The 60948-nt window shown below is 51.3% G+C and overlaps 3 protein-coding genes across 3 annotated transcripts; all 3 read right to left on the bottom strand.

Moving 5' to 3' along the window:
- Window positions 1-1956: 1956 nt before the first annotated feature.
- On the bottom strand, window positions 1957-13251 carry LOC116455363 (tubulin alpha-8 chain). Its single transcript, XM_032133140.1, has 5 exons — window positions 13179-13251; window positions 7747-7969; window positions 4594-4742; window positions 2593-3273; window positions 1957-2347 (listed from the first exon to the last, which is right to left on the bottom strand). The coding sequence occupies exons 1-5, from the start codon at window positions 13179-13181 to the stop codon at window positions 2054-2056; spliced, it is 1350 nt and encodes a 449-aa protein (XP_031989031.1). The 5' UTR covers window positions 13182-13251; the 3' UTR covers window positions 1957-2053.
- A 15398-nt stretch (window positions 13252-28649) lies between these two features.
- On the bottom strand, window positions 28650-31951 carry RABIF (RAB interacting factor). Its single transcript, XM_032133249.1, has 2 exons — window positions 31728-31951; window positions 28650-31649 (listed from the first exon to the last, which is right to left on the bottom strand). Exons 1-2 carry the CDS (start codon window positions 31920-31922, stop codon window positions 31407-31409), a joined length of 438 nt encoding a protein of 145 aa, XP_031989140.1. The 5' UTR covers window positions 31923-31951; the 3' UTR covers window positions 28650-31406.
- Window positions 31952-36219: 4268 nt separating this feature from the next.
- KLHL12 (kelch like family member 12) lies at window positions 36220-60664 on the bottom strand. The gene is made up of 12 exons (XM_032133130.1): window positions 60581-60664; window positions 60123-60320; window positions 53038-53191; window positions 52035-52252; window positions 48856-49005; window positions 47025-47139; window positions 44356-44462; window positions 43254-43449; window positions 42411-42569; window positions 41131-41229; window positions 38125-38311; window positions 36220-37804 (listed from the first exon to the last, which is right to left on the bottom strand). Exons 1-12 carry the CDS (start codon window positions 60662-60664, stop codon window positions 37678-37680), a joined length of 1794 nt encoding a protein of 597 aa, XP_031989021.1. The 3' UTR covers window positions 36220-37677.
- Between the last annotated feature and the right edge of the window lie 284 nt (window positions 60665-60948).

Raw genomic sequence — 60948 nt, forward strand, 5'->3', positions numbered from 1 at the left:
CACAGAAGAGCCAAATCACTGAAGATCCCACTGAAGGCCAGTTCAGAAACCCACAACCCCAACAAAATTAACTTCCAAAGGAAATAATGGTGCTGCACTTGTGGCACAGAGCACCCTCCATGATCTGCTGGCAATACAGGATCTTCAAGGTGAAAACCATACACCTGCATGGCATCAAACAGCCCTTTGCACATTCCTCTCCGGGCACTGCCATCCCATTAAAACCTGAATGCTTGCCAACATTGAGTTGTTCAACATGGAAGGAATGTGTCTGTCCCTGGGTCCTACCAAACACATTTGCTTAATCAACCAGTAAGCAGGAAAATATGTTAATCAACAGGACTTCAAACTCTTGACAGTTATGTCTACCCTGGAACATAAAACCACAAGGAAAAACAAATGAGAAACTCACTGAAACACTGGCCACACTTAGCTGTGCTGAATGGCAGGAGGTGTGATTGCCACACATCCTGCACAACAGTAGGCTGACTGTCTGAGACAGCCATCGAAGTGATAAAGCACTAAGACTGTTCTTCCCCATCTTTGTAAAATTGGTAACTTCCAGCTCCAGGAATTTCAAATCAGATTGACTCAACACGATGGCTGAAAAAACACAGAGTGACCCAGGACAAGAGGAGCCAAAGCAATTCCTGGTCAGCTCTCACAGACCAGGTTGTTCTGGGACCTTCCATCAACAGCAGCAGCCTGTTACTCTACATTACAGGTGATACCCCCACCTAGAACAAGTCCAGCCAACTGGGACCAGAAAGAGGGCTCCACTTTGTGATGGGATGTCAGATACTGCAGCATTACCTGAGCACTGAAGCTTCCACGCAGAAGGGAGTTCAGGAATCTCGCATACTCCAGCTGAGACTCCTGCCAAGCAGGTGTGCACATCTGCAGCTAACAGGTGTCAAGGCTTGACCTGAATCACACTCTGCTATTAAATCAGAAAGAATATGAATAAGTTTGAAATCGAATGGGGAGACTTCTCTAGCCCAAATCTCATATTGGAGTCAGACTTTGGTATCCTGTAATCACATTCAGTACTCAATCATCATCTTAAGATGTAACTATTCCAACTTTGGCATTATTGTGGGGGAGATTCCTCAGTCATCCAGCTCTGCAACAGTGAAGTTATTTGGTTTGTGGTTCACTGTGTGTCCAGGCCCCCACTCAGTCCATGCAGAAGGTTTCAGGCAGAGGCTCTTCACATCTGAAGATAAACCTGATTAGCCAAATCCTCTCCTGTTCCATCAGCTTACACAGAATGGCAGTGTTTATATCTGAACCCATAGAATAACCACTTCTGCAAAGACTTACTTTTAGGGAAAATGAAGGTGTTTAACTGTGGCCAGTTAACTCAGAGATTTTTCTCCAGACAGCATCTGGCAAAGTCTGACTCTAGAGAGCTGCAGACAGGGACTCCAGTTCTTTCTGTGGAAGGGCACAGCAACACAAGGGCAACCACTGCTGAGGTTCCTGCTACAGTGGCAGGTTCATCATGCTACAGCACACCCTTCCTGGGCATCCTCTCCCCATCCAGGTTACTGCATCTCAAGTTACTGGCCCCCTCACTACATCTAAGAATAGGAGAAAGAAAACTAACCCAAACAGCCTGCGGTTTTGAAGGTCTTGCATCTTCTATGGGTAACACAGTAACTAGTTCCTTTTGCCTCTTGTGACACCAGCTTTAGTGTCTTGGAAAAAAATATAGCTTCCAGAAACACCTTCCAGAAAACACTCTAACACCTTCCAGAAAAAGCTCTAGCTCAATCTAGTCTCATGTTCTGGGCACTAATAGCTCTTCAAATAGCAATGCCTTAAGGACAAGAACTGACTGAACTATAGCATGGTTATTTTATTTAGCTACCTTCTTCAGACAGGAATTCCATCTCTTGGACTGCTGACTGCATATAGTTAATGAGTGTACATAGTGTTTGGACACTACCAAAGTTCTTGATTAAAGAAGTTTATTCCAATCAGTTGACATGATTTACATTGCTACTAAAGAGGCAGTAAAATGGCAAAGACTTGCAATTCACCGCTGGATTTAATATTCTTCATCTTCATCTTCTCCATCCATTGAGTCTGTGCCCACTTCTTCATAATCTTTCTCAAGTGCAGCCAAATCTTCCCGAGCCTCCGAGAACTCCCCCTCCTCCATCCCTTCTCCAACATACCAGTGAACAAAGGCACGTTTGGCATACATCAGGTCAAACTTGTGGTCCAGGCGAGCCCAGGCCTCAGCAATGGCCGTGGTATTGCTCAGCATGCAGACTGCCCGCTGGACTTTGGCCAGGTCGCCCCCAGGAACCACTGTGGGAGGCTGGTAATTGATGCCAACCTACAGGAGAGGCGGAAGAGACCATGAGTTTCTTTGTGGTGTTTGACAATGGCAATAATCAAAGTCAGACAACAGGAGTTGATTAAAATGTGTCACTCACAAAACAGCTCTACATGAGAACCTAAATCTCCACATCTCAGAATAAAAACCAGGTACCTACAGAACAGCTCAATGAGCAAGTACACTCCATGAGCCCAGGACAGTGAATGAGAAGTCTAGGAAATCATGTTGGAACTGAGACTTGCCTTAAATCCAGTAGGACACCAGTCCACAAACTGGATGCTACGCTTGGTCTTGATGGCAGCGATGGCGGCGTTGACATCCTTGGGCACCACGTCCCCGCGGTACAGCATGCAGCACGCCATGTACTTGCCGTGCCGCGGATCGCACTTCACCATCTGGTTGGAGGGCTCGAAGCAGGCGTTGGTGATCTCAGACACGGAGAGCTGCTCATGGTAGGCCTTCTCTGCCGAAATAATCGGGGAGTATGTCACCAGCGGGAAGTGGATACGAGGGTAAGGCACCAGGTTAGTCTGGAATTCAGTAAGATCCACGTTTAAGGCACCATCGAACCTGAGGGAAGCAGTAATGGAAGATACTATCTGACCAATGAGGCGATTGAGGTTGGTGTAGGTGGGGCGTTCAATGTCCAGGTTCCTACGGCAAATGTCATAAATGGCCTCATTGTCAACCATGAAAGCACAGTCAGAGTGCTCCAGCGTGGTGTGGGTGGTCAGGATGGAGTTGTAGGGCTCCACAACAGCTGTCGAGACCTGAGGCGCAGGGTAGATGGCAAATTCCAGCTTGGATTTTTTCCCATAGTCAACTGAGAGGCGCTCCATCAGCAGAGAGGTGAAACCAGATCCAGTGCCTCCCCCAAAGCTGTGGAAAATCAGGAAGCCCTGCAAGCCAGTGCACTGATCTGACTGAAAGAGAAAATACAGGTGTTCAAGACATTGTGTACATTAAGAATCCCCAATCAAGCTCAAGAAAGACAGCTCTGAATTCTGACACATACCAACTGTTTAAGCTTCAGAAATAAGGAATTTATGCACCAAGAGTCAAGGAGGTGCCCCACGAAAAACAGTGTTCTTGGCTGGTTTAAACCCCCTACATATTGGATGGTGATGACTTCAAATTGCTAGCTTAAAACTCCCTCTATCCCCAATTCTCAGCTGAGGCCATTAACAATGAACAAGAAAAGCAGGAATATTCCAAGACCTACAACACTATCTATCCCTTACACTTACTTGGCATTCTCTGTCTGCACAAAAATGGAGCAATCCCCCATCCCAGAGCTACTGTTCTAATCCTGTACGAGTGCCAAGTGTGCATCTCTGCTCAGTGAAGTGAGCTGTCACAGGCTATTACAGTGCCAGTCCCATTCACTCTTCTCAGAAGACAAAACTAGACAGCCCTGTCCTCACAAAGAGGTGCCACATGATGCAGTTCAGTTCCCAGGATTAACAGGGACTTCCATCAGCTTGTACAAAGAAATCGCGACTGTTTTTCAGGTCAAAGTACAGCCTGCTGCAAACTTATCTTTGCTTTAATTAGAGATTGTGGCAATCAAGTGTTGAGAATAATTCCAGTTGTGATCTGCAAAAGGTGAACTTTTCACTGAGACTCACTTAGCATTCCATATCAAAGCACCAGAGGTATGCCCTGGGTTTTGTGCAATGAGAATTCCCACCTTTGTGACACAAATTGGGCAATGGACATGCTTAGCAGCCCTAAATAGCGAACCTGAACTTCTTAAGCCACCTTCATAAGTCTGCCACATGATCAAAGTACTGGGGAGGCTGAAACATTCCAACTTACTGAGATTTATTCCTTTTCTTCTGTTATTACCATAAAATTAATCCAGAAATCATAATAGCAGGAAATGCAAACAGTAGTCTAAACCATAGAAGAAAGCACTCCTAGTTAAACTTCCTTGAAAGAGCCACAGCCAGAGACCAATCCTTCTCCAGCAGGAACTATGCAAATCATAATTCTCAGTTCTGGCTTTCTGAACATGAAACTATAGATGAAGTTTTAGGCGCCTCATCAGCACTTGAAAGCCATATTTGACAGGAATAATCCAGCCATTCTCAGCTGGCTAAGAATAAAACCAGATGCAGACTAAGGCCATAGATTCTCCTACCACAAAGACATTAAAGCACAGTTTATAGGGCTATGCATTTGATAACCTAATTTCCAAATCCTGTAAAACAGATGTTTCAGAGCCTTCAGTGAAGTCTTACCAGCTTCCTGATACGCTCTAAAACCAGATCGATTATCTCTTTCCCAACTGTGTAGTGACCTCGAGCATAGTTATTTGCAGCATCTTCTTTACCAGATATCAGTTGCTCAGGATGAAAGAGCTGCCGGTATGTCCCATTCCTAACTTCATCTGGGGAGAGACAAGATACACATTATAATACATAAATATTTGTAAGTTAATTTTCTATATAGACCAGCTTTTCCAAACTTCTGAGGGTGTCCAAAGTAACGTACTTAAACCCTTAGAGATAAAAAGCAACTACCTATCAGTAGTGGTAGGTATGATGATTTGCATACTTCCTACAGCCTAAATGCTGAATAACTAAGAAAAATTAAGCTACTGCTTAGGAAACAGTTCTACTTTACACTAAAGTTTAGAATTTTGACCTGTCAGAGCAATTTAAAACTGGACTATAGCAGCAGAACCATTCTTCCAGTTTAGACAGCTTAAGGCCCATTTTGCAGCTCAGCAGCTGAAATCCTGCTTTTCCCATTTACTTCCCAATCCCTCCAGGATGCTGCTGTATTGCTTCTGCAGGCAGGCAGAGCCAACACTGATTGCATGTCCCTTCCTCTTCGCTGTATTTTTTGCCAAAGGTAGAGGAGGGTTCAAAAGGAACAGGAGATGCTCTTGGAGAGTTCTGCAATTATCTAAAGCCTGAGCTGTAAGCTGCAGCACACACAGCTGTGTTAAAGCAACTGTGCTGATGCACACACAGCATCCAGCATCCCCCAGCAGTTACACATTTGGAGATTGATTTAGAGCCACTAGTTCCCATAAATACGCACTTACACCCAGCAGGCTAAAGCTCTGTCCTACCAGAAAGGTACAAAGACACTCAGAAGAGCTTTGTCTCTGGTTTAGCTCAAGGCACTCTTGAGTTGTGTGCTACAGCAGTATTGCATCCTTTAATTTAAATGAGGTGGACAGCAGAGAGCTTTATTAGCTACAGCTGAAGTTGCCTGTTTGCATGTATTCATTAATCTGAAATAGAACAAGCAAGACAAAGATAAGTAAAATTTAAGATGCAAAAATATAGTTACTATTCAAACCAGTTTAGGCTGAGCAGCTCCCACTGCAGTCTGCAATCCAGTATTCTAAAGTACTTCTAAGACTGCATCAAAATAAAAACAATTTGGAAAAGTTTACCATCTCAAATACCTATGTGTCTAAGACTTCCTGCAATACCATGCCACATTACAAGGGACAAATATAGGTAATAAGGGAAAAACATAGAACCAAAATAAAATGGTTCTTTATCCTATGCAGACAGGGGTAGCATGAGCCAGGATGGTCCTCAGGAAGTAACAAAACTTGTCGAGTTCAGAGGATTGGTCACTGGACTATGAAAGTGTGCCTGGAACAAAGGACTTAGTTGAGGGCAGAGCTAAACCAAGCTTGCCCAGACATACTGTTCTTTCAAGTCTAGCTGGGGTAGACTGTTAAAGACACTTGTGTTGAATTCCCAGATGTCACTGCCCTATTTTGTGGTGGAAAGTTTGATGGTATTTTACCACCACATTCACAGAGGTGGTGCATATCCATCATCCTGCTGCTTTCTGCAAGACCAGCACTGATCTGGAAGGACAGAAATCCCTGGTGCACACATGTGGCAGCTGCAGAGCTGCTGCATGCACAAAGATGGGTTTTTCATAAATTCAATGCATAGGGACTTGCTGCATGAATGGAGAGACTCATGCTAGCCCTGCCCAGGAAACTGGAGCAGTAATTTCCACATTAGCCAGGCAGGAGTAACGAAGGGCAGCTATCTCCCAGAAAGGCACGTGATGTAACCTCTAACAAAAAGCCCTAACTTTGAGTATTCCCAACCTTGCCCATCTCCCCACGCTACACCTGCATCACTAATAAGCACTGGAACACTCACTACTTTTCAGCATTTGTTCCAAGACTCACCATCTCCTCTGCCCTGTTTTGCCACCTGTTCTCCCTCATCTCACTTCTCAGCCGTTCCTGGTTGCTCAGAGCCACCACCTGGCCAGCAGCAGAGGAGGCAACAGCCACAGGGCTCAAAAAAGCACAAAGCCAGACCTGCAACAGCTCCTGGGAATATTAATGTATGGCCAAGGGTGCCTGGGCTCATTTCAAAGTTATAGCCCAGCACTCCCACCCTTGAGCAGCCCCACAGCCTTCTGCCCCCCTGAGAGGTTCATTCTGCTGTGTTAGCCACAAAAAGGGGTCTGGTGCATTACACTGAACAGAAGTTACAGGAGAGCCATGGTTTGGGTACAGAGGAGTAGCCTGAGCACATTTACACATTTCTCCAACTTTGTATTGCAGAAAGATAAAACACAGCAACTGCATGAGCATAGGCAACACAGACCTCTGCTGTAAGAGCCCCAAATCACTAACTGAGGCAAGACAGCCAAAAACCAGCCCCAGAAGAATTACTTCTGGCACACACTGGTGACAGGAAAACCAGGATTCCTGACACAAGGGATGAGGGTCTTGTGAAACTGGAAGCTCACATTGAGCTGATAGTGCATCGAGTGCCCCAGGATGGAGGACTGGTCAGTGGCTGATGCATGGGATCAGAACACCAAAAGCCAGTGTCGCCAAAGCTTGGAACAGAACTCATTTTCAGGAGAGGATTGTTTCTCAAAGATAAGGCAACAGAAAGTTGAAGTACATGTTCAGAAGTCCCTGAATTTAGGCCAGCTAATGGGACTCATTTTTGCAAGCACTGTTCAGCTTACACAGATTGCTCTGAGAAACCACAGGAACCATTCCCATGTACAATAAGGAATCTTCCTAATGATACATACTGTGTCTCCTAAAGAGGTTCTACTGACTGCAGCACACATTATGCCATACTGTTCCAAGGGGCTGTAACTGCTCCTTGCATAGCAAAAGCATGAAGCATGTTCATGAGACCCATTTAACTCCACAGCCTGACAGAAGGCAATACTGAAATTCTTGAAAGCTCCACAGTGCACATTTGCCAGTCTCAATGAACATAGCCAAGTATTTTTCATCACTAGCAAGGTGTAGGCAAGCTTTATGCAGTAAAAATTCAAAGCCCCAAAGCATTTCTCAGGACTAGAGGAACGGATCCCTTAGCCAAAAACCGTGCCAATGTTGCACAGTGTGGAACAGGCACACAGGCCACGATTACCTATGACCGCAGGTTCAAGGTCCACAAACACAGCCCGCGGGACATGCTTCCCTGCGCCCGTCTCGCTGAAGAAGGTGTTGAAGGAGTCGTCCCCACCGCCGATGGTCTTGTCGCTGGGCATCTGCCCGTCGGGCTGGATGCCGTGCTCCAGGCAGTACAGCTCCCAGCAGGCATTGCCGATCTGCACGCCCGCCTGGCCCACGTGGACAGAGATGCACTCGCGCTGCGGGACAGAAACGCATCACTCAGCACAAACAGCACTGCCCTTGTTTAGCAAACGCTCAGCACACCCAGCCGGGACTGCCAGCCCGCAAAGCCATTGAAACATTGGCCTTGTTGTCCTGGTGTTAGGGCATTTGGCACAAAACACAACAGAACACAAAAGTCCCTTTGAGACATCAGCAGCTCCACCCAGAAAAACCCTTTTGGACATTATCATTTTTACAAGCTCATTCCTCTTTATTGTTCTTCAGTAAGACAGGAAGAGTCTGAACAACTCTTTCAAATTTTTCAGCCAATTCTTCTCTTCATACCAAACACTAAATATTTAGAAAAGCTGATGATCATGCCTGTCACTGGCCTAAGTGTCCAGAACAGCATCACCCAGATCCTGGCTCCAGGAACACAGCCATGAGCGGTAGCAAAATCCTCCCAAGATCCAGGAGCACTTAATTTAATGTACACAAAACCAAAAAAATGTTCTCCTGATCCCTTGAGGAAACTTTGCCATTCTGTAGGAAAGACCTTGCCTAACAAACCCCTTCATATCCCTCCACAAATACAGACCTATCAGGCTTCAAACCACACCACTGCACACAAAGTACTGAACTCAACACCAGACAAATCTACCTCATGAAAACTATGTACAAAATAGTTCATGGCAGCAAAATTATCTGTTCCTACCCATTTATGGATTCCCAAGTTCCTTTTGATGTCCAGAGCATAAACTCAGTTTCTTTCATATTCCAACATAGGACTTTGAATGGTAAAAGCCAAACCACAATAGAAACATCTCCAAACTCCTGGTCCATCTGTGGCATTTTATATTCCACATCTAGTTTTGAGTGTCAGTAAAGCACATTCTAGAAGAGCCTACACACAGTGCAGTTTAATGTGACTGTTACCCAAAACTATGTTCAGACCCTATGACTGGATGGGACATTTGGTCCCCTGGAATTTCAGGATAAGCAGGAGTACTTTCAGGCACTAGTACAGGCCAGGCAGAGAATGGACAGAGAGCAACCCTAAGGAGAAGGATGTGGGGGTGCTGGTGGATGAGAAGTTCAGCGTGCCCCGGCCACGTGCTCTGGCAGCCCAGAACCCCCCCGTGTGCTGGGCTGAGCCCCCAGCGTGGGCAGCAGGGCACGGGGGGATTCTGCCCCTGTGCCCCGCTCAGCTGAGACCCCACCTGCAGAGCTGCCTCCAGCCCTGGATTCCAGCACGGGAAGGACCTGGAGCTGCTGCAGCGAGTCCACGGGAGGCCACAGAGCTGCTCCGAGGGCTCTGGAGCCCCTCTGCTCTGGAGCCAGGCTGGGAGAGCTGGGGGTGTTCACCTGGAGAAGAAAAGGCTCTGGGGAGAACGTAGAACCCCTTCCAGGGCCTAAAGGGGCTCCAAGAGAGTTGGAGAGGGACTCTGGACAAATGGAAACAGCCTTAAGATAGAGGATAGGGTTAGATTAGCCATTAGGATGAAATTCTTCCCTGTGAGGGTGGTGAGGCCTTGGCACAGTTTGCCCAGAGAAACTGTGGCTGCCCCATCCCCAGAAGTGTCTCAGACCAGGTTGGACAGGGCTTGAAGCCACCTGCTCTAGTGGAAGAGATGAAACCAGATGGTCTTTAACATCCCTTCCAACACAAACCATTCTGTGATTCCATGACCAGGAACTGCCTAGTCCACATCCATAATCAATGCAGGAAAGCAGGAGCACAGTCTCTTCAAATTCATTTGGAACCCCCTGAAATTAAAATCTGTGTTTGTAAAAAAGAAAAATTCACCTGTTCTCAAGCGCAGCATTGTACACTCGAATGATTTTTAAGCTCCCATCCATCCAAGCTGTATATTCAGATGTCCAGTCCACATCTTCTCTGCAAGCAGCCTTACTCAGAGCTGCTGCCACACTTCTCCTCTCTAAAGCCATTACACCATTGCTGTCCAGGCTAAAGCACTGAGCCTGTACAGTACTGCCACAGCAGAGAACACACAGCCAACCTGCACAGCGTAAAAGAAATGACAGAAAAACTGGCTGCAGTGCCACAGAGGCCAGACCATAGCAATGACTCAGGGAGCATCCCTTCAAGAGAGCAGGACAGCCTGAAATTTTCCTACAGAGAGAGGAGAACAACACAGACCACCACATCAGCCTGGATCCTCACCTGACTGAGGTCCTACTAATGACCTAAGCCTTGCTAAAGAAACTTCTAAGTAGCTGGGGAAGGTTGTTGAAAGGGTGTGTAAGGACTACACTACACCAGAGAGATGGAAGGTGTAAAGAGGAAGGGTACGAGGAGCAGCTGAGGCCATTGGCTTGTTTAACCAGAAGAGGGGAGATTTGAGCATGGTCTGTAGCTTCCTCACGAGAGGAGGCAGAGAGCTCTTTGGTGGCCAGTGACAGGACCCAAGGGAAGCTGTGTCAGGGGACGTTTGCCTGGGTATGAGAAAAACATCCTTCCCCCAGAGGGTGATCAGACAATGGAACAGGCTCCCCAGGGCAGTGGTCACAACTCCAGGGCTGACAGAACTCAACATTCTCAAGCAAAGAGTGGGATTCTTGGGGGTGTCCTGTGCAGGGCCAGGAGCTGGACTCAATGGCCCTTGTGGTGATGCTTTTTCCTGGTCTTAAAATCAGGAGTCATGCACTGTTAGAAGGGGAAAAAGGAATTTTAGCTTGGTATTTATTTTAAGGATCCTTAGGTGCACACATCCAGGTCAAATGCACCTCAATGCACACTGCAATGCACCCCCAAAAGATCTGGTATAACATTCTAGGTGTTACTAATTAGCAAATCTATCAAAGATTCCCCAGTGAGAGGCTCAAGTGAGGCCCACTCCCCAAGGAACCTTCCCCTGGATGGTTCTTAGTTTGCAGAATGTGTTCTGGAGAGGACCTTGGGGTCTGGGGCACACTGATCCCCAGCTACGAAGCATCTAAAATGTTGAGTCTCTCAGCTTGACAAACAAGTCCAAGAATGTAGGGAAAAAGCACTGAGAGTACAGAAGTTGTAAAAAGGTATAACGGGTATAAAAGAAAAGGCAAAAAATCTTCATGGCATCAGTGGGTCCCTTCCAACTCTGAATGTACAACTTGGCAACACAGCCACAGACCAGATGCTACAGGTGCCACATTAAACCATGGCATGTTTACTTTGACAAAATACAAAGTTCAACACACAGGGCAGTGACTCGCTGCACCAGCACAAACAGCAGTAACTGAGAGGCAGCTCTGCTGCAAAGATCCTGGAGGTTCCCACAGAAAACAGCCTGAATACCCCACAGGGCTCTCTTATCCTCAGTAAGGCAAACCATGTGTCAGGGAACAAAAGGAGACACACGGCCAGCACAGAAGGCTTCCCTCTGCTCTGCAAGTGGGTCCAGGTTGGATTCTCAGAGGTTGCTGCAAGGCTCAGGTTTGTGTTGGGAAAAGCCTCCTCAGTGCAACAGTGTGGCCCTGGAACAGGTCACAAGACATGGGAGGGGATCTCCATCCTTGCAGGTTTTCAAAACTTGGAAAGGTCAGTCACAAAGCCTGGCCTGGTGCTACTGTTAGTCCTGCTTTGAGAATTCTTTCAACTGCTTTCCTACAACTTTATTAAGGACTTTTAAGTAGTATGTAGCTATTTAATGAAACACAAATCTTTGCCAGACACTAACAGATTCTCTGCCCATTTTGCACTGCATGGCCTTTTCACTGCACCAAGAATACTAAAGAGCAACGCTCAGATTTTGTTCTGAAAGCATCAGCTCCAAGTTGGAATGACAGGCAAGAGAACTCTCACACTCATTATAGCTCGGGGCCTTCACACATCACTGATGAGAGCTTCAGAAAAAGGATTAAATGTATACAAACAGTGCTGGTAAATGCTGTATTCAACCCACGACAGAATCCTGTTATTTACTTAACTAACACTAAATGCTTTCCCCACACTTATACACGTTATTCGCAAGCATAGAAAGTTTCAGGCAGAATTTCTCCAGCCCAGCCTCTGTCTCCTTTCCCTACAGGATATGCTCCAGCTGAAGGGCACTGGCATATCCTGTCACTGCCATTCCAGCAGCTGCAGACTCATTGCTGGGCTGAATCCCCCCAGCTCCTCCATGGCACTGCTGGATCCGGCTCTCGGTCCTCTGCACTCCCCAGCACGGTGCTCAAAGTCCAGCTGCACCTGCATGAGGCTGATGGAAAGGCAAGCTTCCTGAGAATGGCTGTGCCAGCTCAGAGCAAACTCATCAGCACACCATATGGATGAACGCTGTTTCCCTGGGGTGGCACTTCAGGGAACCTGTATCCTTCGCAGAGACCAGGGGCTGTATTCATACTCTTATTTGAAAACTGTGACAATAAACAGCCCCCCAGGGAAGGGTAAGAGCACATCAACACATCCCACCTATACTGTGACTTACAATTATTTACAGCTCAACAAGTATTTCCCACACATTCACAAGCCTACAGTAGCAGTCTTGCTACATTTGTAAATCCATGTAACCTTCTGACAATCTCTTTTCAGAGATGTAGGAAGCCAACACCTTCATGGGGAAGAGCCGCACGCACATCCCAGACTCCAGTTGCGCTGCCCAGCTCAGCACCTGAACCCTGTCCTGTGGGACATCCCAGCCCCTGTCACGCCTTTCAAGGTGACTCAATTTACCAGGTCATTCTCCCCAGCCAGTCTCACCAAGTCCTTCAGGAATTCCTTCCATCAACCCAATCCCGGCGCTCCCACCCCCTCACACCACGGCCGGCCCCGCGGCAGGACCGGGGGAGCGGCAGCGAGCAGCACCTCGGCAACACCCAGGGCGGTGGGACGGGCTCCTCCCCCCGGCCCTGCGGGTCGCGCACACCGCGCGGAGGTGCCCCGTGTTTATTCGCAGCGGGACCCAGGCCGCGCTCCCGCGCTGTGCGGGCAGGAGGCCCCGCGGCCCGCAGGGACGGGCGGCCCCGAGGGCTGACGGTGCCGGGGCGGAGCTGCAGCCCCCGAGCCGGCCGGGGCTGAGGGTCCCGTGGGCCGCCATGTTCTCGACGAGGCCGCCACCATTTTGGGATGAGACGGCGGGAGCGACAGCGCGCGGGACGAGACACGGCTCGGGGCAGCGGGACCCACCGCCCACCGCGGCCCGGCGGGGCCGTCCCCCCGCCCATCCCGTGCCCCCCTCCCCTCTGCAGCGCGCGGAGCGGCGCCGGGCTACCCCCGCCGCGCCGGGCCCTCGCCCCGCTCACCATGTTTCGGGAGCGCCGGGACAGACGCGCAACGTGTCTGGGCAGCACCGCAACAGCAGAAGCCCTGCCCGGGCTCTCCTTATATAAAGTGAGGGGCGTGGCGCTCGGCCCCCTGCGCTGTGCTCATTGGCGTGGCGTGCGCTCGGCTGTGCGCCATTGGATGGTAGAAATGTCTGTCACCGTCCTGCACCAACTATTGGTTGATTGGTAACAAGGGGCGGGGAGGGGGCGGGGTTTGATCTTCCCGCCAACGAAGGCCGGCTCCTCCCTCCTCAGGCTCCGCTTCGGACTGGGGCCGGTCTGTGTCCGGGCCGGGGCCGCTCTGTCCCGGGCCGAGGTCGCTCTGTCCCGGGCCGAGGTCGCTCTGTCCCGAGCCGGGGTCGCTCTGTCCCGGGCCGGGATCGCTCTGTCCGTGCCGGGGCCGCCTTGTCCCGGGTTGGGGTCGCTGTGTCCGGGCTGGGGTCGCTCTGTCCCGGGCCGGGATCGCTGTGTCCGGGTTGGGATCGTTCTGTCCCGGGCTGGGGTCACTGTGTCCAGGGCCGGCGGCTGAAGGGGAGAGGGGTCAGTAGTGTCCACCTCCCGGGTATTGGCTAAGGGCTCCGAGCTCAGCCTGGGGAGCCCAGAGCCAGCGGCTGCTGCCCTGGGAAGGAGCCCTGAGGGCCAGGGGGGCCGCTCGTGGCCTCCCACCCGCGGGTGTCCTGGGCGAGAGCTGTCCCTGGCCCGGCCACGCGCACTGAGCCCGGGGAAAGCCACCAGTGAAACACCCGGGCAAAGCCGGGACCAAGGCATGGGCACCCCGGGAGCTGCCAGGAGAAACCCGGAGAGCCCCGGATCTGCCTGGTGGGCACCCAGAGGCCCCGGTCCTCCAGGCAGGCTCTGGGTGCTGTCTCTGCGCTGAAAGAGTGGGATGTGGACAAACCCCTCTCCCGGGACGCTGGAGGCAGCTCCACTGCAGTCACCAGGGACAGCAGTGCCTGTGCCAAGTGCCACTGGGATGAAGAGTCACGCAATGGAAAGGACTCAGAGCTAAAGGGCCAGATCTGGAGAGCCATGTAGATTCTACTGAAATCACTAGATCTGGTGTTTAAATGCTACGGTTTAAGCTGGGTATTAGGTGGGAAGCATAAACACCCTGTGGTATGTCCTAAAGGTTATATTAACAGAAATATTCCTGAGATTGCCAAACTCACTCCCTGGGTAAAAGCAGCTGCTGTGTGCAGGCCTGATGTTTGATACCTGGAGTTCCATCCATCCTTCAGGGGCTCAGCACCAGCATCGGTTTCAGGAAATTCCTTCTTCCTGCGCTGAGCTGAGTTGTTGCAGCAGGAGAGGGACGTGAAACAATTTTAAGCAGTAACAAAGTAGGTAATTTTTCCTCTTCCTGCATAGATCTCCAGCCCCGCAAGCAGCCTGGGTAAAGGTGGTACTTGTAACAGGAATGTGGCAGAATTGTGTCAGGCTGGATCTGTAATGGAGGGAAGGGATGAACCCCCTCACTCCGACTGATCTCCAGGGCAGGGAACTGACACCTGCTGAGGATGCTGCTCCTGCTCTTATCAACCCCGTTGTGGTAATTTGAGCCCAAGGCGTGGAAAGAAACCTGTGTGGGTGTACCTGAAAGAAAAGAAGGGCAAAAGCACTCTGGAACGCAATAATCAGAGGATCACGAGAGGAAGGCAGAGATGGAAGAAGGGGAAAACCCCACAAACAATACTGATATAATTGTTTTTCCAAAGAACAGCAGCAAGTGCAATGCATGACTGAAAAACAGGTGGGCTATAAGAGAGCACTAAACTGTCTGTGTTTAGGCAATTTGGCCATCCTCACACCAGAGTGATCACACACATGAGTACCTGTGAGCTAGCTGGGTGATGGACAACAAGGGAAAACATACAGCTGTGCAATGGTTTTTTAAAAGAGAAGTCTTCTCTTTCATGTTTTAATCCTCAGCAAGCCCAAACTCTTTGCTTAGAGCTTTCAAGGTGGTATATATTTGAAGGATCCAATCAATATTAAACTTCTAATAACCCCTCGACCTGTGCTCCAAGAGACTTGAAAGAGCTTCTCTTTCTGTTCTTTTCTCTCTTTTGTTTTATTCTTATTGCTCTGCCTAACTTCACTGAGGCATGACTTTGGCTGCAAAGTGCCTTTAGCTCTGACCATCTCCTTAGTGAAGCTGTTTGGTAAAGAAGACTGGGATAGTCCTGGTTGTTTGAGACAGGAAGAACTGACACCATAGAACCATGGAATGGCTTGGGTTGGAAGGGACCTTAAAACTCATCTCATTCCACCTCCTGCCATGGGCAGGGACACCTTCCAGTAGCCCAGACTACTCCAAGCCCCATCCAATCTGGCCTTGGACACTTCCAGGGATGGGGCAGCCACAGCTTCTTGGGCATCCTGTGCCAGGGCCTCAGTAATACCATCCCTGCCCGGCTCCTTGGGGTCCCACAGAAGCACGGGTGGGTTCAGTGTTATAGTTGGTAGCAAAGAGTCAAGCAGGGCATTTGTGTGCGTTCTGTCAGGAGCATTTATTGCTGCTACACTGTTGGAAGTTGCAGAGGCAAATACGAACATGATCCCAAAGCTCACCGTTTTATCTGGGGGCAGGGAAAAGGCAGGACCAGGGAATGGGGACCAATGGGGAACCCTGGGGGAGGGATGAGGGTTTAGAGGCCAGCAGCCAACTGGGGAATTCAAACTGGGATAGATTAACAGAACAGAACGTGCATCCTGGGAGAAGCCCTTCCGGCCACCCTAACATGAAGTGGTTCTTGTGGTACTAGGGACTTGTGTTACTGAAAACTCTCTGTCCCTTGTAATGTATGTTCACTGGCCACCACACCTCAGCACCCTCACAGGGCAGAATTTCTTCCCAACATCTAGTGTAGATCTCTCCTTTTTTAGTTTAAAATCATCCCCTGCCTAGTCCTGTCAGTCTCTGCTCCTGAAAACCTCTGCAGCTGTAGATGTTCGTGATCAGATAGGAGGGATCCCACCTGCAGTGGTCATGAGCTATTGGAAGATGAAAGAGAAAAATAGTTACATAATTTTAGTTTCTTTCCTCCTTTTTTATTTAAGAAAAAAACCAGTTGAATGTTCTTTATGTTTTTCTTTTTGTCATCTGTTGTGCTTTTCTCAGTTGGAAACAAAATACCAGTACCATGTGGTAATGGGACCTTTGCAAACCCAGATTTGGGAATACTTTTCCTGTAGGTTAAAGGAGAAAATAGCTCAAATTGGATTTAATTCTTCTGTGTGTTGCTATTGTATTACAAATATTTCAGTGTTCTCTTTTTTTTCCTTTTCAAAGCCTCCCATTTTAGACACCAGGTACATCTGTGAGAATTTCATCTGTTCATTCAAAGCAATACATTTGGTTCTGCTGTTCCAAATTACTAAGGAAATCTTCAGCTTATGAGCAAAGTTTAACCTGAACTGTACAATGCATGGAAAATAAGTGCCCACGGTGGTTTAAAAAATAAAAATCATTATTTTTAAACTACTTATAAGACTTTAAAGATTTGATTTATGCTTTTCAAATGCTCTGACCTGAAATAACACTCACACTGCTCCAGCTGTCCTTCAACTCTGCCAGTGCAGTTGAGCAGTGGGGCAGAGTTGGATTGCCAGTGGTACAGAGTCACACACTCTGGGGGGTTTTATTCTCCTTTAGAAACGTTGCAGCACCACAACAACAAGGGGTCAGACCCCTTGCCAAAGCAGAAAATTCAGATGCTATCACTCTGAGTGCAGTGAGCGTTCTTTTCAGCTTAGCTGACAAACAAAATCAGAGATTAGGCTGGGCTGTGAGGTTAAAGGGTGCCCTGGTCCAGCTTCAGCTGAGGTTTTGACATGCTTAATTCCTGTATTCATCACCTGCTCTGACTTGGGCACCTGCAACCTGTGCTGGCACTGCCTCAGCCCCACTCCCCAGGCTGTATCGGGTGTCCCATGCGGCATCAAGGGCAGGTTCAGGTTGGACATCAGGAAGAATTTTCCTCTCTGAAAGGGTGGTTAAACACTGGGATGGGCTTCCCAGGGCGGTTTGGAGTCCCCATCCCTGGAGGTGTCCAAGGAAGGACTGGATGTGGCACTCAGTTCTCTGAGCAGGTTGACAAGGTGGAGATTGGTCACAGGTAGGACTTGATGATCTTTGAGGTCTTTTGCAACCTCAATGATTCTGTGATTCTGTGAAAAGGACATCAAGGCAGCGATAGCACACATTTGGCACTTGGAGCTGAGTGTGCCTCAGTTTCCCACAGTGTGCCCTCCAAGAGCTGCTGCAAGAAGTGCCCCAGTCCTACAGAAGCTGGTGCTGCTGCACACCAAAACCCATTTCTTGGGGCCTGAAATGCTTTTCATTTAGTCTGACTAAACGGTCATGTCAAGCCCAAGGGGCTGTCAGGGGTTTCTTGAGCACATTATTTTTTCCTGCTGGAGACCAGTTCTGTGAGCAGCGGAAGTTTTTTGTTTCCCCAGGATTTCCCTGTGCCTGGTAATGCTATCATGGCCCCAGGCACAGACTTGGGCTGCAACCCATGTGTTCAGTGAATATGATACCTTCCAAAAATGCTGGAGTAGCTGTGTATCTGTGGTACAGTCTCTGTGGCTGCACTGAGGGCCTGGGGCTTCTCCAGCAGCTTGGAAGAAACTTCTTTGAATGTACAACTCTGTAGCTCTTGCTTTCTGTTCTTTCTCAGAAGAACTGGACAAATAATGTGTGCACATTCACTTCTATCAGTGAATTCCCAAAAATGTGACAGCCTTAACCCCGTGCCTGCCTGCCATAACTGCCTGGGATGACCTGGGATTTCTACACACATTTCCCAGCCTTCAGACGGACAAGGGTAGCTTGCTGCCTGGATTTTGGCCAGGTACTGACTGAGATACCGGCTCCTCCTCATCCCCAGCCCACAGGACACTCATCTGGGTGTGAGGATTGCTGAGGGCATGTGTATGGTGAGAGTGAAACCATCAAACTGCACCACTCAGGGGAAAACGCTTCACCACGACTGCATTGTTTCCGTGCTCAGGTTCATCTCCTCCTCTCCAAGTGCAAATCCATTCTGTTTCACACATCCATCCTCACTCCTGTGTACTCACCCTGCTTTTACATCTGGTTCCTTCCACAAGCGTAGGGCCCCTCTGACTGTATCAGCAGGAAGAGAGACACTGCCTTGCAAATGCCTCCTTTATGGTGGCCAGAAAACCCAGCCCAGATGCCTGTCTGGACAATTCCTACACAGGAACATGGCAGATGGGGAGGGGGGCTGGCAGTGAGTTTGTGAGTTTTCCTACTCTGGTTTAAGCCATACCCCATGACCTCCAGCCTTACACCAGCCCATCCCAGGCTGGATCTGGGGGTACCTCAGCAGTGTGGGGTCCCTGCTCCTCAGCGACAGGTTTTATTCTGTGGCTCTGAAAGACTCTTTCTGTCTCTAATATATTTGATTTCATGAATTATTTTAAATTCTAGATGGCAGGACCTGCAGCTGGTCTTGGACATCAGCTGGGAGCTGGTGAAGGGACGTGTCATGCTCCAAGAGCAGGAAGGAGCACACTCCTTCAGCAGCTAGTTCCTCAGCATGGATTTCACTTTCTCATAAGGAGAACTGCATAACCCAGGTGAGCAGGGACAGATCCTCAGCCCCATGGCAGCAGGACAGGGCTGTGCCAGCTGCAACCTTTACAGCCACCTGTTCATGGCTCCCTGGGTCATTTGCCATCAAAAATCTTCCTTAGCTACAGACACAGGTACAGACAGGTACTCCGTCCTTTGCTTCCACTCCTTCCTCATCCCTTTTCCCAGAATGAGCACCCAGGTTTCCTCTTGGTCAGGTCAGATGAAACAGTACCAGAAACTCCCATGGCTGGGGTCAGGGCCAGGGCTGAGTGTCAGAGGGAGGCATGGTGTGACATGGTTGAACATTCACAAACACAGCCCCTTCCCTCCCTTCCCAGTGCAGGGGGCTGAGATTGATTTGGCAGCTCAGGGCTCTCCTGAGGGACAGGTGGGTGTTTGGTGCCTCCCAAACAGGGACTGATCCCCTGACCTGTGCACGACATGGGGCTGCAGCAAACAAGGGCCCAGGTCCGTGCTGATCCTGGGGACAGACCCCAGAGACACCTGCCACATGCTGCCATGGGAGCAGATAGTGCTGGGCTGAGTGTTGGTGCCATTGTGCTGGTTTGGGTTCCCCTTTGCATTGGTCACGTCTCCTGGCCCCTTTGGTGCTGTGGCAGAGGGTGAGAGGTTGCGTTTAGATATCTGTGTTTTAATCCTGAGGTGACTGTACACATGATGAAATCACCGAGGACAGAACACATTACACAAGAAGAGTCACCCTGGCTCAGCCTTTCACCACTGAGCTCACTCGTGGTGGCCCACAGCAAATACCTTGGGAAGTGTTGAAGAGGTTGTGTAACATCACCGCTACCCTGGGATATTCTTCCCCGCTTTCAGTGATCCCTGTGATAGAGGATTCCTGAACCACTAGCCTGTATTTTCTAAACTTTCTATCCTGACCTATGATCTGCCGATGGGTTTTTCCGTGTCTGTTTGCTCCTGCCCCATTCCTCACCGGTAGCTCAATGCCTTGCCAGGGGCCAGGAAAGCAACAGAATCTCCTTTTGGATCTGAGGTCCTGTATTGCTGCAGGAACAGGTGGGTTTTGGTGTTGTCAAGGAGTTCCAATTTGTCTCGACAGGGACCATCATGTATTTTGGTTTAGGTTTGATCTTCCTTTGGGGCACTGGGTGCAGTTCACTGGGGATCATCAGATCTGGTCTAACCCTTCTCCTCCAGCTACAGATCTGACACCCAGCCCAGGGCTGTGGACTATTACAGGGGCTCCCACTGCAAAGCCCTGACCTTTGGCTGCTGCAAAATGCACTGTCAGCTCTGCAGAGGCTGGGGAGGGACAAGGCTCCTGCATCAGAACTGTCATTAGACTTTGGGAGAGGTGCAATGGGAAGAGAAGCAGGGATGTTCTGTTTTTTTTCTTGTAGCTTGTGAAGGGTATGGCAGGTAAAGAAGACTGTTGCATAAAGCTGAGCTAGCAAGAATGAGGAAAACCAGTACTTTTTGTGCTGTGTGCTGAGATTTTTGTTGGTTTAGCCCTGACTGTAGTCACGTTCTATCCAGACAGGCTCATCTGGCCATTCAGGTCTGCCTGTCATGGGCTGCATTGTCACTAGTCTGCAGCTGCAGGAGCAGCCAGCACGCTGCCCTTTCCTGCTGCAATGTATTGGTGTAATCTAAATGCATCACGGAAATAATGGAAGACACCCAGAATGGAACACTCTCTTCACTAGACTGGGTTAAAATCAGAAGCCACTGTAGCTCTCTTCCTGCCCCATATCCAGGGAAAAGAAGATCACCCTGGAGCAAGATGGGGTATTCAGCCCATTTCTTTTTCCTGGGCAAGCTGAAGATCCACAAGCCCTGCCCAGAAAAGGAGGCAAACCCTGGCGTGCCTCAGGGTGGTGTGGGCAGGGCCCTGGGAAGGAGAGGGATGTGCAGGAGGAGGTGCTCCGGGACACCTGGGAAGCCCAAGAGAGTAGCAACAGCCCAGTGCACATCGCTGGGCTTTGGCTGCAGAGCGGGATGTTCATCTCCTCACACACCTGCACATTTGTCCTGCTTTCAGCCAGGACACGGTGAATTTTTTTCCCAGCAGCCATGAGGGGCAGAGCCTGGAGCCCTGTGGGTGGGTCCAGGTTGTTATTCTATACCAAGCACTTCACTGCCAGGGTGGGGAGGTGGAAGTGAGGGACTCTCCCTGGAGGAGAATGACATTCCCTTCCGTGGGGGAAAGCGTGGTGTGGTCAGGAAGAGCTGGTGGGTATTGTTGTGGGTTTCCATGTACATAATTTCTTTGTTATTCGTATTCTTGCTATTACTGGTTGTTTCCTTACCTCATTGCTGTTTCCAGTAAATTGTTCTTATCTCAACACATGATTTGCACCTTTTGTGCCTCCTGTTCTCAATCCCATCCCCAGAGCAGAAAAGTGGAGGGGAAGAGGGGCAGTGAGAGGCATCTGGTTTGGGGGATTCTTGGTGGAGACACTGAATTGGGGAATATCATTCCTAAACCACGACAACCTTGTATCTCATCACACAGACCTGCACATTTCATCTCAAGTGCTGCATTGCAACAAACAGAGCAACAATCTGGGGAGAATGCTTAATCCACTGACGTCAAGCCAAACCTTGATGGGAGGACATGGATTCTTCATGAGGGTTTTGGGAATGTTTGCTGGCTGCCAAGATATAGCTTTCATTTAGAGCTGAAAATTATTCAGCTAGACAGCACTGAATTAATTCCTGTTCTAAACAGTCTTGATCCAGATGGGCTGGGAATCCTTAAATATGGGAATTATAAGTGCAGAAGGCATAGCCAGAGTGGTTTGTACAAGGGAAGGCCTCCAGAACCCTGAATGTGTGCAGCAGGCGTATCTCTAATTATATTATTAAACCTGTTTATACCTGATCCTGCCCCCGCAGGGAGTGTCCTATTAAGTGGCAGGATGTGCCTGAGTTGCCAGAGTGGAGCCCCAAAGGGCTGGGCTCTGTTTTTGTTTTGTGAAGTTCCTTCCGTGACAGTCGGAGCACTTGCAGCAGTGTCTGCACACAGATTAACATTTCATGAGCAAGTTTACCATCAGCATTCTCTCCCTTGATCACTTGACTTTGTAACCTCACCATGCTATTAGCCTGGCTTCTTGGAGATAATCCTTAAATAAGAGCCTGGTTTAATGGCCTTAAATACATTCTCTGCTTTTAAGTCTTAGATTATTTGTTCATCCAACTGTTTTAATCCTGCTCTTGCAAGCATGGACTTCACTACCTGCCCTATTTTTTTGTTCTCTGCAAGCCCACATTGCAGGGGCAGCTCCCATCCCTGCTCACTTTAAACACTGCTTCAGCCTAGACTCTTTCAGTGGTGCCTTCCTGCCTTTTCCTGCTGCTCCGCGGTACCAAACCTCCACCTGCCATTTGTCAAAGCTGAAACAGCTTCTCTATCAAGTACACTTCTTGTTACTTTAGAATTCAAAGCCCTCATGAATGACACCGATTGGGCCGTGGCCTCTCTTTGTCAGGGTGCTGTGTCTGTGCTGGACACTGCCCCCATCTCAAGCAAAGCCAGACTTTGGTACCTGTACTGTCTGTATTGGTTAAACTGCTTGGCCCAGGTTCAGTCTGTTACCTGAGAGTAAACTCTCCCTAGCCTACAACTTTTGTCTTCTCCACACTAACTTTTGGTTTAGATACTGAAAACATATCTTGTCTTGCCCTGCTGCAGGAATTGGCCTCTCTTTTAGGGCAACTAACTGGGTTTTGTTGGGAGGTGCTCACCTGGAGAAGAGAAGGCTTTGGGGAGACCTTAGAGCCCCTTCCAGTGCCTAAAGGGGCTCCAGGAGAGCTGGAGAGGGACTTTGGACAAGGACCTGGAGTGACAGCACAAGGGGGAATGGCTTCCCGCTGCCAGAGGATGGGGATGGGTGGGATACTGGGGAGAAATTCTTCCCTGTGAGGGTGGGGAGGCTCTGGCACAGGTTGCCCAGGGAAGCTGTGGCTGCCCCATCCTTGGAAGTGTCCAAGGCATTGGAAGTGTCCAGGTTGGATGGGGCTTGAAGCAACCTGGTCTAGTGGAGGGTGTCCCTGCCCATGGCAGGGGTGGAACTGGATGAGCTTTGACGTCTCTTCCAACTCAAACCATTTTGTGATTCTTTTTGTATGGGTAACCAAAATCACTCATTAAGCCAGATCTCTCTTGCTGTGCAGTTTCCCCTCCCTGCACTCATTCCTATTCCCAGTGTTTGGACGTTCCCATCTCTACCGACCCTGCCATGTGGTCTTTCTGGCCATGAAACCTGTCAGCTGGTGGTGCAGTGAGTGAGTGTGGCAAACAGTTCACATCTTGTTCGGGCTTGGGCTGGGGCAGAGTTACAGCTCTCCACAGCACCTTGTGGTGCCCTTTGGGATCTGTGCTGAAAACAGCACTGACCCCACAGGGATGATTTAGCTCCTGCTGAGTCAGGAGCTGTCCTGCCCTTCACCCTGACCCACCAGTGTTGGGCTGGGGGTGCACAAGGAGCTGGGGGGACACAGCCAGGGCAGCTGTCCCTCACTGACCACAGGGATATTCCAGACCATGTGACACCATGCAGTTGGTGATGAGCAATTTCTTTCTTGCATCACTTATTTTTCTTGGTTTCTATTTTCCTCTCTTTGTTGGTTTTTTTCCCCTTACATTTTAAAAAATTCTTTTTCATTATTTAACTGTCTTCATGTCAACCCACCAGTTTTCTCACTTTCACCCTTCCACTTCTCCCCCCATCACAGTGTGGGGGAGAAACAAGGGGCTGTGTTGGTGCTTAGCTGCCAACTGGGGTTAAATCATGACACATCCACAGTCCAGACTCCACTGGCATGGCTATATCCATCTGTAATGGTCAGGCAGCACAGGGTGGGGGAAGTGTCACAGATCTGAGTTGGTTCTTGCATCCCAAAGTGCACACAGGGTGGCTGTACTGAGAATCCAGTGGATTGCTGACCAATAAAGCAGGTAGGAACAGAAACCCCTCAGTGGACTGTGTCAGATTCGAGACCCTCTGGGAATTCATGGTGACACTGATGGATTAGAGCAGGGCACCAGGACAGAGCCGAGCATTCGTGTCCCCACTAGCCCTGAGGAGCTGAAGCACTGCAGGCACTGAGCTGGCTGGAGAGCTGGTGGTCCAGTGACCTGCAGAGGGATGCACGGACAAGGCAGAGGTGCTTTGCAGGTGCACTGCACCACAACCAGCGCACTCAGCTCTGCACTGCACTGGCCTTGTGGTGCAGCTGCACATGGCAACAACCTCTTTTCACTGACCTCTGTGTCAAGACCAATTTCAGATCAGTTTAGCTGGATCAGCAGCACAAGCTGTCTGCAAAGGCAAGGAGGGGGTGCCAAGGAGTGAGGCAGAGGGTCCCAGTAAACTGCACTTTATGCTGTGCTGCCCTGAGTATGTGCAGCACTGGGCACTGTGGCATCACCTCTCCCAAAATCAGGAGCTGTGCCTCAGGTACCATCCAGCACACACAAGACATTCCCTTTTGCTGCCAGCATACTGGGTTTTCAACAGAAATCCCCATATCCTAGCAGGAGCCTTGAGGGAAGGGATGGAACCAGGTTCCCCTGAACAGTGCTGGCATCATGAGGGCCTGTGGAGCACTGGCACCAGAGCCAGACTGGGACACCTGTGGCTGCAGCAGGGCTTGAGCTGATGAGGGCACACAATCCCCAGGTTGCTGCTGATGTGTAGCTACAGCCCTCACACTTCGGTATTCCTTATCAAGGGAGATCCCTCCCTCCCTCCCTCCCTCTGGAGCCTGAAGCTGCTCCTTTCTCCTTTCTCTTTGGCAGTTGGGCTCTATTTGCTGAGACCTGGCCCTTTTTGGTGCTGGCCCCTTGGACCTGCCACGGCCTGGCAGAGAGAACCAAGTCCTCCAAGAGAACAGGAAAGCACGAGGCAACAAGTCCTTGAAGCCACATCCTCATGTTCCACTGCCAGATATTCCAAATTAACCGGCGATTCTGCAACGAGCTGTGGTCTGGATGTTTGCCACGGAAAGAGCCTGCTGTTCACAGCATTCCAGGCAGCGTGCAGAGCCAGCTGCTTGAGGAGGGGAACGATACCTGTGCTGACACGGCTTTGCTCATTTTCTCTTGCTCTCGGGCATCTCTTCCAGCTGGGTTGGAACAATGGCACAGGGGACTCCCGGCAGCAAGCAGACGGGAGCGCTCTGCCTCTGCACGCACAGCGATTACAGCAACTGCCTGCCTTCCCCCAGGGAATTCAGAGCCTCCTGGAAGATAAGGAACATGAAAGGGGGAGCAGAAGCCCAGCTGAGCATACACACACTCCCTGCTGCTTCCCCAGCGAGGAGAGGCGGGGACAAACAAATCCACGGGGGAATCCTCCCAGCGCAGCCTCTCGCCCCAGGGACACGCGGATCTCATCGACACACAAATCACCCTGAAAGACTTGGGAAGGACAGACCCCGCCTGCAGCTCTGCCCTGTCCTGCCACACAGCCGGGGCTCCTGGAAACACACGGCTCTGGCTGCCTAGCTGCTGTGGCAGCACATGCCCCACTGCCAGGTCCAGCTGCATTTCTGGGCTCCAAACCTGCCCGGGGCTGTCCCGTCCAGCTCAGCCCACACGGCTGAGAACCGTGCCAAGGAAGGAAGGGCAAGTGCCTTTCTCCAGGCAGAAGCCATATCTCACTAGTTCATGTCTTAGGCCCCCAAGAAATGGCGCTGGGATGCTCAAGGGACAGATCCTCCCCCAGGTGCTCCCACCCCTGCAGCTCTCCCAGAGCTGGATGTGCAGTGCTTCAAAAGCCAAGCTGCAGCAACCGCTGGGACGGACTGTGCCACGCTCAGTTCAGCTTTAGGAAGGATGCAAGAAACACTTTTTCCAGAGCTGCCTCCCCCTCTCAGAGGATGGAAGTGTTACCTCAGCAACCCAGGAACCTGCTCACTCTTCCTCAGGGATTGCATAAAGGGGGGAGCCAAGCACTTGATTTTCTCTGTGAGTAAGGTCGGGTCATTTTCAGGTGCTGGGGTACTCACTCCAAAGCACACTCCTGCGAAAACTGGCTTCTCTCCCCCATCCAGCCCCACAGGTCAGTAACTCTCACCTGGATTGCTGGGCTGCCATCTCCCCCTTCTCTCCCCTCACCGGCACCAAGAGGCCCAGCTGTGCTCGTACCAAAGCTGCACCGTAGGGAGCTGGCTGCCTCACAACTCAGCACTCAAGTATTCATGCTGAAATTCATAAAAGTGTTGGTTGAAAGAGAACAAAGCTGGCTTTGATAAAAACCCTCATGTTCTTTCTGCACTTTTATGGCCAGTTCCACTCATCTGCTGTGATTTCCTTTTGTGTCCCCAAGCGGCTTCAAAATACTTGGTGGGTTTTTGGCAAAATACTTGGTGGTTTAGCGTTTCTTTGATTCCGGAGTTTGGCCTGTATTAACCTGACTCTGTGGGAGGCAGGGACGCTTTCCCTGCACCAGTTGTCCAAGGACCCTGAAGCTATTTCATCTCAACTGTTTCCTTTCCTCCTACTTATGTTCCTGCCAGGGAGTGTAATGTCAAATATGTAAAATGACCTTCAGGGAAATTCATAAATCATTTCAGAAATCCCTGTTCCTCCAAACACCCCCCCTGCAGAACTGCCTGTGCTGATGGGGCACACAGAGGTTTAGGGAACGCAGCAAGGTGAACTGTGCAGGACAGAGAACACCACAACCACCTCTCCTGGCCAAGCTGGCCCTGGTTTCATCAACCACAGCTCTTCTCTGAACTCTGCTGAGCCATTCTCCTCCACACCTGCAGGCAGCAGGTCCCATAGACACACTGTGCAGGTGTTGCAGTGATCCCACTTTCCTCCCTCCTGGGTTCCTCTGTGAGGACTAGCTGGATGGGAGAGCCCTAGGACACAGCAGGGACGCAAACAGCAAAGTTCTCCAAGATGCTCCTTCAAAGTCCACATGGTTATCACTGCTCTGCTGAAGATTCCCTCGGTTAGGGGTGAGGAATCAAGGAGAGATCTCAGGTCTTGGCAGGCGCAGGCACCAAGGCCTTTTGCTGACCTGCAGAACTGGGGAAAGAGGGAGCCTTGAATGCCAGTCCCTGCTCCACACACCACTTACCTGATTGAGTGCAATGGAATTAATTTAGGGAAGGAAGATTGTGATTGTGACCTCTACGCAAGGCACGACTTGTGGCAGTTCCCCAGGACAGCTCAGCTGATCTCACAGCCTGTGGCTACCAAAGAGGAGGGAAGGCCTTCATCCAGCCATTGCCTCCGGAGCATCTCACAGGCTGCAGCACTCAAACTCCCGTGTGTCAACCCAGCAGCCAAGAAAAGAAGCTTTAGCCTAAGTTACCAAATTGAACATGCAGAGGGTTCAGCAGTTGCTCGAGTGAGAGGTTTGGGTGGGAATGGGAGCAGAGAGGTGAAGCTACATGAGGTGCCAATGTCAGCCAAGCCCAGACCACGGCTCTGGGCTCTGAACCCATCCCAGTGCCAGAGCCAGAGTGGAGCAAGGTCTGCTTTTAACCATCCTAAGCACATTTATGGTATTGTTGGGGTTTTAGGAGCTCTCCTGTATTTTTTTTTTTTTCCTGTTAAAGGAATTTTCCCCCCCATACATGTTGCTAGGGGAACAAATGGCCGGGTATTTAAGAAAAACAAAAGATCTGGCTGCTCTTTTTGTTTCACCTGGGTGTGAGGGCAGTCGGTCTCGGCATTCGGACAGAGAGGGAGGCTGCTTTCTTCGGCCGCTTTTCCTTCTGCTGGAGAAGCCCCGGGATCCCACAGCCCGCCTTCCCCACCCCGCTGGGAGCTGGGCTGTGGCCGCCCTGCCCCGAGCCTTCGCTGCGTTGTAGCCGTGCTCGCCCTGCCTGCCCGACCTCCGGGGGGGTTCCCCGTTTGGATACATCTCGTCTGCCATCCGGGATTTGTGCTCGTCCCTGCCGCTCTAGCCTGCCGTTCCAGCCTGCCGTTCCAGCCTGCTGTTCCCGAGAGTCCGGGATCGGCTGCCCAGGGGTTTGTGAAGCCTTTGTTCCATCCCTTCCGGGATCCCGGGGCACCGGTGCCGCGTGTTTCCCGAGCTCGCTCCGGAGCGCCCCCTGCAGCCGCGGGGGAACCATCGCACCTGCCCTGCTCACCGGGAGCCGCCAGCGCCCCTGCCGGCTGCGAGCAGAACTGCACCCGAGGGGAAAGGGCCTGACAGCCGAGAAGGCTGGCACTGGGTTTGTGTTTGCTGTTACTGCCAGAGTTATTGCTGTTTGTTTGACTGGTTATATATATATATAATAGTAAAGAGCTGTTATTCCTATTTCCCACATCTTTGCCTAAAAGCCCCTTGATTTCAAAATTATAATAACTCGGAGCGGGGGGGGGGAGGGTCGCATCTGCCATTCCAAGGGAGGCTTCTGCCTTCCTTAGCAGACACCTGTCTTTCAAACCAAGACAGGTATATAAACACCTGACCCATACAGACCAGGCATACCTTAAATCCACACCGGCAAGCAACTAAGACAAAATTATTATTTGCCCCCCTGCACCTTGCTGGAGGGATTGGCTGGAGCAAGGGACACAGGTTTGTTGCTCTTCCTTCTTGAGGCACTGCTACATCTCAACAGAGGATGGTCTTAAGAGTCAAATTTATGCAGACATTAAATAGAAGAATCCATTTTCAAATTGAAGTGACCTACACGTGGAAAAAAGGGTTTCTGCACTGTCTTGGTGTTGACAGAGAAAGATGGGCTGCAAGATGAGCTTTCCCAGGTCCTGTGTAAGTAAGGCTTCCCATGCCTGAGGGTTGTCTATTGTTATTTTCTAGGAGTTACTGCAAGCAACTCGAAAAGTTTTTCAACATGCTGGATAAAAAGCAGTGAAAAGATTTGTGAGTCTATGTGAATTTTTATTAGCTCTCATTGACACAGGAACGGTGCAGCTTCAGCAGATCCCAAGCCTGGTGATGTGTTGGGTGGAGCAGCAGCTGCTCTTCCCCCAGACCACATCTGCTGACTGGGACATTCCTCCCCCAATGCTCCATTAACAGCACAGTGGAGCTGCCTGAGCTCAAATTCCACAATGATGCTGCCTTTTCCTCATTTCCTGCCCACCCCCCTGAAATTCTCAGTGACCTCTGGGAACATGAATTAGACCAGGTGCTAAGTGGGAGCTGGACTGCACAGCTGTCCCTTCACCTGCCCCGGTCTCTGCCCGTGCCACCTGCACTGCAGGAGTGTTTCTCATGGCCTTTCCAAGCTGCCGGAACCCAAGATCCTACGTGAGGCTGAAAGACCCCCAAGATCTCATGGTACAAAAGCTTCTTCCCAAGAATTCCCATCAGACTGTTCATTTCTTCTTAGCATTTCAAGTCTATGGGATCCTATTGAGTCAGCAGAAAGCACACCTGGATCCAAGGAGGATTCACCTCCCCTCTCCCACCGAAGCGCAGCAGGAGCTCCCAGCACTCCCAGCACTGAGGTGGATCTCAGTTGCTGCCATTCTGACATGAAGGCCTTTGACCCGAGCTCTCCCATCTCTCCAGGGGTGTTCTACTGACAGGGAAAGCTGCCACCATCCCCCAGCTCCATCCCAGTGCCACCCTCTACTCAGGAATCCACATGTACCATTTTTTGGAGGTCATTTACTCAGTGTTAGCCGAGCTGATTTCCACAGTCTGTTCTGCACAGTGGCACCTTCCAAATGAAGCTTGTGCAGCACGGCATATTTAGGCAACATGGACTATCACTGGGGTATTACAGGTCAGAACACATTTCCTGATAGACAACAACCCAAATGAAAGTGTGAAATTAGTTCTGTGATCCCACCATTTCGCCATGCCTGTGCAGAACCCAAGCGAAGCTCTCTTGTCCTTCGAGGTACATCTCCTTGATGAATCTGTGCAGTCCCTGGGCTTAGGGCTAAGAGACAGGAAGGGCAGGAGGGAAGAAGCAGTTTCCATGACAAATGTCCATCTGACACATGTAGCAAGGACACAGCACAGGATTTGCCTCCTGCTCCAGTGAGACCCTCAGCCCCCAGACCACAGTTCTGCCTCTCTCCCTCCCCTGATAAATCCTGACTGCCCACAGCAGAGGTTCCTGACAGAGCAGCCCCAGAACAGCCAACACCTTGGATCTTCCACATAAAGGCAGAGTCTCCAAATCTTACAAGTGCAGGTGCTCAAGCACTGCAGGAAGAAGGGACTCGTTTCTGCCCCTCCTGCTGTCAGGATGCCTCTTCTGGGAGACTCATCTGAGGCTGTGCCTGCTGTGCAGAGCCCTGCCAGCAAAACTGTTTCATTAAGGGAGCAAGGGAAAGGTCCTTCCCACAGCCTTGGGGCAGCACACCCACAACCCACCTGGAGTTGGGTGGCACAAACAAGTCTATCACCCCAGCACAGTGACAGCTATGCCTTCACAGCTGGGTTAGTAGCCAAGTGCTTATGAGCAGAGGACAGTGATATGTCCCACAGGGAGGCACAGCACCAGGGACCCCAGAGCATCCCTGGAGAGCTGCTCTGCCACTCATACAAGGGTTTGCAACAACTACCAGTAGTGATAAATGCAGTGAGAACCACGGCTGCTGCAGCCTCCTTCCATTTTTAATTAGCTTTGTGCCCAGCTTTTAAAAGGCTGAAAACAAAACTGGTCACAATATCCCGGGTTACTCTTACCACCAGCTTTTACAGAAGAGAAATTCCTTCCTGACATCACTGTTTAACACACACACATACGGCTGTTCTGACATGCTTCAGCACTACCTGTCCAATGATTCAGATCCTTTCCAGGCTGGAATCTCTGCACTCTTGCTGCCTGAAAACTCTGTGGTCTGGCACATTTATTTATTTGCTGCTCTATCAGCCTGTGCTGTCTGCACATTCTACCTGTCTTTTGTTTCCAAGTACTCAGTTAATAGAACTGCACACGTTAGTTGGAACGCCTTGCACTCACTTCAGGTGCCACAACTCTCACAGAGTACAGCTGTCGGGTGGGATGAGGTTTTGGAGAACGTAAGTGTTAAAGCTTGGGGCAGCGAACAGTCCTTCTGAAAATCAACAGAAGATTCAGCCTTAAACCCCAGAACTGCTCTGGCTGCAGGTCAGACAGTTTCAGCTGCCACGATGACTCAGTGCAGCAGTCCTGTGCTCCTGCTGCCCTGTTCCAGTGCCCCCATTTCCACGGTGTCACAGGGCCATCAGCCTGAGAGACACCTCAGCCACTTGGAGCAACAGCAGCCACCAGGGAGGTGCAGCAGCCACACTGGGGCAGATCAGGCTCCGCGGCAAAACCGTCAGGGTGAGCTGTCCCCGCAGGGTACAGGGGACCCTCCCACCACCACCACTCTTCCCATGTGGGTGCAGCTGAGAAGCTGGCTGTGCCAGGGCTGCAATTCCTGACGCTGGTCAGCCTGTGGATCTGGGATGTGGGGTGACCAGCCGGGCTGTGGGTCAGTCACACTGGGGGGCAGGCAAGCTGTGGCCAGCCAGGCCAAGGGGCACCGGGCCATGGGGCAGGCAGGGCGTGGTCAGTCGGGCTCTGGGGTGACCGGCTGCGGTCAGTCCCCCGTGTCAGTCCGCAGGGCTGCCCGGCCGCGGGGCTGTCGGGGCTCCCGGCGGCCGGGCCCAGCTCCCGGCCCGGGGCCGGCGTCACTCGTGGGCCACGCGCTCCAGCGCCACGTAGAAGCTGTCCTTGTCGTCGAGGCAGTGCCAGCCGATGGGCCCCGCCTCGCAGTCGGCGCACACCAGGAACTTGACGTTGCCCACGTCGCGGGTGAATCCCACGTTCTCGAAGGAGAACATGTCGCGCACCAGCCAGTGCTCCCGCAGCACGTCCCCGCCGCCTCCCGCCGCCGCCGCCGCCGCCTTCTTCCTCATGGCGGGCAGGAGGAGCTGCGGAGACACGGGGCCGTCACCACGGGGCCGTCACCGCCGGCCGGCACCGCCCGCCCCCCCGGAACCCCCCGGTACCTCACGGCGGGCGAAGGTGGCGGCGCCGGGCAGCAGCACCCGGGAGCCGCAGCGCTGGCACAGCACCGCCCGCAGGTTGCGGCCCTGCGCGCACACGAGCCCGGCCGAGCCCGGCGCGGCGGCGGCGGGAGGAGGAGGAGGAGGAGGGGAGGGAGGAGGCGCCGCCGGCTCCATCTCCGCGCAGGGCGCCGCCATGGCGAGGGGCGGGGCCTGCGTCGTGACGTCACACGGAGCGATGCACACACGTCATTGTAATAACCCCGCCCCCAACGGTGACGTCATTGGCGGGCCCCCGCCCTGCTCCGCATCCCCGGGAGCGTCCGGGTGGGAATCCGGGTGGGAATCCGAGTGGGAATCCGGGTGGGAATCCTGCCCTGGGGTCGTGCTGGGGCCTGGCACAGGCTGCCCGGAGCGGCCGTGGCTGCCCCTGGATCCCTGGAAGTGTCCAAGGCCAGGCTGGACAGGGCTTGGAGCAGTCTGGGACAGGGGAAGGTGTCCCTGCCATGGCAGGGGGGATGAGATGAGCTTTAAGGTCCTTCCCACCCAAACCTGTCTGGATTTGCTGTTTCCCCAATGATCCCGGACTGGCAGGAGTTGGCGGTGCAGTCTGTCTGTCGTGGGCCTGCCCACAGGGACCATCAGGGACAGTCATATCCCAGGCATGGGAGCTTGGAGATGCTTGAATTCGTCACAGCGGTTGGAGAAGGAGCTCAGTTGACGCTGGACAAAGGGAAATATCTCCCTTCAAAGTCTCCATCAGTGGAGATATTCCAGAACCGTCTGGATGCAGCCATGTGCTCTGGGATGGCCTTGCCTGAGCAGGGAGGTGGGACCAGATGAGCCACTGGGGTCCCTTCCAACCTGACCCATCCTGGGATTCTTTGAAGCTGCAGCACATCTTTTCCATCTGGTGGTTGCATCAGCATTTGGGAGTGCCTGGGCTACTCTAACACAGCAGCTGCTTGGCTGCTTGGTACAGAGAGAGCCCGCTCAAAATGGGGAGGACAGAGTGCACTGAAAGGGGCAAAGGGCTGACACTGGGAGCAATGTGTTTTCCAGGAGAGGAAAGCAGAGATCAGCCTGACCCCGCAGAGCCTGGGCAAAGCAGGAGGCAGCACTGGTGCTCACAGGCAGCAGTGCTGGGGACAAGGTCCTGGCCCAGGTGCCTCTGCTGCTCCTCACTGAGCATCTTTGAGCCGCTGTGGCGGTGTGCGGGTCTGGGCTGCCACTGCCAGCCCTCTGTCAGTGTGGAAAAGACTGAAAGAGGCCTTTTGATTGAGCCACTGCTTCTTTAGAGGGTAAGCCAGATCCCAGAAGAGCCCTGATTTGGTGTAAATATGCCACATTCTCCTGCTGCCTCGCTGTCTCCCGACTGTCTGCTGCCTAGAACTCTCAGGAGAAGCCAGAAATGGGAACCGATACTCGAGGTGCTAAGTAAAGGTACAGGATTTCATCAGCAATCCAGCTGCTCACCTCAGGCTGCAGCCCTGGGCAGTCCTGACACGAGCTGGGGTGTGAGTGTAGCTGGGAGACATCACCCCACTGTCCTGTGAGCTGTGCAGGTGTTTCCAAGGCAGGGGCAGTGTTCGGAGCACTGGAGCTCCTGAGCCCTGTCTGGGTGTATGTGGGGGTGAGGATGTTTGTGTATGTGAGAGGGGAGCGCTGCATGAGGGAGGTGTGGAGCTCAGCAGCACCCGCTGAGCGTGGTCCTGGGGCACCCACTGCCCAGAGCCAGGCACAAACCAGCCACAGGAAGGTGACAGGATTCAGTTCTGTCCCACAGCCAGAGCCACCTGTCCAGGGGCTCAGGGAGTCACAGAATCCCCGTGCTTGGAGATACTCTGGACTCAGTGGAACCTGATCCAAACTGGGTCTCCTCCAGGCAGGGTTACAGACCTCCAGACTGCCCTTCCCAGCTGCGATTGTTCTTGGATTCTGTGAGTTCTTTCCTGCTCATGTAGGTGTCAACACCACTTTTAGAAAAACACCCCGGAACATTCCTGGGAGTCCAAATCCATCCCTGCCCCGGGAGCTGACTCTGGCTGCCCCAGAGGCACCTGAGCAGGGACAGTCCACTTCAGCGTCACTTCTCTCTCTCCAGAGCTTCAGAGCCTCCCCATGGGTCACTCCTGCCCCCAGACCAGCCAGGAAAGCTCTGCTCCTGCCCATGCATTTGCTTTGCAGGAGGCTCAGCGGGGGAGGCCTTTCCCTTCCAATCTGACATGAAATGACACATCTGTAGGGCCTCTGCCTGGTTGTACCAAGTGTGCACATCCTCGTTTGGTGGTAACCCAGCCTGTGAGGAGCGAGATCCCAGCCAGATGGGGGGAGAGGAGGGTGAGCCCTCTGCCTGCCCCAGGGAGGCTCGTGCAGGATGCAAGTCCACAGCTGCCAGTGCTGCCTCCGCTCTCACCTCGTCACCTTAACGTGAGATGGGGCCCTTCTGACGAGCCCATAAACCCCGAGTGGCACAACACAACACTGATGTCTCCAGCTCGTGGCCCAAGGCTGCTGCTGGGCTGGGCTGGGCTGGTTGGTCAGGGCTGGTGGCTGGAGTGGTGTCTCTCATTGTTACAGTCCTTGTGAACAATTCAAGGAGTAAATAAAAACCTACTAATAGGATCTTTGGCCAATTCTTAAGTCTTGGGTGGGGACTGTCTCTGTTGGAAACTCACTCTTAATTCTGCCCTTTAGGATTTTCTGCTGGATTATTCATGAAGCAAAGCTTCACTTTTGCTGGCTGGGGAGAATCAATACCAGCTTCTTCCCAAGTAGAACATTTTGTCCCTTTGTTTTGCTTTCAGCAGGAGCCTGTACATTTTCTCACCTCCACGGAGCATTTTGAAGGTTTGTCTTGTGCGTTACCTCCCTGGAAACACGAGTTCCTCTTCAAGCCCTTCAGTACATCCTGCCCTGGAAAGGCAGGGATGGGTCTGCTGGCCGCTCTCATGGGGTCACATCCTGCTGTGACCCAGTTCTGATGCTGCTGCTTCAGTCTGCCCAGCTGCTGAGTTTCTGCCCAACCACACACTGGACACGTCACTTTTGGAGCTGAATCCCCTGAGCCCTTTGCAGGAGAGCAGGGCAGGTCAGGGAAGGGAGAGGAGCTACTGACAGCTCCAGGGTCAGTATCAGAGCCTGGAAACTCCCCCTGCATTGCCTGTCACCCTGCAGGTGTCAGAGGGGCACAGGTATCACATATGTGTGTCAGAGGGGCACACATACAGGGACAGATCCATGTATGGGACCAGTGAGTGCTTCCTTGTGAGTACTGCACTCCCCAAATGGGGCCTGTCCCCTTGTTTGCTTCCCTATTTCTCGCTGGCTGAAGACTGATGGAGCAGTTTGGGGGACAGGTGTCAGGAGAAGCTATTGAACATCTGGAGTGAGTGGTGAGCTGTTTGGGGAGAGGATTTGGAGCCATCAAAGGCTGCTGGGGCAGGATGCTGCAGTTTGCACTGAAATCAGCAGAATCTGTGTTTTGCATATGGGCAGATGAATTAATGCTGGGCTCCATCCATCCCACATGCCCATGGTGGACAAAGGAGCTGTAATTGTTTTGCAACTGCAGCTCTACTGTAACAGTATTAGAATTATGGAATGGTTTAATTTGGGAAAGACCTTCAAGATCATTGAGTCCAACCGTTCCCCCAGCACTGCCATGTTCACCACTAACCCATGTCCCCTGGTGCCACATCCACACATATTTTGAACACTTCCATGGATGGCGACTCCACCACTGCCCTGGGCAGCTGTGCCAGGGCCTGACCACCCCTTCAGGGAAGAAATTTTTCCCCAATATCCAACCTGAGCCTCCCCTGGCCCAGCCTGAGGCCGTTCCCTCTCCTCCTGTCCCTGTTCCCTGGGAGCAGAGCCCGACCCCCCCGGCTGCCCCCTCCTGTCAGGGACTTGTGCAGAGCCACAAGGTCCCCCCTGAGCCTCCTTTGCTCCAGCCTGAGCCCCTTTCCCAGCTCCCTCAGCTGCTCCTGGTGCTCCAGACCCTTCCCCAGCTCTGTTGCCATTCTCTGGACATGCTCCAGCCCCTCCATGACCTTCTTCTTGTGAGGGTACCAAGACTGCCCCCAGGATTGGAGGTGTGGCCTCGGCAGTGCCAGCACAGAGGGATGATTACCAGTCCTGCTGGTCACACCATGGCTGGTACAAGCCAGGTGTCATTGGCCTTCTCAGCCACCTGGGCACACCTGGGCTCATGTTCAGCCCCTGATGATTCATTATTGCTGTTGACTGTAATCAGAGTCTTTTCCTCCTCTCTGCTGCCATGCTCTTCTCCAACAGACCTTGCAACAAATTCCCTGCTGGTCTCTGTGCCAGAGATCTCACAGCTGGAGCAGCTGTTTTTCACTACTGGGCTGAAGCTGCAGGGCAGAGACACCTGAGGGTGGCTGCCTGGTCCAACACAGGGTTTGTGCAAACCCTTGATACAGCAGTTTGACAAACATCTGGAAGGTAGAGAACAGAAGCTAAACTCCCACTGGCTCAGGAAATATTTTATTCTTTATACTTTCATTAAAAAATAAACATAGGAAACAAAACCACAGAACACTTGTGTGATAGAAACAAACGCAGAAGGTCAGAGCATTGGCTGAAAGTGCATAATTAGGTCATGCTACCATGTCCCTGATCCCACCCTGTCCCCAAGCAAGGAGTCAGCAGGAAGCTCAACGAGCAGCACTACATGGAGCCCAGGCACTGTGGGGCTGAGCTGATGGCAGAGGGGAGCCCGTGCTCCCAGGAACGCAGCGAGGCAGGACATGCTGAGCAGGGAGTGCTCCGTGAGCTGGTGTGAGCCACTGATGGAGCCTCACCTGAGCTCGTGGGGCAGGCCAGGGATAGCAAGTGTCATGGGATGTGGAGTTATGAGACAGGGGAATAAACAGCTGAGAACAAAGGGCAAAACGGAATCCTGGATGTCACTCCGGAACAGCCCTGGAAGCAGAAAAACCCTAGATAAAAGGAAAACCAACACAAAGAACTTGAGTGAAAGGCTGCCTTGGGTCCCCCTGCCAGGTCTGTCTGGGGACAAACCCCAGTGACTCACCAGCAGGACCTTGGTGGGCAGCAGCCACTGTGTCCCTACTCTCCTGGCCTCAGCTCAGGTGACCTCCTCACAGGGTGGGGCACAGGCACGGCCGAAGCACAGCCAAGCTCCAGGTGCCACACATCGTTTGCAGCTGGAGCTGTCAAGCTTTTTGAGGACACACGATGTGATGAACCCTGCTGAGCACCCGATCAAGAGCAGGAACGCTGCAGACGCTTCTGTGGCGGCAACGAGCTCCTCCCCTGCCCTCTGCCCCTGTGGCCTCAGGCTCTGTCTCAGTAGTTGACAGCTTTAACCTGCGACTCCGTTTGTGTGCAGCCCTGCGAGGACCCTGCAGACGCAGTGACAGTGCAGGCCCCCCTCACACACGCTCACCCAACCCGGCTCTGCACCCACGCGCGCTCAAGGAGCGCGTTTGAACATTCAGTATGTACACGATGATTTGAAGCTGGAACATAAGAGCAGCTGGATTCACCCTCACACATCCACATGGCTGAGAGCGACCTGAGGACCCGCGGGGTCCTGCGGTGGCTGAAGAGGTGACCCAGTGGTATGTACATGTCCTTGGGAGGGGTCACCAGGCTGGCTGAGACCAGGCTGGGGCAACTCTGCTCTGCCCACAGACTGAGCCACAGGAACAGCAGAGAGTGCAGCTTCTCCTGACCCATTCACCCCCTTCCTCCAGCTTCCCACAGAGCCCCTGATTTCAAATGACTGCTGAGATCACACAGTTATGCACATGCTCTAGTCACAAGCAGCACAGAAAGCTGCTGTTCTGGTGCCTATTCCCACAGCATCCACAACTCTCAAGAACAGTCACTGCAAATCATTTGGGACTCTTCCTCCAGCTGAGACTTTTTAGAATGTTTTTCTTTGTGAGCTCCCTCCTGATCACTTCTCCCGCAGGACGCAGACTCCCGCGTCGCAGCGCTGCATCCCCAGGGAGGTGACCACTTCCCAGCTGTCAATGATGGGATCGTAGCACTCGATGCTGCTCAGCAGTGAGTTGCCATCGTATCTGCCGGGACAGAAAGTTACAAATGAAGGACGGTGCTGGAGGAAGGGGCTGAGGCATTCAGAGCTCTTCCTGGGAGGCTGGGCAGCTGCAAACAGCAGGAATAGCCCAAATTATAACCCCTGCATCAAGCTGCCATTGCTGTCTGCTGCCTCTCTCCTGCCTGCCTGGGCCCTGGACCTTTGTGCTGCCCGTTTTGGTTGGGCACGCTGACCCTGTGGGTGTCTCCTCTCATAGAGGAGAGGCCCCGTGGAAGGGGCAGCAGCTGTGTCCCCTCAGGTCACTTGTTCAGCACCCAGGGCTGCAGGACCCCGTGGGCTTACCCGGCGATGGCGTAGAGCCGGCCCCGCAGCACCGTGGCCCCCACGTAGCAGCGGGGCGTGGTCATGCTCGTCACCGTGGTCCAGGAGTCCGTGCGGATGTTGTAGGCTTCCACCGAGGAGAGGTGCGCCGTGCCATCGAACCCACCCACCACGTAAATGTGGTCATTGAGCAGAGCCACGCCAGCCCCTGTGGAGAGAAGGTGGCACAGTCACACCCACGAGTGACACCAGCAGCACGGGGCTCGCTGGTACAAGGCTGAACAGGTCAGTTCCTCCCTCTTCACAGGACATTTTTTAAGAGCTGGTAACTGCGGCTTCTGTTGTTGTTGTCTCCAATATGATACATGAAAACGTCACTCCACTAAACACTGCTGACTCTGTGCCATGGGGGGCCCAGGCAGCACAGCAGCACGAGAGGTTTACCTGGGCTGACACCTGACCACAGGTGGGAGAGCAGAGCAGCACCAGGCCCGCTCTGCTGGCAGGCAGCTGGCAGGGACTGTCAGTACAGAGACAAGCTCCTCTGGTGTTTCTGACTCCCTGGTGTCACCCAGCTCCTGGCTGTAGCCTGGAGAGTAGCTGTACACTGCTCCATAACAGAGCTGGAGGAGGGATTTCCCTGACATTACTTCTCTGGAAGACAGGGAAATGAAAACTGGTTTCTACACTGTTGCAGAGGCAGAGGTGGCTGGAGCAGCTGCCTGAACAGCTGTTCTCACAGTGCAGCAGACAATAATATGCTGGTCCAACTGGGAATTTATGAAACCAGCAGCAAATAACCCCCTGCCAGCCTTGGCTCCTCCTTGGCAGCCCCCTCAGGTACAGCACTGGAGGACACTGTGACACTACCATGCACTTGGTGGCCTTGGGGGCTCCTGCACCTGGGGACACAGTCAGCCCTGTCAGGCTGTCACCACCAACATGAACTACTGCACTAATGAATACCCTGAAGGAAACGAGCCAGCTACCCTGCAGTTGTAGGGCATGGATCTGTTTCTTTACAAACAGGGTATGAGACTTTCTGTTCCACTGAATGCATCCTCGCTTTCCCTGTCTGTCCTTGCTGAGAGCACCCGAACAGCTGGGAATGGCCAGGCTGGCCCAGTGGGCTCTCCAGGAGCTTTGGCTGAAGAGACCAAACCAAGGCCTAATCAGGGAAATCAGGTCCAGCAATGCAATATGGCCAAGGTCGCTGAGGGGTAGCCTCCCTCCAGAATCTGTCCTAGGAGGTGGAAAGAAACAAGGAGGAAATGATCTCTGTGAATAACGCCAAGATTACTTTTAGTCCTGGTCTTGGAATTCAAAGACCTGCATGTGGATAAGTCTTCTTTGGAGGCCAAAGAAGTCCTACAGGGCCCAAGGTCACCAGGACAGACTTAACTGACACCAGGATGAAGGCTGCAAGTACCTAAGCTATGACTAGTTAGGGGTGTTAGTACCAGAGTGGCAGCAAAAAACTTGGGCAAAAAAAGGCCCTTGGGCACACCCATGTTTCAGATCTTGGTACTCCAGGTCGCAGTTGCAAGGAAGACACCAGCTGAGCCAGTGCTGGGGTCAGGAGTCTCACCATGTTGCTGCTTGCTTGTGGCACCAAGGAGCTCATGCTGCAGCCAAGGCACTGCTACTAAAGCCCCCAGCTCCTGTGGGGAGCACAGACCTGGGAAATGCCTGTTGTGGAAGGCTTTTCCCTTGAACTCTGCTTTTGGTCTTGTCCAAAGTCAATCTTCTCTGGTGCTCAAAGCAGACTCATCTGACCCTCAAGCTTCCTAGAGATTTGTGGATTGGTCTCACATGGTGCCTCTGACTTGGAAAAACTTGCAGATTTATCCTGTTTTTTTATATGTAGGGTCTTCCTGGATGTGGAAAGTGCCCAACTCCTAAATCAAATCCATTCTTGGCAGACAAACCCACACTTAACAGGAATATCCCTGTCACAGGAATAAATATTTAAAGATTGGGGTTTTGGTGAATGCCACTGCAGGCACAAGAAAGCTGAAATGTTTTTGGAACAGAGCCCAGTTTTATTGAGTACCCAGCACTTGGCCCTAACCAGGAACACTGCACAGGAATCACATGGAGCAGTGCTGCCCAGGCTGACTGTGAGGGGCAGTTATTGAAAGAAGCAGAGAAAAAGTAACTTCAAAAGGGATGTGCAAGAGGGTCTAAGAACGTAACTCTAAGCACTGGGAGCCACACAGGTGTGAAGGCCCTGAGCAACCTGCCCGTGCACACACAGGCAGGGCCAGGGCAGCTCATCAGCATGGCCTGGAGCTCAGGGCAGGAGGCCTGAGGCACACAGCAAGAGCAGGAGATCAACACACCTGGGCACACAAGAGCTACAGGAGCCCCATGGCAACTCGTCTGAGAAATGAAGGAGAGCCTAAACAGAAAGATACTCCAAAAGCAGGATTTAAACTGTGTTCTTGTCCTAGATACAACTGCTCACTTAAAGCTTGGATAGAACTCCAGGCAGAGAGACAAGTGAAGAGTTGGTGGGGGATAATAATGTGTGACTGCACCATTTGTGGAACCCCATTGCAGGGGACACTGCTCTGGCAGTGCTGCTCTCTGTGCTCCTGCTGCCCTGGAGCAGGGCTCAGGTGAAGGAGCAGCCTGGCAGGGCACGCCTGCTGTCACCATGTCCCGTGCAGCTGACAAGCATTGACCCAGTACTATGGTCAGTTTGTGCCTTGTGAGCTCTTTTCCACGCCAAGCACTGTTCCCAGTTTCGGAAGTCACACAGCATTTCCTCTCCCTCCCTGTAACCTAAACCCCCACCACTACATTCCTCTATACACACCTTGGCGTGGGATGGAGACAGCAGACATGTGAAAATTAGTATTTCTCTTGGGAATTCAAGCCAGTGTGCTGTAAAATCATCCCTTCTCAAAGCCAAACCACCCATGGAGGCCAGAGCACCCTCCAGGGCAGCAGAACACACCAGCAGTGACTGCTCCCTCAGTGCAGCAGGAAACACACTGACTTCAAGGCACTGTGGGCTCTTACCTGAGCGCTTGGTGGCCATTGGAGTGACATTTGTCCAGTGTCCAGTGTGGGGGTCATATCTCTCGACAGAATTCAGGATGTTCAGCCCATCGTAGCCTCCTGAAACAAAACACAGGAGCAAACCACGGGGCTGATTTGGGGAGAATGTTTTCTGCGTAGAGAGCAGTAACACGCCTGGTGGGCCCCGAGCACAGCGTGGCACTGCCATCAGCACAGCCCACCCTGGCAGGACGGAGGATCCTGCAGCCAGCCCAGAGCCAGCTCTGCCCCAACACTGCACTGGGCCATGTGGGACAGCATCACTTCCCCAAAGCAGGCCAGCCCCACGGAGCTGCCTCTGAGCACGCTGAGGCCACTGCTGGTGCAGCCCCGCAGATGTGCCGCTCCCAGGTCTGCGCTCAGGTCTGTGATCTCTCAAGAGAATACTAAAAAATCTCTGTGCAGCCCCAGCAAAGGAGCAGTGTGCTGCCATCCATCCTGGGGACAGCATGAGGAAGAGGAATTCGGGAGGGGGAAGTGAAACCCATAAACCAGGTTGGATTATGGCCAGGTTTGAGGCCAGGTTGGGCAGGGCTTGGAGCAACCTGGGCTAGTGGAAGGTGTCCCTGCCCATGGCAGGGGGTGGAATGAGATTAAGGTCCATTCCAACCCAAACCACTCACTCAGTGGTTCTATGAAACAAGTGCCTAAGATCTGTGACTCCCCAGGAACAGGACTGCAACAGATGTGGGTGCAATGCTAGGCCTGCCTTTGCTGGGGCCCAGAAGGTGACCCACAGAACAAGCTTCAGAGTGCTTTGTCCTCTGGAAATATCACTGTACTCACAGCTGGTGCGGTGCTCTGAAACTGAGTGCTACAGGAAGAAGCTGGAGAACAGACAGCTCAGGATACATTTCTGGAGCACTACAGCCACCATTGCTTTGTGTGGTGCCGGTGCACCCTCTATCCCATGGCTACCTGCTTCATCTCTGGGCATTTAGACACTGCCCAGGCCACACAAAGCTTCAGCTGGCACTGCTTATCCTCCACACTTCAGCCATCCCTCAATCGCAGGGTGTGTAAACTGTGTGTAATTTGCAGCGTGCAGCATCTCCTGCAGTGATACGGCAGCTGCACTTCAAGCCACTGTGATGGGAACAGTGAGGTCAGGCAGCACTCACCGACACAGCCGGGAGTGCCCTGGGAGGTTAAACCTCTTCTAACATGGATGTGACACCTGAATGGTCACTTGTGTAAAAGGGCAGGCTTTGCACAACTCCCAGAGGTGCTGAGGTACCCACCGAGGCAGTAGATGACTCCATTGGCGACCACGAGCCCCGCTCCCTCCCGTGCTGTCTGCATGTCTCCCAGCATACTCCACTGGTCAATGTTGGGGTCGTAGCGCTCCATGCTGGTGTGACGGCGGCTTCCATCGAACCCACCCGAAACATAGATCATGTCTGCAATGACAGAGTGGGACCCAGCGAGTCAACCATGCACATGGAGCATGGGGGCCCTCACACACAGAGCAAAGCTACAACATGGACTGCAAACCACAGAAAACAGACCTTGGTACACTGGGAGCCAAGATGAACCCAGGCTCCTCAGCCTGGCTCACAGGCCCAACAGACAAACACAAGTCCCATCTGGCCTTTACATCTGCTTCCTGCTGATGGATGAAAGAGAACATGCACATCCAGCTATTTTTTTCATGCTGCAGTACCACCAAAACACTGCCATGCCCAAACCCAAACCCTTCCCATGACGAGCCTCACGTCAGTACCTCCCCAAAGTCCCCACTCCTTCCCTGCACACGTTCCAGTCTCTCCAGTGCTGGATGGTCACAGCTGTACTTAGTGTCCTGTGCTCAGTGTTGCCCAACACTGTCACCACCCTCAGAGCTTCCCACTCCATAATCTCTCACAGAGCCCCTTTCCCCCAGTTCACAGATATGTGTTGCAGGAATGCAGCGGAGGCAGAGCTCCTCTCAGGATATGTGGGCAAGTTTTCCATTTCTGCATCCCAGTGATGAGAAGGCAGAATCTCAGGCTCCCCTCCTTCCCCAGAGCCAGCCCACTCTTCACATACCAGCTCAGGGCATCTCAGGCCAGAGATGCTCTGCCCTGGCAGTGACCAGGACGTACCTCCAAGGGTTGTGGCTCCCGCCAGCCCTCGCCGCACGTTCATGGGAGCCACGGAGTACCAGATGCCATCCTCATCCGATGTGTAATCCAGGCACTCCACAGAGCTGAGGCGGGAGCGCCCGTCGTAGCCCCCGATGACATAGATGCGGTCATGGAGGGACACCGTGGCCACGTATCGCCGCTTCCGCGTGATGCTCTGAGACAGCGAAGCAACACGAAGGTCAAAGAGAGAAACAACACTGGGCATGGAGACCAACCACTGCTCTTCCACCCTCTGCTGCTGCGCCTTTGGGAAATGGCCCACTGTCCCAGAGCAGGCAGCACAATGGATTTAAAGGACACAGCCTGAGTGACTGTGTCTGCCTCTCCCTGCCATGCTCTCTTCTCAGGACCATGTCTCTCTGCACTCAAGTATTTCGCATTAAATGTATTTATCCTGTGCTGCTGCATCATCTTTGATGCATTTGGTATGTTTTGTTAGCCTCCCACTGGCTCCTGCAGACAGTGGTAATGGGAGAAAGTGGGGACTCTGAATATTTGATGAAGCTTTTAGCCTCCAAGAAAGATCAGAATTTTGGAACATCAGGTGATACTGAGTCTGCCCTGACCAGTGATATTAAAGAGGCAGTTCTCCACCATTTCACACAGATAAAGGTGATTTTAATTTGGGTAGAAATACTCCTCAGTGCAGGAATTCTCTCTTCCCGTAATGCTCCAAAACACTGCAAGCAGTGGGATCATGCAGCAGCCTGAAGACTGCACTGATTACACTGTTCCTATTGACATTCCAATTATCATCACTAACCTTAAAACTTAACACCCCTTCTCTAAGAAACATGATAGTTCTCACTCCCACAACCAAGATGTGGGTCTCTGCAGGCTCAGCTGATCAGGTCTATGACAACAACCCCCTCTCCCTCCGTCACTCTGCAAACTGAAGTGGTTTCAGCATTCACCATGTAAATATCTGAAGAATTTCTCTCAGAAATCCTCAGCAGATTGCACAGGACAGCCCAAGGAGACTGTTATCCAGCTGGTGCTGCAGGATCAGTGTTTGCTCACAGCCTGGTCAGCCCAGTGGTGGTCAGAGCCAGTCCCTTACCGGCAGGAAACTCCACTCCTGGGTCTTGGGGTCGTACTTCTCCACCACATCAATGGGGGACTGCTGGCTGCCAAAGCCGCCGATCACGAGCAGCACTTCGTTAGCTCCTGAGGCACAGAGGGACAGCAAAGCCAAGTCAATCCCTTCACAACCAAAGGGTCACCTCAGGGGAACAACCTGAAGAAACTCTGAGCCTTCCCTGGTGCAAAGCTGCCTCTAAATCCCTATTTTCGTCTTGGCTCTGGGGAAGGGACCTAACCTGGCTCAGGCACTCCCACTCTCTCTGTGCTCAGCAAGGAAGAGAAAGGAGAAACTCTTCAGAGCATGTGGCAGACAACTGACTGAGGCGTTAGGAGCTTGCTGCTGGAGGGCTGTTTCTCCTAACACCAGACAAGCTGCCTCAGACAGGTGCTGAGGTTCGCTCCTTTATATCTCCTTTTGTATCCCTTCCACTGTTTTTCCCAAACCTCTCACCACCCCATAGAATCTGGAGGAGAATCCCTGCTGCCTCCTCACAACACAAGGTCTCCTCTTGGTAGCAAATGACATCCAGACCTGATTTAGGGGACTTTGTTTACCACGTAACTGAGAAACAAGTCAGGCTGTCTAAAGCTTGGAAAATGAATTAAATATTTTCCCAGGAATTGTCTCTTAAATCTTGCGTATTTCATTTCAAAATTGCCTTCCCATTACTTTTTTTTTCTCTGAGATGGTCTCTGAATTTTTATTTCCTCCATGACTGTTAAATAACAGCTGTGACCTGGAGAATTGTAACTTCCCCTGTAATCACTGCCTGGAAGCAGGCTTCTGTCTCAGGTTTAGAACAGCTCAGCATCCCCTGGACTCCTTGGGCCCTTTCTGGAACAGGGAGTTTATCACTAGAATTTAGGACCATCCAGCTTTTCATTGCAGAAGGACTGAACACCAAGCAACAAACATTTAACAAGGCCTTGTCTGCCACAAAGCAGAAAAGCTGCCACCTCAGATGAAAAATAATATAAAAAATAACTGGGAAGGATTCACAAGAGCTCCAACATCTTGGAAAGCCTCCTTTCCAGTAAGATAGCTAAAAGTGCAATCACTTCAGTTCTCACATGCAAAGTTAATACACGACTTGATAACAGTTTAAAAGTGACACATTGCTGATATCAGATGGTGTGGAATCAATTAAAAGAGCTAGGGCTGAATCCAAAGGGTGAACCTCAGCAATAATGTGCAGTTTTAACCCATACAATTAGACAATAAAACAGTTTTTTAATGTCTTTTTTATCAGGTGAAGTATTTCAACTAAGAATAAAATGAAATGTGTTTTTCTAAAATCATAGAATCACAAAATGGTTTGGGTTGGAAGGGACCTTAAAGCTCATCTCATTCCACCCCCTGCCATGTTCAGAGACAGCTTCCACTATCCCAGGTTGCTCCAGGACCTGTCCAGCCTGGGCTTGGACACTTCCAGGGATGGGGCAGCCACAGCTGTTCTGGGCAACCTGTGCCAGGGCCTTCCCACCCTCACAGGGAAGGATTTCTTCCCTAAATTTCCCGTGTGAAACCATTCCCCATTGTCCCATTGCTACAGTTTGTGATGACAAGTCCCTCTCTGGCTTCCTTGTAGGCCCCTTCAGATACTGGAAGGCTGATGCCAATGACAGGCTGAGCTGCACAGAAGTGCAGGTCTTTGAAACTGGCATAGGAATTCCCACAAAATGTGCTGAGGCCTGGACTATGCAGGAGCAGAATAACAACATTCCCTTCAGGCCAGAAGAGTTTGATCAGTGTGTCTCTGACAACCCTAATCTGCCCTCCTCTTTTTGTGGTTAAACTGCTTTCTGTCCCCTGAAATGGGCCATGAGGGGATTTTGGGGTCTCTCTCCACCACACCTGCAGCAGCACTGGAGAACACACAAGGAGGATTCCTTGCAGGGACAGTGGTCCATGCTGGCACTGATGGCAGTGCCCTGGGAGTGCACCAGGATACAGGCACGGCACAGACAGTCTGACAGAAGAAGCCAGTAAAATACTTTTCCTTCTTCTGTAGGTCATTCCTACATTTATGTTGCTCTTGAGTGCTCACAGCCCTAAGACAAGCCTTTTCCGAACAATTCATGACCGTGCTTGGTAGGAGTTACTGAAATAAAGGAAGATATCATCATTGATTTACCTTAACAAGGCTAGGGAGAAAAACAAAAGCACCTCTGAAGGGGAAGAGGGACATCTCCATCTCCCTCCTTGCACATTCCCCCGTTCAATTCGCTGTGGAAACTTGCTGTCACTGTAAGGCAGCTGTCACTCACCTCACAGCTCCATTTTGGACTCTGATACCTGCCTCTTCAGACAGGAAGAAACTCTTCCCACAGTTCTTGGACAGCTGCATGCTGGGACAAATGTATCTGCAGGCACCAGCAACTCAGGAAACTGGTTTTAAGGCCACAGCAGGAGCCTGGGATTAAAAGCAATCAACTGGTCCCCACACTGGCACTAAGCAAACATGCTCTGTAAAAGAGGCACTCTCTCCTTTGCTCCAGTCCCCTCTCTGTCCCACTGGGGACCATGGGATGACAAAAGCTACTGCTGTGAAGAACATCAACACAATTACAAGACACTAGACAAGGTGTCTGACACACCACCTGCCAGTGCCCCGGCCCCTCTGTGTCCTTTCCCCTGCTGCTCACCCAGACGTGCTCGTGTCCTGGGTCCTTGCATCTGGCTCCGGAGCTCGGGCCGAAGGTGGAATTTCTTGGCTTCGTCTACAAGGTCTCTGCACTGCAGGCTGCAGCGTATAAAAGGCTGGGGAGAAACATGAGTCACTGGTACATGCAGTGTATTTTAAGAAACCTCAGAAGAACTGTCCTAAAGCCAACGCTCATCAGCTCAGACAGCATGTAAAGGACTTGTGTGCAGGCTGCAGTGTCCTGGTGGAGACACGGCATGCAGAGAAATGCAAAGGCAACTGAAGACCAGATTGCAGCTGAGAAGATACGGCTCCATTCTCACAGACTGGCACTGAAGGTTCCTTAAGGAAAATGGCTGCATTGGAACACTAAGGAAAAGTCACTTCTACTCCATTTAAGCAAGCAGAAGTATGACTAGGAAGGGGAACTGGCAGTGAAACCACACTTGATTTGCCCCACATAACTCGTCCTGCACCTGCCACTGGAGAAGAGGTGGGGAGCACAACCCAATGAAGCTGTTCAGCTGATCTGTTGCCCTGATCCCTGTGCACGTGGGACATGAGAGTTGTGAAGAGGCAACAGAAGCACTGAAGTGTGAGGGGCACCCAAGGACAGCTTCATCTCCTTGCACAATGCCATTGTAATTCCCTCCCCTAGCCAAGGGCCCAGACCAACCTCCCTTCAGCTCAGTGCTCATTTCCCCTTGGGTGTTTGGTGTACACGCTGCTTCAGTAAGTTCAGATTTACTTTTACAGGTTCCTGGTATCTGTGTCAGGCAGCCACATGGGGCCAACGCTCCACTCTCCACACCACCCCAAGCTGAGGATGTGCCACCAGTGTGTGGCACTGCCAGACTGGACAGGTCACCCTGCACGGTCACTCTGAGAGCCGAGGGCTGTACACGCTCTGTCTCAGGCTGGATTTGGAACAGATCTATTTGTTTTGGTACCAGTCCCTTTTCCATTAGCTTCAATTTCAGTTTGAAGTGGACCATGACAATCTGACTGAACACCCTTTAGCTCTGGCACAGCCTTACACAACAGCCCATTAGGTTGTCCTGATTTACTAACATCCATGATCTATGACATCTGAGATGACTGTTGCTAAACCAGCCTTTTCCTGACGTAGAGAAACGTCTGTCATTCACCAGTCAGCACCTGTCAGGTGGCAAGGGCTAGTAACCCTTGAGTACGTCCTATCACCATCAACCTGAAGGCTGGTTTGACCTTCTCTGGGCCTTCCTTTGAAATCTTGCCTGGGATCAGCATCATTTCCTGTCTGGAATTAAACTTGCACTGAAAAGCTTAATTGTCTCTTTTCATCGTCCCCATTTTGGGTTGCCTCTGCAGCATCTCAGAATACAAAGCAGCAGTGTTAGCCATGGCTCTTGGCTGTGTATTGGTCCTGGGCCCACACAGCTCCTGTCTTTCTCACTCAGAGGTACTTGCTGGCCATCTGGCCCTCAGACACCCTCTGAGGAGCCATGACCTCCCTGAGATCAATGCCAGCAATCTTCAGCCTGGGGAAGGGGACCTGTCAGCGCTTAGGAATGACGGCAGAAAGCACTTGTTGGAGACTGTAACAGATGACAACAGAAAGGTGCAGAGACAGCTGACTAACGGCCCTGGAGAGGGCACCCTGTGGCTGCAGAGTGGGATGCTGCGACTGCTGGCACAGCACACCACTGCTCAGTGTGACGGCGGCACTGCGGCTGAGCAGGGACAGCTCCACAGGGTCACCATCAAACAGGAGCAGCAGAGGAGAGCTTTGAATACGTTCTGTCGGACAGCAGAGCCCAGCCAGGAGCACGCAGCGGCCGCCGGCGCTGTACCTCGGTGTCGATGACGTCAGTGATGTAGCGGGGGGTGAGCAGCGGCATCCGCACGTACTGCAGCAGCTCCGGCAGCGACGCCTCACGCTCCTTCTTCGAGTGCTTCACCCAGTTGATAACCGCCTCGAACACCGGCTCCTCAGAGTCCACCTGCAAAGAGGAGGCACATCCTGATAGGATGACAGGATAACATTGGAGCTATTGCCATGGAGCACACAACGTGCAGGCTGTTGGCACTGCTTCACAGCGAGCAAGGGAGCAGGACACTTAGCTACGAGTCTCTTAGGGAAATCCCCATAAGCACAGTTAAATTCCCTCACTTCTTTTTCCTTACACCTGCATTTGTTTTTTCCCCTGCAGCTGAGATCAACAATGGCAGTCCAAGTCCCAGAGCAGTGAGCGCTACGGTGTGGATCAGAGCCCAGAGCTGGAAGCTCTATCCACTGACCAGTGGGAACTCACAGGACAGCTCCCCCAGTTCTCTGTGGAGCAGGAGCTGTGGTCCTGCAAAATTCAAAGTGCCATCATAGAGGTGATCAGAATCATGTTTCCTTTGCACAGCGAAGTGTCTGGCTTAGGCCTCGGCAGCGCCGTGCCCACGCGCTGCCCCTCGGACAATCCAGCCAGAGCAGGTACATTTAAGGTATCTTTTTATTTCAATCCACCTTTTAAAAACTACAAAGGATTTCAGAGTGGAGAGCCCTGGGGCATGAATGTTACTGTTTATTTCTACTGTTTACTTTATTTTATTACTAATTTATTTCTCCATCTCCGGTCTCCATTTAGGAGTGGCACATGCTGGTGCTTACACCACTTCCAGAGATTACACTGACTAAACCATCCAAATTTGATACTGCTAGAGAACCTCAGGTGCTTTGGACAGCTATGATTACCAAAAGCAAAAGAATTGTAAAAATCTCAATTATATATTACTTAGACTTTGTTTTCTTTTTACACATCTAGCAGATCACCCAACATAAAGGGCAATCAGGTACAAATTTATTACCACAAAGTCGTTAACTGAGACTAAACATGAAGATAAAAGAAGAGCCTGTGATGAAAGGACTGAGCCTTCCCACCAGCCTACGACTGGTCCCCTCTGAAGTCCAGTTTGAAGCTGTCAGGCAGAATGTTTTGAAGCAGGGAGCCCCAGAGGTTAATTATGTTAGGCATTCTTCTAAGCCATTGTTTTATATTTGTTACAGTGTAATTTGGAATGGCCTCTTTCTCTTAGAATTGCAGGGAAAGGACAATTAGAGCTCACAAAAGGAGAGCAGATTACTGTACTGTTTCCAATTTCCCCACCTCCTCTTTAAACGCAATAATCCTGCGTTGATTTATTCCCTCCTGAACGGAATGTCCTCAGATATATTTAACACCTTTATTGTTCATTAACTCATTTATGTTTCCTGATAAATGATGAGTAACATTTAATGCAGGATCACAGTGAGGACCTGTAATTGCACTTCTTGAGCAGCCCAGAGATTTTCTGAGGGTGTTCTGTGAGCACACTCTTGATTCCACACAGCACCTGGCACAGCAGGAGAGAGACCTGCTCCTTATCCCAGACTGGTTTGGGTTAGAAGGGACCTTAAAGCCCATCCCATTCCACCCCCTGCCATGGGCAGGGACACCTTCCACCAGACCAGGTTGCTCCAAGCCCCATCCAACCTGACCTTGGACACTTCCAGGAATGGGGCAGCCACAGCTCCTCTGGGCAACCTGGGCCAGGTCCTCAGCACCCTCACAGGGAAGAATTTCTTCCCAACATCAAATCTAAGTATCTCCTCTTTAAAACTGTTATCCCTTGTCCTATCACTCTCTGCCCATGTAAAAAGTCACTCTTCCTCTTTTTTATAAGGGCCTTTATAAGGTCTCCCTGGAGCCGTCTCTTCTCCAGGTCAATCCCCCCAGCTCTCCCAGCCTGGCCCCAGAGCAGAGGGGCTCCAGCCCTCAGAGCATCTCTGTCACCTCCTCTGGAGCTGCTCTAACAGGTCCGCGTCTTTCTTGTGCTGAGAACCCCTGACCTGGACACAGTGTTCCAGGTGAGATCTCACAAGGACAGAGAAGAGGGGGAGAATTGCCTCCCTTGCCCTACTTGTCACATATTCTTAAGGTACGACAGTGCATGCACAACACACTGCCTGCTGCAAGGTCTGAACCAGCCCTTCCAATCCACAAGGAATGTCGCTTCGCCTGAGCGGATCATCCGAGAAGCTTGGCTGGGTCATTCTGAAGTTCCTCATTATTTCCTGCTCCCAGCCCAGAAGCTGCTCTCAGTATCATCACAACCCACAGGAGGCTCAGCCCCTCACAGCACAAACACCAAACACACTCAGCCTTTTCCACTGTGGATCCCGGCTGGAGCAGGGTCCTTCACCACTGTCTCACACGCTCTTTCTCAAGCAGCCTCATTAACAAGAGGATGTTGCCGTGGCTGAAGACCACTTTCAAGGAATACAGCAACAATTCTCCTCTGGCTACCCCTGTACTGGCTTTTCAGGAATCCTACCAAAGATATCCCATACGTTGGTTTGCTTCCAAGCATTCCTGTTCCCCTGAACTCTGAGTAGTGATTGCTTTCAACTGCAGTGAACATTAGCTCTTGACAAAATCCATGTCAATAAGTAATCAAACTCTCTCCTCATTACCAGGGAATGTTCAACTGGTTCATAGAAAAGGTGGAAAAATGTATTTGACATGTTCCAGTCACATAGCACATCCTCCAGAAACTCACCGTCAGGGAACTACGTCTCCCTGTAATCCCTGCAGAGTCAGGCCACCCCGCACCATCCTGGGGATTCCTTGTGCTGCTGATCAGCAGGCAAACAGAAGTTAAAGCTTGGGGGTATTTCTGAAATGTAGGCATTGAGACAACTTGTCTTCTCCAGGGAAAGGAGGGAATGAAGGGCCAGCAACTTTGCAGAGGGAACTAACTTACTGTGATTAACTTGCAAGAACCACTTGTGTGACAACAAATTCTTAGAGAGAAGCTACATGTTATTGATAAAATTCAGATTACAAACTAGCAAAAAAAATTAATTAGATGCTTCTTGAAAATAAATTTCAAATTCAGAAACTGTGTGAGAAGTCCACCCCAGGAGTATGGACTAATTACTGACTGGTTTCAATGTTTTATTTCAATGCTTTGCACAGTAATGGTACTTTTCAGGTTTTACCTGAATTTCATCACACTTGATGAGCTTTTCAACCTCTTCTTGATTTAAGAGGATAAACTCTTCATGCTGAACCACCTCTGGAAAATGTTTCTGGCTGAAGACCTCTGCAGCTTGCATTAGATCCACACAATTGTGTGTCTCAGCAAAATCCCGAATGCCCAAACAATTTGATGGATCCAGCTGGCTTTCTAGAAACTCACAGCAAGCTTGTTTCACACCTACGGAAAATTGGAGGGGTGAATGAGCACTGCATGCTTACTATCAATCCACTGCTTTGGCAAGGGCTTCAAAAAAGAAGTTCTAAGCAATAATGAAAATCCAATTCAAATAACAAGAAAAAGTACTACAGAAACACACACATGCATGTATTGCTTTGGAGACTGTGAAGACACTTGGAGCAGCCAGGCCACGTGTTTGGGCTGGTTTGAGCTCCGGCTGTTCTATTCCAATCAAAAAATTACATCAATCTGATACTAGGAAGACTCCAATGTGAGTTGTACTCAGCTTCATGGATTATAAACCACTAATGTGTCTGCTAGTGGATACAGTACCAGATTCCTAGGTCTGTGATAACTTTAGGGTAAGTTGTCTGCGATTTGGGATAATTGTCCGGGGTAGCTCCATAGGTGCATGTGCAGTGACAACAACCAGCCTGTTACCGACCCAGACATACTGTGATGGCAGGTCAAATACATCCAGGATTTGCTTATTAGAGTAATATAACTGAGCAGTAACATTTATGTGCTATACAGCTCACAATTCCTCTTGGGAATACTCCTGCAGAAGTACAGTAGCCCAAAGCATGGAACCTGTTTTACCATTTTTTTTGCACCCAAATCCGTTCCTCTACCAATGAGACCACAGCGCATAAGAAAACAGAAGTTTGATATAACTACTTACAAATATAATTCCTCCCCCAATCTCTCTTCCATGCACAGAGGGTCAAACAAATCAAATCTCTAAACAGCAGCAATGGTGCAATTTGTGCTAATCCTTGAATTACCTTTCAGTTGAAGCAGACATGCTGCTGGCAGCAATTCTTGGACGTTTTCTACTGTCACATGCACAGTTTCTGTATATACAAAGTCCAGCAGGATTTCCATGGTGGAGGCCGTCAGGCCCTGGATATCCACACAGGGTTTATCTTTCTCTGAGAGCTGTAAATTAAAAGAGAGACGCAGCTTTATTTTTCATTAATGTGAGCAGAAAGCCCACAACACTCAGCAGGTTTGAAAACAAGATCTGTCAGAGGCTTCAACAGAGATTTGTCCTTTCTATTCTGGCGCTCACTGAAAGGATATGGGGAAGGAGGGAATTTCCCTACAAAATTCACTTACAGGATGAGAAAGAGACAAAAGTTTTTTATGGATCAAAAGGACAGTCACACTGCACAGTAAAAACTGTGAGCTGAGATCTGAGTCAGCAGAGATTACGTCTGTCACCTGTGCAAGACAACTAAACACTCTCCTCCATGCAGTACTCCAAGCTTTACTCCAAGGGAACTCCTCCCTGAGCTGGATGTGTGTGACATGCTGCAGTTCACATGGAGCCCCCACCTAAGTGTTGGCCCAAACTAGGTTCTTTCAGCTGGCGTGAAAGAGGCCAATCCACACCCAGAGTCCAGGTATTTGATTCATTTCAGTTCAGCACAGAGAGGGGGGGCTGGAGGCCAATCCCCAAAGCCAGCACATGACCAGCAAAACTGTTCACTTTATATTCATTTTAGCAAACAAAGGCATTAATGTTCATTGGCTACAAGTTACCTAGCTCTCTCATTAATTAGCCTTCTATCTTCTATTGGTTTATGATTTCCTTGCTTCTTACGCTAATGAGTCCCATGCTCAATCTTTCTCTTCCTCTGGGTCAGGGGACTTCTGCAGTAGGTGGCTGTGAGTCAGTGGTCGCAACGTGCCTCTGCTGGAATTACCTTCTACCCGTTCAGAGCTGATTCAGCACAGCTGCTGAGCTGGCTTTATCAACTTCTTCCTTATTTTGGGAGTTTTGCCAAGTGTCTCTGTGGCCCAGAAATTTGGCATCTCTGTGCCCTCTATCAGTAGGACATCCTTCTGCCCGAGCTTTGGTAACTTCCCCATGGCATGTCAAGCCCTAAACCTGAACAAGTCAATTCTACTGACAAGTAATTTTCCTTTCCAACACCTGGACATTTTCACCACTCCACTCTAAAACCAATCCAAAGAAAAAGCTTTCTCAACTCATCAATTTCCTGATTCAATTCTTCAAGCTTATGGTGAACTTCATTCCTAAAATGAAATGAAGTTAAAAGACAGTTTGTGCAGTGATGGCACATACACAATCCAGACTTTGTCCCCTAACTATTTTATCACCTCTGTGATTAATTTTGGAATAATTATTTTTTCCAAGGAACATTATCCTCCTAACGGTCAATCTTTGGGAACAGCAAATTCTGTGAATCCATCAAATTTGCACAAACAGATTATATTTCACAAAGCATCAGCTTCGTGGTTCAGTGCCCCCAGCACAGAGCTGCTGGCAGAGCATCCGATGATTCCTGACCAATGCACTGGCTGGTGGATTCACTAATCACACCCTGCACATTGCTGCCAGCTCAGCAGCATGGCTGCACCTCAGGAGATAACGATCTCCCTGTGGCACGCTGCAAAACCAGCCCCTGACTTCTGGAGCAGTCAGCACCAGTGCAAGCACAACGCAGACGAAAGCCCGTGGCTTCTCTTGCCAAGAATGGGCCCCAAGTTGGTACAGCCAGTTGGGCAGAGGCTCAGGGAGCAGAAAGCATGGCCAAAGCACCATCACTGAGCTTGGAATCTGCCACAGCTGGGGAAAATGGAGGTGATATAGGAGTAGAGAAAATATGAGCAGTGGAAGCTGCTCCTGCAGAGGCACTCCACGACACGGCAGAGATGTCTGCCAGGACTGAGCCATGTCTATGATGCAGAGATACACTTGCAGTAGAGAAGCACAGGAGGTAATAGTGAACCTCGAAGGAATTTGAAGGAAGAGGCCTTTCAAATCTGTTGACTCAGTGAACAACCTTTATGGCTTCCAAAGTCGGGAAGGAACAGCAAATTACCTTGTGTGACCTGCTGTGTGACAGGCCAGGCATTGCATTCAGAAGCTAAAACCAGTTCCTGCCTTGGGCCAGACAAAACATTCCTGAAACAAGACTAAGCTGTTTGTACCACAAACAAAGGACACAGATGTCACCAAAGGTCAGAACTGATCAGACAAGACTTTCAGATGATTCCAGTAAGCAAATGGAGACATAGACCATACATATTTAGGATCAAAGACGTTACAAACTTCTGTTGACCTCCTGGCAGCTGTAAACATCAGTTCTTCACACATCAGCCTGGAGCTGGTAAAGAAGCTCCTGATGCACAATCAATATTCAATCATCAGCCATGCACATACTCTATACTGCTGACCATAACACAAACCATGGGGACAACATTAATACCACAGAGATGATTAATTCCTGCTTCCCTTGTATTTCTGCTACACTCCACTACTTGCTTGTTATTTTGCTCAGTTTACTCACATGCTAAGGATGCCAGGAAGGAAGGATGCCAGGAAGGATGGAAGGATAGAAGGATGGAAGGATGGAAGGAAGGAAGGATGGAAGGAAGGAAGTATTTCACATAACTTCACCTACATATGTGATGCAGAATTGGAATCCTAACATCATACCTTAAAGAAGGATCTCAGTGTGGAGACAACTTGATTCTGAACACAGAATCATGGAATGGTCTTGGTTGGAAGGGACCTTCCATGGACCCTCTCTGTCAGTTCAAAGCCATTCCCCTTTCTCCTGTTAACTCCAGTGAAAAGTCTCTCTCCATCTTTCTTGTTGGTTCCCTTCACGTACTGAAAGGCCACAATTAGGTCACCCCAGAGCTTTCTCCAGACTCAACAATCCCAATTCTCTCAGCCTTTCAGACTCATGAGGACTCTGAGCTGAGCTCCAGCCTGTGTGTGTAGCATTGGAGAACTGCCTGCAGTGCTCAGTGCTGGGCTGTTGAGACACAGACAGTCCCTCGTTCATCCATACTGGCATGTATTTGGACTCAGAATGCAAAATGATGATCATACAATGCTAACCAACACAAAGGGCAGGAAGCTTTCCTCTCCAAGGTGTTCAGTGTTTCCTTTTGTGGTTGTTCAGTGGCACCAGACACAGCTCTCCATCTCTGCTGTCAGAATTTCAGATCGGTTTCCCACTTTGTTGTTTAGTATCAGAGCTCTGCTCACTCTCCCTGAAGGGAGTGTAGTAGCCAGGGATTGATACTCCCTCACACAAGCACATTTCTAACGTCATAAATAGTCTGCAGCAGTAGAAATCCCAAAATCAACTGCAGCATCCAGGAAAACAACTGAAGAGAGTCACTTTGAGGCCTCAGGAGTTTTACCTCAAGATGCCCAAGCTGCTGAAAGCCTTAAGGCAGGGGCTGCAGGTTACAGCTCTTTTGTGAAACACACTGTTGCTTCTTCCATTCCATCCATCAATCATTGTGCTGGGTTTGGCTGGGGCAGAGTTAATTTCCTTCCCAGTGGCTGGCATGGGGCTGTGTTTTGGATTTGTGCTGAATGTAGGGACAATAATGGACATGTTTTTGTTATTGCTGAGCAGTGGTCACACAGAGCCAAGGCCTTTTCTGCTTTTCATATTGCCAGGCTGGCGAGGGGGCTGGGGGTGCACGGGAAGTTGGGAGGAGACACAGCTGGGACAGATGACCCAAAGTGATCAAAGGCATATTTCAGACTGTATGACACCATGTTCAGTATATAAAGTGGAGGGCAGAAGAAAGAAGGGGGAGGGATGTTTGGAGTGATGGTGTTTGTCTTCCCAAGTCACTGTCACGGAACCCTGCTTTCCAGGGGATGGCTGAACACCTGCCTGCCCATGGGAAACAGGGAGTGAATTCCTGGGTTTGCTTTGTTTGCTTTCCATATTAAACTGTCTTTGTCCCAACCCACAAATTTTCCGGCTTTTACCCTTCTGGCTCCCTCCCTGATCCTGCTGGTGGGGGAGCAAGCACGGGGCTGTGAGGGGCTTGGCTGCTGCCTGGGGCTAAACCATGACAATCATGCAACTCACCCTGCAGGAGAATGGGTCTAAAATTTTGCAACCCCTTTCTTACCCAAGGCTACTTCTTGTTTTTGTCTTTACTAATGCAGACACACAAAAGTACACTGGAATAAACCCCAATTTCTTCTCACAGGGGAAGAGAAATGCTGGCACGACAGTGCTAATGTGTGGCTCACTGTACTCTGGAGGGCAATCACAGCACAGTGAAGTTGACAAGTTGACCATGTAAGCACCTGGAAACACCAGCTGCTTTCAGAATATTTCTCCATGCTGGGGGGAAAAGAACCCTTCAGTTTCTAGAACACAGCCTCCAAGAGAAGACAGAATAGTTTCTTTCTGAGGTGGAGCCAATGATCAGCTCTTAAAAGATCCTAACTTATGTTAACTTGGCCAAACAGAGAAAAATATCAGTGCACAACCGAGATCCAAGGGAGATAAAACTGCTCTGCAATTTTCACTACAAGGAACAACCCTGTAGGTAAAACTGATGGTCTTTCAGTTCTCCCACACTGCTCAGCACAGGGGCAAAGGAAAGTGTTGTAAAAAGCCTGGGGTTCATCAGGTGATCAGTGGCTTCTCCTCATTCTGTAAAATGGGAACAGAAAATGGGAAGAAATTAATACTAAGCCAGACTGAGAACTTTTTAAAATGTTAAAGTCAGAAGTAAGAGAAGGAAGGAAACTTGAGACACAGAGAGGCAAAGGCAGTTCTTTATGACAACAGTATCTGCTGACAGTCTCAGTGTTGTACTGGCCATGCACAGATGTGACACCAAGAATACTGTGACATAACCCCAGGATAGAAGACCAGGAATGCCATGGGCTAACCCCAGGATCAGATCTGAACAAAGCCTTGTGCAGCCGGGTCTGGCACATTAGAGCAGCCAAGCAGCCCCCAGACTTGCCGGAGGCAAGCGATGGAGTGTGGAGGAAGCCCTGGCAGGGCCTGTCAGTCCATGACACCACATACACAATGAGCTCCCTGGAGTCCCAGCCTGGCCAAACCCTGCACCCACAAGAGCCTGGAGAGTGTCCAAGCACTGTCCCATCACAGGCCCCGACACACTTGTCGCTGACACACACAGGAAGCAGGTCCACTCTGAGGCTTACCGAGCTGCCCCTTCCTGGAAGGAAGTTCTCCCACAAACACTCCGTAATTGTGTGCCCCTTGGCAGGTTGGTCACTTAGGGTTTCCATAACAAAGGAACAAGTTTGGAAGAAAGACTAAGCAAAAGAAGCAAACCCCTTAAAGCAGAGGCAGTGTGGGAGTGCGAGAGAGCAAGCAATTCTGCCCACTGGGCACAGGCGTTCTCCCAGGGAGAATTTAATTTCCTAGGAAGACTTACATATCTGAATGAAGGTCACTATGATGTTACAGTTAACATGAGTGTAATGAAGCAAGAGACACCTCAGCTCAGACTCAAAGCACACCAACCCCCAGCCTTTGTTAGCAGCCACAAAGAACGTTCTGGAGCACACGGAATGACTGGATCTCTGCACAAAGTCCAGAAGTCAAAAGCACCGACAGGAACGTGGAGGCAAACCCAGAGAAGCAGAGACACTCTGCTGTACTGGTGAGCACCTGGAGCTACTGGAGAACAGAAAACTTCAGCCTCCAGGGACTATCTGCTTTGTGCATTTTCTTCATTTAATTACATTTCCTTCATGCAGAGAAAGAGCATAAACCTGATGAATTTACAAATTTCATGAAGATATGGAAAAAAAAAATATATTGGTCTGTGGTCAGGCCACACATTCCTCATTTTGGTTTCTTTGCACAGGACTGTAAAAACGGAGACACCTGCTGCCCCGACAGCACTGAGCGCAGTGGGCACACAGAGAGCTCTGCCACAGCCTTCATGCCTCGGTAAAACAAAGAACAAAATCATTCTCTGCTGCAATGACTCTTGGGCTAGCAGGGAGGGCTTTAGGACCTGTGAGCTACTTAATAATGTTTCTCCCTGCTAATGGGGAAGGCGGTAGGATAAGGAAAGCATCTTCTGTAAGAAAAAGCTGCAAAGATTGACTCAAACTTATAAAAGACAAAGCCAGGCAAAGCATCTGACGTTTAACAGCGAGTGCCAGTTCTAGCTCAAACAGTGCCTGTCAGTGACTCAGGGAAACAGCACATAGGTACTGCAAGTCTCACAGTCAGGGTTGAGCGCCAAGGTGCTCTCAGGTGAGATGTGCTGAGTGCAGCACCTGGGGCTCAGAGTCACCCCAGCCCCAGTGACACCCCCATGGCAGGAGATCAGCACAACCCAGCACACACCAGCTCTCAGCCAATGCCAAGAGGAGCCCGGAGCACGCATCAGACACCCTCCATTGCACAGAAAGGGCTGCCCAGACTCCCCAGCTCGGCACCAGGGCAGGAAAGATGCCCAGAACCACAGAAATCACAAATCACCGCTAGAAAAATAAGTAAATGCATCAGAACTCTCCGGTTTGGCAGCTCAGCCCGGCAGCTCACTGGGCACAGGGTGGTCGCAGCAGACCATGAATCAAGATCACAGTCCCTGCCACAACCTCTAACTCCCCACCAGGTCATGATAAAGGGCTCTGGGGCCACCATAAGAAGGCACAGAATCACCTCGAACTGCTCCAGGGCCAGCAGGACAGAATCCAGAGGGCTCCAGGGCCAGCATGGGGGGATTCAGAGAGATCCAGGGCCACCACGGGGGGACCTGGAGCCCATAGGGAAACCGAGGGCCACCGTGGGGAAATCCAGAGACACCAAGGGCCACCACAGAGAAATCCACGGCCACCACGGGGGGTTCCTGAGGAACCCAGAGCCACCATGAAAGGATCAAGAACCACAACGGGGGCATCCTGAGCAACCACGGGGAGTATCCAGCGGACTCCAGGATCACCACAAGGGGATCCTGGGCCCTCACGGGGGGATCCTGGCCCAGCTGCTGAGCAGCTCAACAGAGAGCAGCCCAGGCACTGGGCGCCCCTGCCTCCTCCACCCACGGAGCACCCAGGGCCGGCGGCAGCACCGACCTCGCTGGTGAACATGGCGCAGAAGTAGTCGCTGCAGGCGGCCAGGACGATGCGGTGGGCCGGGAAGTCCTTGTGTTCCACGCGGAGGGTGACGTCGCAGAGCGTGTTGCTCTTACGCAGGGCGTTCATGGCGTTGAGGATGGACTTGGCGTGGGAGTTGGTCATGATGTCCTTGGGGGGGGCCATGGCGCGCGGCACCTGCGGGCACAGCCAGCACGGCCACATGGCACGGCGCCCGCCGCCGACAGGGGGCGCTGCCGCCGCGCCGCCCCGCCCGCCCGCCCTCAGCGCCCGCCCCGCCCGGCGCCCCCGCCCACCGCGACCCCGCGGCGCGGCCGCCCCGGCGACACCCGCCCGGGGCAGGCCGGGGCCGCCCCGCCCGGCCCCGTCCGGCCCCGCCCGACCCGACCCGGCCCGGAGCTGCCCTGCCCGGCCCGGCCCGGCCCGGCCGCACTCACCGCCGCGGGGAGAGGTCCCGGCCCGCACACCTCGCCTCCCCCCGCCCTTCCCTCTCCCCGCGCCGCGCGCTCTGATTCCGTCATCGCGCCGCGCCGCGCGCAGAGCGCCCCGCCCCTGGGTGCCGGGCGGTTGCCGAGCAACGAGCCCGGGGCGGGCCCCACAGCGCCCCCCAGCGGCTCCCGTGGGATAAGGGACCCTGAGGGGCGGGGGAAGGGTCTGGAGCCCCAGGAGCGGCTGAGGGAGCTGGGAAAGGGGCTCAGCCTGGAGCAAAGGGGGATCAGGGGGGACCTTGTGGCTCTGCACAAGTCCCTGACAGGAGGGGGCAGCCGGGGGGTGTGGGTCGGGCTCTGCTCCGGGGGACGGGACG

Source organism: Corvus moneduloides, chromosome 24 (genome assembly GCF_009650955.1).
Source record: "Corvus moneduloides isolate bCorMon1 chromosome 24, bCorMon1.pri, whole genome shotgun sequence".
Lineage (NCBI taxonomy): Eukaryota > Metazoa > Chordata > Aves > Passeriformes > Corvidae > Corvus > Corvus moneduloides.

Bases quoted from the DNA above. Each gene is read 5' to 3' on its own strand.
- LOC116455363 (XM_032133140.1), bottom strand. The intron at 3,274-4,593 runs GTAAGACTTCAC...TTTCTCTTTCAG, and splicing joins TAGAGCGTATCAGGAAGCTG to TCAGATCAGTGCACTGGCTT. The intron at 2,348-2,592 runs GCAAGTCTCAGT...CCTCTCCTGTAG, and splicing joins GGTGTCCTACTGGATTTAAG to GTTGGCATCAATTACCAGCC.
- RABIF (XM_032133249.1), bottom strand. From the start codon at position 31,922: ATGGCGGCGCCCTGCGCGGAGATGGAGCCGGCGGCGCCTCCTCCCTCC. The intron at 31,650-31,727 runs GTACCGGGGGGT...GTGTCTCCGCAG, and splicing joins CCACCTTCGCCCGCCGTGAG to CTCCTCCTGCCCGCCATGAG.
- KLHL12 (XM_032133130.1), bottom strand. From the start codon at position 60,664: ATGACGGAATCAGAGCGCGCGGCGCGGGGAGAGGGAAGGGCGGGGGGA. The intron at 53,192-60,122 runs GTCGGTGCTGCC...TTTAATTTACAG, and splicing joins GCGCCATGTTCACCAGCGAG to CTCTCAGAGAAAGATAAACC. The intron at 43,450-44,355 runs GTAAGGGACTGG...TCGCTGTCTCAG, and splicing joins AGGAGTGGAGTTTCCTGCCG to AGCATCACGCGGAAGCGGCG.